We start from the raw sequence: 72,089 nt of genomic DNA, 5'->3' as shown, positions 1-72,089 counted from the left end.
TAAAATAACTATTAATTGTCAGCTGGCGTGTCTGTGTTGATGTTACAAAACTGAACATTCGTGTAACAATAATAAAGTCAAAAATTAGTACTTTACAAAAAGTTTTGATTTTTTCCTTTTTGGTAATATAATGCTGACCTTTCTTGACTTTTCTATGCAGAACAATATCAGCAGTTGGATGACATAAACGGATGTAAAAAATATATCAAACGTGTTCTGTGCTACATTCCTTAAAAATTATAATAATTGAAACATACTTTTTTCACGCTAGTCCTATTTCAATATTAAATAAAATTTATACTGCTTTTCTACAACTGTATGTTTCAAGTAAATAAACTGTAAATTGACTAAAATAGCATGAACAACTTACCGAATGTGACTTGCTCCCTTACATGTAGTCATTCTGCTGCTACCAAGCTCTAGTAAACTACATGGGTGAAGAACTAATAGTCCTAACAGCCACAGCAACATTATAACAGCCACATCTCTCTAGCTGTTATATACTGTGGTTATACTTTTGCCACTTTACTTCAATAAATTTAAAAAATCAATTCTTCGACTAAAAAACCATCTCTCAGGTATTGCGTTTGGATGCAAAGTTTCAAAAAAAGATTTATTTTGTGGCTGGATGCAACGGCATCAAAAATATGAATTGTACTGATTATAGACTTATTTAAACTTTTACTACAGCCATGCTTAAACATCAGTTGAAACCATAATGTGCAATTATTGTGAATTTTCACAAAAAAAGAGCAGATCAATGAGAAACCTTGCAAAAAAAGGGAGTGCTTAAATAGCAGTCTTGAAAACTATAAAGAGGGTCAGCAAATAAATTTTAATGTATTGTAGTTTGTTAATATACAACTTTATTTCTCAAATCTAATAAAGCTATCATGAATATTAGCAAAACTGACTGTATCCGACATAGCTGCTAATTCTTTGTATTTGCTGATGCTTAGTCATAAACTTATTGCAATATGCTTTTAAATAGATTGTGCTATTAACTGAAACGATACCAAAACAGTTAAAAGTAAGAATGTTTTAAAATTGATATATGCCTCCTAGTTCCATATATAAGAGCCTCCTAGGGTTTATAATTTATTGATAGAAAATTACACATTTTTGTTGGAGTTGTCTCCTCTTTTCCATATATATGAATATAGATATATAAGGCGATTATGGGAATCATGTTTAAAATACTTCTATAGGGTTGTTAAGCACTATAAACACTGCTAGAATTAGGAGGCTCCCTGGACGCCTCCTAATTTTTCAGAGCCTCCTAACATGGATTATATATTGATAGAAGCCTCCTAGTTGGGAAATATAGTTCTATATATATTTATATATATATATATATATATATATATATATATATATACATGTATATATATATATAAATCTCAGTGATTGATTGTATTTTTGTCAGTTTCTTTTTATCCCTGTCTCCAGTCGTAGCAATTAAAACCTAGCAATTAAAAATCCATTTTGCCAAAGATTTCAAATCGCAAATCAACGAGCAAATGTGCCGACCACTAGGCTAAGCTTTTCTTATTATTACCATTGCTCTTGCATATGGTTGTGCCTGTATATCCTTATCGTGGTTTCACACGTTAAATATACACTTATTATTATTAATTAAAATTACCTTTTACTAATGTTATTTGTTTAAAATTCTTCTAAAAACTTATTTTTGCATCATTAATCATTACATATTTTTTTAATTTGTAATTTTAAAATGTACTGTTTCAAGTTCAAATGTGCTGTTACACTTTTATTCTCGGCTTCGATGAATCTGTAAAAGCTAAATACTTTTCACATGGACAAATGTTTTTTTTGGAGAAAGAATTGGCTCTACATTTCATTCGTTTAGCCAGATAAAGTATCAGACAAAGGCAGTCTGATTTCTCATTTTTACATTTGTACCAGTATCAAGAGGTACCATTATTGTTCATTAAAACTATGAACACAACGAGCTTCTGCTACAACAATTAAATTTGTCATACCTACACTTCCATAAACTCATTGTTTATGATTTCTCTTAATTTATTTGAATTGCACAAAAACCCTTTTCTTGTGATATGGAGTTTACACGTTAGAATAGTAATTGCTGTATATGTTAAAAAAAGTAAGTTTTCTGAGCAAAGAATTTTTTACTATCTAAAACTCGCTGAACATTCATTTAGTCTTTACTATTATGGTAGTCCCGTTTGTCTGTTCAGTTGTCTGTAGTCACGCTAATAGCGTTGGAAAAAAGATTGTACCCCATAGGGATTGAACTAAGATATTCAGTTTCTCAAACAAGCTTGCTACCACTATGTCCCTCAACCACCTTAATGTTAAGATTAATTGTGCATATTTTTATTACACATGATAAAGCTCTCACGGCTTATGGGACTGCAAAGACACTACGTAGTTTTGTATACTTTGTATGACATACTTTGTTCGCGCCGCAAACATTAATAGAAAGTTAACGCAATACCATATGATTTCAACTCAAAACTAGCTTTGTTATTGTGCTGGCGGCTAGACATAAACACACAAGCTGACTATAATTATGATATCGCATTAGATGCTGCATGCTTGAGACTTTTTGATATTCAAATAATGCCAGTTTTTGTTTTGAGCATATTACAAGGAGTTTGAAATAGACAAGGAGATTGTCTATTTGATGAAGCAAGTACATATGCATATATGCTGCCAGCATTGTCAACTCGAATTGGCATATTAATATGTGATTCTAAAACTTTTTAGTATCAAGTTTTACTACAACTGCCAACCCAAAGCAGCTTTTGCAAGCAGTAGCTTTTTAACTACTGCTAAAAAACTAGCTGTCACATTTTGTTCACATTCCCTTCACATTTCTTTCACAATTCTTTCAGGTTTCTTTCATGTTTCTTTCATGTTTCTTTCATTTCTTTAAAGTGTTTGTAAAGATGTTTTTGTCTAATGCAATATGTCAAATACAAAGGTGGCTTGTCAAAGCCATTGTGTAGGTATCGCGTATACCACCTCTTGCGAGTAGGAATAATTTAGCTAGAAATTGTTAGATCTGTCATTTTAAGTTCATTTTAGCTTTTCTTTAGCTAAGACATGAACTCTATTCGAAGTTAAATTTTGTCCTCCATCATCTTGCTGACTCGGATGTTACTATAGACAGCACTAGCAAATTTATTTCACTTTCAGCAAAATCTATGAGCTATAGGTTGGAAATTAAGCTTAGTTAACACGCGCTCTGTACCTCTCCCAATACAGTCTCAAAGTTCATTTTGATTGACAGCGAATCAGAGTAAAAGGGTTTAATCACGTCAAAAATTTACGTTCGTATCATCAAGTTTGTATTTTGATTATTGCATAGGCCGCCACCAGTATTCTTCCAGTTTTGTGCACACACTCTGACCAGTGCAAATGAAGTTTTCAGCATAAATATTCTTGTTACAAAAAACTGTTTCTAGCATGATGCTTTCAAACTTTTATTATCAATCCGGAACTGCTAAAGATGAACTGAAACAAAGATTTTTGTAAACTTGTTCCGAAGGCATCGGTAATTTTTTAACATCTGCGATTTTTTCGATGTTTGGGGTGATCTGACTGCTAAGATGTTTCAAGATTAAAATTAACAAAACCAATAGCGATTAAAAAGTTCAAAATAGCGGTTCACTAGTTGTGCAGCTGCCTGTCACTTTTATTATTGATATAAACTATTGTGTTCAATTTGCAGCGTTAAACGACTCTATTCTGTCAGTCTCTTTGCAACTATAAACATCCTAACCGCACTTTTGCTTGAATCTGAGCATTTTAACCATGATCCAGTTTTCTCAATTTCAATCTTGAAACATTGTGGCAGTCATATCACCTCAAACATAAAAACAATTGTAAATGATAAAAAAATACTGAGACTTTTGGATTAAATTTAGAAAAAAAATTGGTGAATTTAGCTCAAAGTTCAGTTGAAGCTAAAAATTAAATTAAAGTTAAAAATTCTGTTTTTACTACTTATTAGGGTAGTAATAACAGTAACAGTAATAGTAGTAAGAACAGTAACAGTAATAGTAGTAATAACAGACAACATAGTAATAACAGACACCTTGCTGTATGTTGTAGAAAAACTCACGTCATCTGCTCAGCCCTGGTGGTTCTTCTCGGTTTTCACAAATCTGGTACAACAGATGTGTATCACTGGTTTAAAAGGGTGACCAATGGAAAGTCTGGTGACTATTTCAAATATGGTGTGTCACTAACCAAACAATGTCCCATCAGGTGGCTTGAGCGGTATTATCTTGGAAGGTAGGTATGCGATCAGAGCAGGTCCGAGGCTGACATAAAAAGTTCAGATTTAAATTAATTTGTAGTTGTACTTCTGCCACGATATTTAGCACTATTCATTCCAGCTTTTGAGCTCTCATTGACATAGAATAAAAATAAAAATCTGACCTATATTTTTTGCCTATTAGGACTCCTGCAAGTCATGCCGAGTGTAAGGTGAGTAGCGCTTATGGATGGAAAAGATTAGCCTTAGTACCGCGAGGAGAACAAAGCATCGTGTTTCATAGAGCTAATAGAGTCTATAGAGTTTCAATTAACATGTCATTTAGCGCGTGAAATCGGGACAAAGGTGTATACGGTATATAGTGAAAGCCTTCAAATGTAAGAGCCTTCTCAAACTTGTGATTAGACACTTGAGTTACCAACCTGCGGCTATAATCTTCGTGACTTCAAATCCTGCATGATGTGAGATTTTAATTCCATGATATTAATAGCCACAGCTGGACATACGAAGGACACACAGGCAGGCAGACAGACATACTTTGAGGTTTATATAGATAGATTTGTCTGGTCACACTCTCGCCACCAGCCCACATTCTGGAACTGCTAAGGAAAGGCAAATTAAATCATGCTGTATCTTAAAGAACATTTCAGAAAGCAAATGCATAACAAAATTTGCTTAACTCAGCACATAGGGCAACATTCAACTTTACCTAACCTTACCCTTTTGTTTTGTATAGGTGGATTAAACTTTGTGCTTTTTATTTCAGACAACACATTGGTAACAAAAAACCATTATTTGACGACTGCCCGGGTTGTATCCTTGTGGCTAGAGTTATCATGGAAAATGCAACACATTTGGTGCGGCAGAGCGCTATACAGTATTTAACCTATACAATGGTAGACAACTCCCGATTTATTATCACTATGAGAGAACCGGCTGACCGCATGATTTCACATTTCTTCTACGTCCACAAGATGCAGAGGGTAAGGAAAAATATTTGTTTGGAGTTTGAGTGTTGCATTAAGTTGGAGTGATGTTAACTATTAACTCTTAACAGTGATGCTCTATTACATGCTAACAGGCTTGAAATGTTCAAAAACTTAATAAAAAAAAAGTTTTATGGTATACTTTCGGTTAAAAATAATTTGGAGCTGGTTTTTGTTGATGTCAGATAGCTTGAGTCAAGCCTATTTATGGAGATTTAAAACTTGACCAGCTGCATAAAAGACATAAACAAACACTGTCCATTTAGTTCAAATGGTGTTCACACTTTTTTAATTTATTTGTTCAATAGGTTTATTTATATTAAATTAAAATTCTTAAAATTATCAAATTTATATTGATGCTCAGCAAAAGCATGTGTAAGCTATTTAATCATGCAAAAATTGGTTCATTTGAAAAGACCAATACTTGACTGTTAGTCAATATTGGTTAATTTCTTTAATATATAGTAGCCGTATAAGAATGTGATAAATTTATTAAATTTAGGAAATTTATTTATAATGATCAACATTAAGTAAATGACTTGCTTGATCATAAAGTTTTGTGCAAATGTATGGCTTCTGCTGTGATAAAACCTTTGTACAGTCAAAGACGGGCTACTACACACACCCCCAAACTCTAAGTCATTTTTTAATGTTGGTCAAACAAGTCAGCCAAGGCTTGAATACACCTGTAACATGAAAAATCACAGACAATACAAGTACGTTGACAGCAGTTTTGAATAATCTATCGGTTGTCACAGCCTTTCATTAAAGCACGCTAAGTTTTTGTTATAAAAGGAGCTTTGGATCAAACAGTGTTTCATTTCATCCGTCATCCTTTTTTTGCTAAAGTGCTAAAGTAAATCAATTTGTAGTGATTTTGCGAAAGCAAAAGGTTAGAAATGAATACGCAAAATAATAAATATAAGAAAACCAGTTTATTGCTAGTAAATATATATACATATGTATATATATGGGTCTTTGAGTCATATATATATATATGTACATATATATACATATATATTTATATACTTATGTATATATATAAGGGTCTTTGGGTCATATATATACATATGTACATATATATATATATATGACCCAAAGACCCAATATTTGTACATATATATATATATATATATATACATGTATATGCGTATATATATATGTACATATATATACATATATAATAGATAAGTGGTCAGGCCTACTGCTAACAGCACTCTACGCTCTAAAAAGTGCAGAGTGTTATAACTAACTAGAGTGTGGAATAGGTTAATTTTACTTATCTTTATTCCAGATTGATGTTTTATTCTGGGGTCACGACAGGTCTGTTTTGTGCTGGTGCACTCTTCAGGTGACTTGTGTTGAACACAAGTCAACACAAGTCTTCAACACAAGTCACCTGAAGAGTGCACCAGCACGAAACAGACCTGTCGTGACCCCAGAATCAAACATCAATCTGGAATAAAGATAAGTAAAATTAACCTATTCCACACTCTAGTTAGTTATATATATATATATATATATATATATATATATATATATATGAATATATATATATGTACATAAATATATACGTATACATACATATATATATGTATATATATACATATACAGTGGTGTGCATAAACTTGGAATCACATTGTTTTGTTCACTCTATATCAAATGGATCTTCCATTTGCTTTCTATTTTCCCGCCAATTATGATGCCATGCCAGATATTATATATCAATCTGATCAGCAGAAGATGTGCTTTCAAATAATGCATTGCTTGATTTAACACAATCATTTCTGAGTGATTTATATTAATCCTATTAAACAGATTAGCAATTTTATTTGGTCTTGTACGTAATCTGGTTATAACAGGTTAGCACAAACCTTCCCAGCTGAGAAAGTTTACTGCTTGTCAAATTTCAAAGAAAGTGAAATATCCTAAATCCCATCATGATGGCATTTCAGCTATGCAATTTGCTGACTGTTGCATATTTAAAGCAGGACACTTGAAGTCTTATTCATTCTCAGTTTAACTTTGAACTCAGTTTGACTTTGAACTTTACCATGCCTAAAGTGTTATCTACAGAGAAAAGAGCCATCATTCTGCACCTTCACAAACAGCAAAAGACCAAAAGACAGATAGCTGCGAAAGTTGGTTGTTCTCAGAAGGCAGTCTACACAGCAATCAAGACTTGGACCTCCAATGGCAGTCTTAAACCCACCTACTCTGCTGGACGACCCAAAAAGACGACTATCCGTGAAGATCGGTACCTGGTACGAAGATCCCTCGCTGACAGACATCTGAACAGTACTCAACTTTGTAAGAAGATCAAGGACAACAGAGATATTGAGATTCACCTCAGTACAGTGCGAAGAAGACTGCTTGCAAATGGTTTGAAAGGCTGCAAGGCAAGGCGCAAGCCCTTAATTTCTGAGAAACAGCGAAAGCGTCGTCTAGAGTGGGCTAAAGATAAACGGTTCTGGACAACAGCCCAATGGCAAAGGGTCTTGTTCAGTGATGAGTCAACATTTACCATCCAAAACCACTCTGGAAATTGTTATGTGAGGAGACGACCTGGAGAGGAGTACAGCTCGGCTTGTACGCTACCAACCATCAAGCACCCTACTGGAGTCATGGTATGGGGTTGCATGCCAGCTTTTGGTGTGGGAAGACTCTCCATTTGTGAAGGCATGATGAATGGAGACAAATACATCAAGACCATGGAAGATGTCATGCTTCCAAGTGCTCGGAGCCTGTTCACCAGCAACGACCAACCCTGGTACTACCAGGATGACAATGCACCCTGCCACCATGCCAAGAGAGTCAAGGAGTGGATGACCAGAAGTAATGTGAGGGTAATACACTGGCCAGCACAAAGCCCTGACCTGAATCCCATTGAAAATCTTTAGCAGCGTATTGGTGTGATAGTCAGCAAAGATAAACCAAAAACAAAACGGGAGCTCATAGAGAAGATTATTCATGCTTGGCATCACATCATCACTCCTGAAGAGCTCAGAAAGTTGGTAAACAGCATGCCTCGAAAGTGTCAGATGGTGATCAAGAACAAGGACTGGTCAATAAAATACTAATGCTCAGCTCAAGACACCTTACCAGTCCTTCTGAAGACCAACAATAACCCAACGGCCCTTTTTCAGGGCCACCAATTTGTATAAAAGAGTTTGTTTGTATCCTATTTTATCAATTTTCACTAACAACATTCTTAGCCTGCAATAAGTCTGCCTTTCGGTAGATCCACCCCCAGCGATAAAAATCTGAGAATATTTTTGAATATTTGGCATCATCTTGTTCTTCAGAATTTTCCCTTTCAAATGATATATATATTGATGGGGTTGAGGCACTTAACTCCAAAGAATTTCTTAGACAACAGCATATAAGCATACATATTTGAAGATTTAACTGGTGATTCCAAGTTTATGCACACCACTGTATATATGTACTTATATATATATACGTATATATATACACATATGTATATATATGAATCTTTGGGTCATATATATATATGTACATATATATACGTATATATATACATGTATACATATATATGTATATATATATAAATATATATATATATTGTAAAGGTCTGGCCCCGGTAGCTGAGCCAGCTTTACTTTCCTAACAAGGCGGTGCAGTCTGAACACTGGGCCTTCCCCTCGTCGGCCTGCCTGACACACCTAGTGGTCTGGTCAGGCCGCGGCTGGTTGCCCTCAGTTCAGGCTCACTTGGAATGCTAACACAGCCTGCTCTCTGAGACCCTATCTTGGGTAGTCTAGGTCCCGGCTAGCTTACTGGAGGGCCTGATCTCCAATGCTATCGCATTTCTGATCAGGTCCGGTCGTAACGCAGCCAACCCCTAGTCTTCCTTAGGTTACTTGAAGCCAGATCAGTTCTGGCAGAAGGATCCTTACTAAGCCAACCAGGCAGGCATCAAACGTAGTCAGTTCGTAAGAATAAATGTAGTCTATTTAACATATATAAGCACATGTGCAATACAGTGTTAACAGCATCGAATTCACAAGAATAATCCCAATGAGTTGGCCTGTGCCTTCTCCTTATATACCGTTTTACTCCGCCCACTTATATAATAATTATGTAACACCAATTGTATAGTAGCAGGCCTGTGAGGCAGGCCTAGATAATAATATATAAGAGTATGCTGGCAGGCCTGTGAAGCAGGCCCAAAAACGCAGTATTACATAACTAGATAAAGGAAGCACACCTAAAGCCATCACAAGGAATATCGTTGTCTAAAGAATATGGCTAGTGTTTGTCCAGTCCTCCACAATATTTATATATATATATATAGATATATATAATATCTAGTAAAAATCATTAGCTTTAGATAAATTGCCATTTGTAAAAATCGTGTCATTTGTTGGTACATTTTTGGCTATTGCAGCAATTTTCACTTTTTATGAGTTATGGCACATTTTTGACATTTATAAACTCCCTGGGCCACGCCACCAAAAAATTACCCAGAATAACACTTTAATGCAGTAATACTGGTAGTGAGTTTTTTAATGTAATTATACACTTACTCAGTGTAAAACCCAAGCCTATTAGATAAGCACAGCATGGATACCTTTGCAGTTTAGGTAAAAGACACACCAAGTTTTTTCTACTTTCCATTTCAAAAAGCTACTATTTCCACCACCATTTAGAAAAACTTTGCCAATCTATAAACAAAACATTTCAACTGAGGCGGGAATCCTTAACTGTAACAGAGTGAATTTTACCAAGTGCGCTAATCAGCCACCTTCCTCGGGGTATGAATAATTGTGCATGATTTTATTCTCTGTGTTCTATAGACAAAAATTAAACAAGTGTACAAACAGACAATGGCTAATAATAATATGAATGAACTTCAAAAAAGAGCTTCTATTTATAATTTTCCATGGCAAGCCTGATGATCTCTGATGGTACATTTCGCGGACCCTGGTTAAAAACCACTGGACTAGTACTTTCAGTTGCAATGCTGACATGGAGCCATTTGCCAATAACTGACAACAATGGTTTTTATTTAAACAGTGCTAATTATTAACAGCAAACAATGAACTGTTTCTCCGGTGTCAATGATGTCTGTTAAAAATGGTAGCAAAGTAAAAGTAGTCTTTATTGGCTTACTTTCGGCAATTGTATTTTATTGTCCCTTTTTTACAGGCATCAAATGTTTCCTGCTGCTGCCTATAGGAAATGCAACACTGTGTTTTGTATTTCAGACCTTATGTTGATAATGGCAAAATATGTAAAAGACACTGCTCGGTCTTTCACTGCACGCTAGCTACTGTAGTTCCCCTTTTGCAGGCAAAAATAATAACCCATGAAGGTAGAGTGCTTTAGTATATATTTTTATATAGCTAGCACAATCGCAGCCAATAGCTACTCTGCCATCTCAGAAAAAGTGCCAGTGGTCGGCCTATGACAACAACAAGTATTACATAAGATAGCATGGTCAAAATTATGATGGTGATTGCATAAGTTGAGATAAGGCATCATTTAATATAGGCCTACAAGGAAAATGAGAGGATTGCATAATTGTGGCAAGACGTTATTTAATACACAAGGAAAATGATAATAAACGATTAAATACAGATATACATACAACTACTACTATGAAAGGTAACTAAAATAAAGTATAAGTTGGTTTCCTAAAATGTAGCCGGCAATGTCTATCTCACTACGGCCACCACAAATAGCCTTTGAGGGCTGCCCGGGTTTTTGTTCTCATGAGTAGAATTATGTAAAAAAATGCATCTCATTTTGTACGACAGTGGGCTGTACAGTATTTAACCTTTACAATCGAAATGCCTATACAAATGCTCTTTTTTCAATAGGTAGCTTTTAGACAGGTGTCTGAAAGCCGACACGCTCAACTAACTAATGCTAACTAACAAACAACTAACTAATGCACAGGCTTTTGAACGTCACAGAGGTGTCAAAAGAAATAATTGGAGCATCAAAAGTTATTTATAGGTGCATTTGATAGTTCTTTACAATTAACTTTATCACAGCAAAGATTTTGAATAGCATTGCGTCTATACAAACGGTTGTTTGGATAGTAACAATATCAAAGTCTCTTCTTGTAAGGGAATATGCATAAGAGATGAGCTACATGTATTATGTTGAGATTCCACTGGCTTATTCAGTGAGAGTTGTATTAGTCTTCAACACAACAGACGTAGCATGAGCACCAAGTCATTATGGTTGCAATGATAGTGAGTACGAGAACGTCTGTTTGCCTCATCACCAAAAATTCATGTTTAGAATCTGGGTAAATTATTAAAGGATTTTAGGCAATAATAATAACTGCCTATCTTATTCTGAATAAGTTCAGTAAATGCTAGTCAATATAACAAGCAGTACTTATAATTAGAAGCTGCAAAAAGAGAATAACTCCAAGTATAAATTATGCGACAATAAGCTCCAACAATTGATTACTGTTTACATGCCATTAAATCTGGGCCAGAGGTAATTTGGGGAATTGTTTTCCTACTTGATCCTACAATCGAGCAAACTTGGCTAGAAAGTTTCTTTTTTTGCACTTCCAACTTTTGTACAATTACAAAATTTTGACTGCTGGGTGTGTAATATGTTTACAGTAGAATTCGAAAGTTTCAAATTTATCGAAGTATTAGTTCTCAAAATATCACCAAAATGCTGAGGCCAACTTTTAACAGATAGAGAAATCAAAAATAGCTGCTTACAATTAGTTTCTATTGACATACTGATCGAAGTTCTTGGTAACGGACCATCTAAAATAAACAAAGCTAAAAGCTTGTATTCTTCAGTACCAAGAGCTTCGCACTAAAACTATTTGTGTTTCTATTCATAACAAATATACACGCTCTATCAGACTCTGTGTACTGCATTCGTTTTGTTTTTTCGGCTACCTTTAAAAAAATATTTCTATGAAAGAGTGTGAAAAAACTATAGGCCTAATTGACATTCGTTTTTTATTGAGTTCCACGAGCTTAGAGCTTTAATATGGTATTCAAGTCAACAGAAATCGTATTAGTTAAAGCGGTTCCATAGGTGATAGACAGTATTTAATATGATCTAGGGTCGAAAGACTTGCTCATTTATGCAAGGCTCTGCTTCAAAGTGGTAAATAATCTCAAGTTTAGAGAATCTGTGGGAGCCCTTACTTAGGGCTCTAATAAAGTTAAAAGTAAGTTAAAACACATCGATTCAAAAAAATCTCAGTCCGTTTATGAAAATAAACACACAGTGACTCGATATCTTGATTATTATGTTTTTATGTCGCGGATGATACGAATTTGGAGCTGTGCGCGGGCTGAGTTGTTATGTGCCTTAATAGAAATTTGCATGTTGCAAATAAATAGGGGGGCTTTTAAAAAAAATATAATAATTTCTACGTCAGCAGTCAAAAGGGCGCATTTCAAACTATTCAAATCGAAATAAGAACTACTGAAGTGTAGGAAATGTTTAAAATGGAATAGCTTGCATTGCATTTTCTTGTGCATCATTTGCAAGGCATGTTTATATTTTGCGCAAGCATGAAACATTCGGTAAAAATTTGGAGGTGGTCAAATTGTCACCAAATGTTTTGTCATTTTCATTCTTTGGATGAAACAAACTTGTGGATGAACCCCGACATGAACACACAATGATTACCTGCAGATCTTTTAATGGCTTGCTCACATCACCGTGTAACTTTATACATCCATCTGAGAGCATCAAACTTGCTGACAGCATTTTTAGCTTACTTGTTGCACTTTTCACTTGGTCATTAGCGAACCACACCTACTTCTGCTCACTTAAGAATGGTTCATATTTTGCTGCAAATCGCAGTTAAACCCAGAATTATTTGGTGAACATCTGTGATAGCAATGTTCACACATTCACAGCCTCATCTGTGTTTGCATCAGCAAATGTTTTGTGGCATAGCGTTCTCATTATACAATGCGCTTGTAGAAGCAGCAGAATAATAACCTCTCAGCAACTGTTATGGAAAAAATATTGATCAATCACCCAAGTAGTGCACGCTATATGCAGGCTGTCATGGGTGTTCGGTGAACTGTCAGGAAAGGTTGACAGCTGCAATCTTTTCCGACGTATCAGCGTTGCCTCGAAAATTTAGTCAGTCTACAGTGGACATAGTTGAGAAATAATCACAGAGAGGACAACCCCAACATATGGCAATCAGTGTGGACCGGCTTTAAAAGTTCAGTCAGGGTTTCTATTGTAAGATTTCACTGTTGTAAGATACAACTGTTGTGCTATTCTACAGTTGCATATATCTGAAAATACCAGTGTTAACTAAGTTTTTCACACTTGGTAATATCAGAAAAACTTAGTTGTAACACAAGTCTTAGGTATCTCAATTAAGACAAAATAAACAAGTAGATTTGTAACTAAAAATTATTGAAATATTTAAAAGACCATCTCATCTTTCTGCACAAATAAACAATGCAGTTTCACTGTTTTATTCATATTTTATGAAACCAATAAAATTACTAATTTATTACTCAGTGTTTGGTCACAACATTTGCCTTCTTAATATACGCTGGTATCCTGGCAATCCTATGCACCATGAAAGATCATCATGTGTAATAAGTATACACAAAATTGTGCTACAACGCAGTAAGGTAGCCAAATGGTGTGGATAGTAGAGGATCAGTTTTCTGAGCGAGTTCAAATCACACTGAAAGCAGTCTTTTTCCTAACATCTGAGCCCGTTTCCGGACAGACGGAAAGATGAACAGGGCTTTTATTATAGTAAACACTGTAACTAATAGTGTTAAAATGCTGGAATTCCTGACATACAAATACAGTTTTCCATAAAACTATTTGAACTAGAAGTTAAACTGCTTTGAATATTTTTACACTGTAAAAAGTGATTCAATTTATATATATTTTATTTTTTGGGAATAAATTCTACGAGCAATAATTTTTTAATAACCTGGCCTAATACCATATAATTGTGAAATTAAAAAACACATTTTTGTATAAAAGTAATTTGAAAACTTACAGATACATATCGCCATTCATTGAGAATGCATTTAATGTTTGTAGACAATATCGACTCATATTTTTATGTTTCCAAACTTTATTATCTATCTCTTAGACTTTTTTTTCCAGTCATGGGAATGTGTTTGAGAATTCTCCTAAAAATTTTGTAAACTTTAGATTCCGTAGAGTGATAATTGCTAGTCACAATTTTCTCTAGAACAGTATAAGTAGCTATTGTTTTTTATATCTGCTTATTAGTTCTTTTTACTAGTTTTTAATACCATAAAAAAATCTCAGTGAATTTTTATTTTTCAGAAACTTTTTTGTTGATTTTAGATAATTCCTATTTACCATACAAAGTATCAACAAATTTTTAGTTTCCATAAAGGGATTTTAGTTAATTATTTTCTCAAAAACAATCTCACCTAAGCCTTAGAGCTGATACAACAACTTTGACTAGTCCTTATAGTTTTTTTGTTACTCATAGAGTTATTCCAGCCTGTTCTTAGTCTCCATAAAGTGATTTTGTAATGTCTATTTTATAGCAAGATAACCCGTACAGAGAATATCCACTGACAGAGGTTGGAAACACTTTTTTCCACCAGATAGTCAGCGAGACTCTTGACTCATTTACTCGATGTTTAGTAAATCATGGAACTACAGTGTGCATTCTAGAGACAGCATTATCTCCCGTGTCCTATCCAAATCCATACCTCGTCAGCATGTTCACTATTGGCTGCTACTCGACTCACCTCAAGGAGGTGTTTAAGTTTATACCAAAGGTATGTGCGAGTCGACAATTCCTAAAGTATGTGCAAATGGGCTATTCCTAGAGTACATGCAAGTCTGTTATTGTGAGAGTACATGTAAATGTGCTATTTCGAGAGTGCGTGTAACTGGGCTATCTTACTTTTATTTAGCTCAACTCAAAAGCAAAATTATATCAATGAAACCATATTTTAGTTATTTTCTAATTGAGGAAAAAGACTGTGGAAGGAAAAGGAAAATACATTCAGTTCAACAAGCTACAAGTTTAGATCGTTGCTTTCAAATGCTCCCTTTTATAGTAAAAGTCTTAGGGTCGTTTGCTGGTTATTGTCTATTACTACCTCGAGAGCCTGATGAGGCATTTTCCTGTTTGTAAAAAGTACTTCACAGTTTCGTTTCAAGTTCATCTCTATAAATAAATCCAATATTGGCTTTGCACGTGCGCGCAGGCATTTGTGTGGGCATGTACGAGTGTGCATGGGAGTGCGTACGTGGTGCATGCATGTGTGTGTTTCTGTTGATCTGCGTTTCGGTTGGTCTTCACATTTTCAGCCAATTTCATCTAAACTTTACACGCTTATACTCCATGCCTTCCGCCAGGTTGCAAAAAATATTTTAAAGGCCATCCGAGTAAATGCCTTTGCATGAAACTTTGCATGTAAAGTTTGCACGCATTAAAGGCCATTGCACTCAATGAACCCATCGGTAGATTGTTGGCATGAAAGCAGTGTAGCCTTTTGTTCTAAAAATCTACACATGTGTTACGGGTTATCTGATTATAAAAAATTATTGTTAGTTTAAAAGGATTAAACTTATGACTTTGCAGGCTTTTTCTTACATTTCAAACTTTCTAAAAACTTGTAAAATTCAGGATAGATCGATGTCCATGCAATCACTAGCTACCTTACTTTTATTTTATTATTTATTTATGTTTTGCATTATAATGAAAGTTGTTAAATTTTTGTTTTATTCGTTAATTAAATGATTAGGAATGCTGCAATATTTTTGATGCGGTAAACTCTACTAAATAATCTATCTATTATATATTTCTTTATTGACAATAACTTCATTTCAAATAAAAATGTTTTTCAAATTAGGCCATACAACAATAATACGGGATGAGCTACATGTATTATGTTGAGACTCCACTGACTTATTCAGTGAGAGTTGTATTAGTCTTCAAAACAACAGACGTAGCATGAGCACCAAGTCATTATGGTTGCAATGATAGTGAGTACGGGAACGTCTGTTTGCCTCATCATCAAAATTTAAAACAAAAACGAATAAAGGGCAACAGTTAGCTACTAAAATCAAATAAACAGTTTAACAAATAGAGCTTAAAGTACCCTTCTCTGCTAAGAGGACGACTATTAGGTAGAAGATTGATAAAGTAGCTAGCTAGATATTTTCAAAATAATCGGTAGTGGTTGTATGCAATTTGTTTAGATCACATAAGTTGAATTGAGTTAAAAACCTGTAACTGTCCTGTAAAAACTGAAGACGCATCATGAAAGATCTTGAAACCTTCAACTGAAGTGATATAAACATTGAGCATAGGTAAAGTAAGAAAGCGCAAAGATTTGGAAAGATCATTCGTTGGAATAATATATGCTGGAATAAGATGTAGATTTGCAATTAGTCGAAAAAGCTCTTTTTGCAACAAAAATAAAGTATTTGTGACAAATCTTAGAACTAGATTATAATAATTGCGTATACCATAAATAGTATGACAAAATCTAAACTGATGATAAAATGCCATAGCAGATTTTGAGTTTATGTATGGCCTGAAAAACTAAAGCAGAGTCAATGACTTTGTGACCTTACTACAAATAGTGTCGACATGATTACTCCAAGAGAGTCGATCTGTCAAAACGAATTCTAGTAAATTTGTCTCGCGTCCACAAATAATAGGTTGGCTGTTAAACTTAGAAGTAAAGCTATTTTGAAGGTTTCGTTATTTCAATTTTTGTATAATGGTTACCATGTTATTTAAAGCACACCAGTCGCTGATAATTTGCATGATGAGATTACAGTTCGCCTCAAAAAGTTGCACATCTTTGTGATGACTCCCAAAGACAATATCATCAGCGAATTCAAATCTTTTTGGAATAAGTCTAAGAAGATCATTTATATATATTAACAATAATACTGAAGCAATAAGAGACCCCTGTGGAGCACCCACATCTATTTTTTGTGTCAAGGATTCTTTGTAACTCAAGACAACCTTCTGACCCCTTTTGTGAAAACAGGATTGAAGTATTAGTAGGGATTTACTTCTAAAGTCAGCAAATTTGAGTTTATGAAATAAATTTAATGTTTTGTGATTGACACAGTCAAAAGCTTTGCTGAAATCTAAAAAGTATTAAGCAAAAACTTCCCTTTTTTAAGAAGTAACAAGTCCGAGATCAGTTCATGAACAGCATCAGCACATGAGTGAATTTTTATGAAACCCCACTAAAATTGTAAAATGTCATTTTTTAGACAAATGAGAGTAGGTGTGGGTACTTAAGATTTTTTCAAAAACTTTAAATAAAATAGGGGTATGGAGATGAGGTCGAAAATTCAATGAGCTGCTATCATCTCATCCTTTGAACATAGGTGTAACCTGTACATGCTTCCACGCCAAAGGAAAACAGCTATCAATCAATATTCTGTTAAACATATCAGTGATAATATGTACAATGAATGGAAGAGTTGTTTTTGAAATTTTCACGGAAATATTGTCTAAGCCTGTTGCCTTTAAATTAGATATTTTGCTCATGTATTTTACAGTATTAATAGATTTTAAAAATTTATTCAATGTGGTCTTCAAATCAATAATTTGACAAGACAAATAAGGATTGTATGACAGCAAAACTGAACTTGAAAGTTTATTTGCAAAGGACACAAAATATGAGTTCAGTTGTGAAGCTGTAAAACAAGTGTCACAACTTATTTTCTCTTTCACATTGAAACTTTGCCCTAATTTGAGTGTATCACTGAGCTTTGACATATTTAAAAAATTTGTCTATATATTTTTTTTTAAACGAGATTCGGGACAAAATTGCGCTACTTTTTGGAAGCAGTCCAATCTCTGTGGTTTTTAAGTTTTTCTCTCAACTTTATATTTTGCTGTGCCTCTTTGTCAAGTCAAATAGGTAAAGATTCTGACATGATTTTGTTTTTGTTTTATGGCATTGCCAATTTATTGACAGCTAAAGAAAACTTTATTAAACGGATTATTCATATCACCAGTGTTCTTTTCAATCTGACTATCATTCTATCTAATAGAGGAAAACTCATTTGAAATATTGTCAGGCACGAATCTGGAGTAATCTTTATAAGTGAGTTTCTGGGAAAATGAGCCATGTGTGATACTAATTTTTTTACAATTAATATTAAATTATGATCACTCATAGATAATTTAGGTACTCCAGAAAACTTAGCGTAAGGAAAAAAAGATTTTTATACATGATCAATCAATGTCAAAGAATTTGCAATTACTCTTGTTGGTTTACCAATCAACTGTTTTACAGCCAATTAATTACATATTTTGCTTTTCCAATTAGACTTTTTTTGTTCAACGAGTTGACATTTAAATCACCTGGTGCACCAGGGCTTTATTTAGTGTTGCTGTAAAACTATTTCATGAAATCTGAAAACTTTGCTATCTAATCTATTGTTAAATTTGGAGGTCTATAAACAAAAGACACTATGTAAGATCTCAAAATGACTGGAACAATTCAATGGAAATACTATCAGCATCAATTTCACTAATTTCAAATTCCAAATGCTTGAAATTAATAGACTGTTGAATATAGTATAAAAAGCTACCACCCTGGTTATATTTCGTATCATCTCTTATCATATTGTAATCAGGGATTTAAAAGTAGTCGTGACCATGTCTAGCTCCAAGAACCGTCTCAGAAAAAAAAACAAATAACTTTGACTTTATACTTGAAAATCAAATACTTGATTTCATTTATTTTTGGAAGATAAACCTTTAATAATCAAATGGGCAATGAAAAACCCGTTAGAGAGATCCATCATTTAAAAGGTTCAGCATGACATAAACAATGAACCGATGTTAGACTTATTCCATGTGAGATATACATATCCCTCACATGGAATAATATGTCTACCAATAATTGTTTCTACCAAAATATATAGATTGGTAAATACAAAGCCTTGTAAAATATTAGTTTTACAAGTTGTTTGGCTTTGTCATTTTGAAACTATTAACGTAGGATAAAAATTAGAATAACAAAATATAAAATATTTTTATGCAGTGAAGGTGTTTGAATATAGTTTAAAACTAATAAATGCAACTTTGAAGAAAGTGATATGCTTTTTTGCTAGTCTGTCACATGCATTGCTGCCAAAGTATGTTGTTCATACTATAGAAACTGGCACTATTTTTTACAGGACAGAATCTACTTTTCTAAAATGGAGGAATATTCTAAAAAAGAAGCAGAGACGATGCGAAGTATTTTTAGTTTTGTCGGAATTACGATAACAGCAGAAAATGATCCAACAAAAATGTTTTATCCAGAAAAAACCCATAATGCAGGATATCAGTTTAAACCTGTACTAGGAAAAACAAGAAAACTGATTGAGGATTTTTATGTGCCTTTCAACAAAGAGCTAGCGACAATGATGGGTGATTATAAATGGCTCTGGAAATGAACACTAAATGACAGTAGTTATGAACATTACATCTATGTCTCGACTATGGTATTAATTTTATAGTACAAAATATTATTTAATGTAAATATTTTAATACAATAATATATTATATAGAGTTAGAGATCAACTCAAAGGTAAAATACAGAGTGACTGAAATACATTACTGTCTGCTATTTGACCGTGATGATGAGACACTTGAGAGACATCCCGAACATCAAATGGCAGAACAAGACCGCAAATTTAAAAATCATATAACGGATAAGCATATCATCAATGGCTGACATCTTGCTTAAAAAAGCATTATTTGGTTAGATTATGTAGACAGAAGGCAACAAGATTGGCTCTCACATCAACTATTATACTCGCAACTAGTGTTAAGTTCACAAGTATGTTAACGTACTTGAAATTTGATGGCAAGTGAAATCAAGGAATGCCTAAACCCGCTATTAAGATGTTGCTAAGATAAATTTAAAGTGAAGGCGGATCAATACAAACTCATGGCAGATAACTGCTTATAATAGAGCTGATTAGAGATCAACTATCATACATAAGCCACAACCAAAGACCGCCTTATTTGCTTCAATTGACCGCAAAAGAAATCTTTGACATACATTAAAAATAATACAGTAATACTTCAACTTACGAGTGCTCTAACGTACAAGAAACTTGAGATACGAGCCAGCTTTTAAGCAAGTTTTAGCACTAACATATGAGCAATGTTTGAGATACGAGCACGTGAGTCAGTTGCAAAGTATGCCGGAGGTGTTTCATGAGAATAGCATCACTCTGTATTTTTCAACTACTCAGGTTATACTTTTGTACCGTGTTTTCTGTGCGCAATTTTCAGTGCAGAATTATGTGAATTAAAAGTACGGTGCGTAGACCGAAAGTTTGCCAGTAAAATGAAAGATAATGGAAAGAAAAAGCAAATGATAACAATTGATATTAAACGGAAAAGTATTGTAAAATATGCGAAATGTGTATGCGTGATTGATCTAGCTCAGCAATATGACAGAAATACATCTATAATTATCAAACTGAAGGGTTATATTCAGGGCATTTAGTTTGCAAAAGGACTAACCATAATGCGTTTCTAAACGACGCAGCGATCTTCACGACTGCTGATGGAGAGACTGCTCAGGCATTGGATAAAAGATAAACAATTGGCCGGTGACAGCGCAACTGAAACGATGTTTCAATAAAGGCGAAAAGGCCTATGTGAAAAGGCCGGTGCTATCTATAAAAATTCTAAAAATTGACTTTCGGACAAGTTGGTTAGTGGTTGTGCATTAACCCTTTGTGACGACACCAGTGTTCGTCTTAATCGCAACACGTTGAAAGAGCGACAAAGGCAAACGTCCTTAGATAGGTTTATCTTAAAACGGCCGGCTAGTCGTGAAAGTGAAAACAAAGGAAAAATTAGCTAACCAGCAAGAAACTTCCAACTATGAACACCAAAGAAATTTTAATTACGAAAAATGAAAGTTTGCTTTTAGGTTTGCTTTTAAGTTTGTTTTTTAAGACTTTGATAAAATCCAAATTTATCAAATTCAACTGTTGTAATGAAAAATATCACTTATATCTCCCTCCCTGGCAAATGCTAGCGTTAGCTGCTACTGTATGTATTTAATTTTACATTTTAATTAATCACATTTCCTTGCATTGTTTTTTATTTGTTGCTTTTTGAAAACATGTGGTAAGTTAGGACAATAACCAACATGCTTTTTCTGTTACAATATCTTGTTTTGAGTGTTTTATTTGCATTGTTTAGAGTATAGAAACCAATTAATATATATTTAATTGTTCTATATATAAATAAATTGCACCAACATGCGAGTAAATTGACATACGAGCTCAGTCTCGTAACGCATTAAGCTCGTAAGTCAAAGTATGACTGTACTCATTGTATTATGTTTGGCAGCAAAAATCAGAACAAAACGATGTTTTCGCTGTTTAGTCTCATATCAACCTATTGATGAACACCACTTTATTGCATTTAGCACCCTGGCTGTTCGATGTACCATGAGAGATCGTCATGTGTAATAACCAACTGCACATATGAGCCGACATACAATGAGCTGGAGTGGTGCAAATGGTTGGTCTCAGGCCACTTAGCTGAGAGTCTGAGTTTAAATCTTATTTGGTGTAATATCTTTCTCAATATCCAATCTTGGCCTCAGATAGACAGATGGGCAGCAGACAGACAGATGAACACGGCTTTTCATATAGAAAAGATTGCTCCAAAAGCTGACCAACCTACAAAAATGTAGAGCAGTGTCAACAAAATCAGGACACTGTGTGAAGCCACAAAGTGATAGTTTTTTTCTGGAATTTGAATAAAAATGAATCAAGTAGTGTGAAGCCGAAATATACTAAAGTCTGCATATCTATGGTATATTTAGTTCACTAAATTTAAATGCATAGAACTAATTTATCACTATCTTAGTACAGTCATACCTCACAATACAAGAAAATTGAAATAAGAGCAAAAATCTTTGCATGCTTCTGCGTTGAGATGCAAGACAGTTTTGAGATACAAGCATATGAACTGGTTTGCAATACGGTCACTAAGTAGGCAAGTGCTGTATGTGAGTGTCAAATTTTGAAAATAGCATTCGCTTAAGCTAAATTGAAAGTTTAGGTTATGTTACGGAGCGGAGCGTCACAAAAAGTCTGACATGTGGAACGCGTTGCTCAAGTCAAGTCAAGGGCTGCCATGTCTGCTAGGGCAAGGGCTAACAAGGGCTGCTAACTCACTGAGCCGCTACGTTTGTCATCAAGGTAAGAAATGCATGCAATACTGTAAATATTATTGTTACATTTTATTGCATATCGTAACCACTACCAAGGTATTTGTCACTTTGTGAGTGACCGTAGTGAATTACAACAACTAAAAACCTGTTAGTTCATCGTAATATCCTGTGTTTAAGTAGTTTTTTCAAAGTATGAGAGCGGATTAATCTGCATTGAGTAATTTTTTATAAGAAGTATTGCTTTGCGATACGAGAACATTGACAAACAAGCGCAGTTTCTGAAAGCACTAGGATCGTATGTCGAGGTGTGACTGTGCATGCAACAAGCAAAGCCTGGCGTTCCAATACTCTGTTATTCAGTAGCTGCATACTGCGGCATTATAGACACACTACCTTCATTCATCTAAGCATCTGCCAAAATCACTTATTGGTATACATGTATATTGCAACAGCGCTTTTGTCTTAGAGATACCTTATTTGCTGATCATTTTGCTAGAATGACGCTGAAGTAATTATGACAGATTCAGGTATCGACGCGTATCTTACAAAATGCTCGCATATGATTGGCTGACTAAAAATAACTTGTTTGATCAATATTTTCATAATATCATGCGTCATTGTTCTTTTCATACGTGCAAATTCGCGTAACTCGGTCGTAAAGAATGGCTTTTGTTACTGCAAGGTCAAAAATGAAGGCATTATGTCCTTTGCAGTCTTTTCAGCTGCGTCTAACTATGGGCTTGCATGAGTTTGATTTCCAGTAGTCTCAGCTTCAATAATATTGGCTAGTATTTGTTACAGTTATTGTTAGTTGTTGACTGCCTACTTACATTACATTTCAAAAAGAGTTAAAACTTAGAAATAATTTAAGTGGTACTTTTATAAAAAAAAAACATGTATTTTTCAATTCTAAATACTGATTTCAATTAGAACTAAATACCAAAAAAACTTTAATCCAAGTAAGCTTTAAAACTCTATAGCAAAATTTAGGTATCTAAATATTTGAAACGTAACTTAGCCTTGTAGTTTAAAATAGAATAAATAGAGGGCATGCCATTTTGTGTACAAGTACAAATTAAACTTCTCATACATAATGAGCAGACAACTCTAATTTATCACATTTGCTGACAGGCAGTAGTTTGCAAAGCTTGTATTGTTTTAGCAAGCAAGTTTAATCCATTTCAATGTCAGACAAAATTTTTAAAATATTCTTACATGCTTAATATTAAAGAAACTGACTTTATAAAAAGGCCTGGCATATAAAAGCTGAGTTTGAATTGAAAATTGAATGAAAATGCGAAGCATTTTTTTGATCAAATAGTTCCTATTTTTAATTTTTCTAGAAAGTATAATTTATTCAAAATAGCTATTTTATTTTAATTTTTTGTTAATTCTAGTAAGCTTTATTATTATTGAAATGTACTGTTAGCTGAGCTACATTATTTTTAATTAACAGGTCATTTCGGAAATCAAACAACTCGGTTTTAAACCACAGTTTGTTGTCAAAATCTAAGGTTGGACCAAATAACACTAAATCTACTATTATGTGTGATAAAATAGAATAAAAATACTGCAACTAAATATTTTAGAAATGATAAACTCTACTTTAATTGTGTATAAAGATGCTGGCACTGTCAAACTATGCGTTAGTCCTGGCAACAGCGAGCTTGAAAAGCTGTAAAACCATAATTATCGGTAATACCGACATATCTTTGGTTCTAATGCAATCCAACTGCAATATCTTATTGCCATTGCTGTCAAAATGCCAAAAGTTACTGCACAACTGACACAAAACTTGGAGGTTAAGGTGAAGCATTTTGGGAAAATTAGAAAAACATTTAAAAGCATTGGAAAAGCATACCAATGTGTTTCGGTGTTAGCATTGTAAGGCGAAAATGTCCTATAGAGGGTATAAAAACTCTCTATAGGGTTATAAAAAGGGGTGTAAAGGGGTATAAAAAACCATAGTAATTATCTAATGCAAACAACCCCTAGTAAAAACATCAAAATTTGATATATGAACTGTACATACTAAAAATTAATAATAAAATAGTATGTTAATCTTAGTAACTATAGTCAGCAACAGTAACTTGAGTGTATTTAGTAGTACTGATCTGCAATAACATGTAACATTAAAATGTACTATGTGCAGTATATACCGTAGTAAGTTCTTATCTTTGAAACAGATGTGTAACATTAATTTCGATTTTAGCTTAAATAAATTTAGCTTACTAAACACACATTTCAAGCCAAGATTTAGCATTTATTCTCAACTATTTTTCAACTATTTCAACTACTGAACTCGACTTTTTCATCAGCTAAAACTTTATCACCTATCTGTTTCCACTTTCGTTTTTACTATAATCTATATCGAATAACGCTGAACTGACAAGAAGCAAGCATGGTATCTATTTTAGGCATGGTGGGAGAGATTTCAGTAAATAGCATATTGAAATTTTCATTATCAGGATGTATCCGGAACACTAAATGCCAAACTTGAATTTCGAAAGAATGCTTGTTGATGTCAAAAGATGAAAAAAGCCGTATGAAAGGAACGAAAAAAACATTTTGTTCTGCATCGTAAGGCAAAAAACCGCATAGCAAGAACATCGAAACCGGGTGTTCATTGTATTGAAATTGTTGTTCTTAGCAAGCACACTGTACAGCAGTAGTCGTAACTATGGGAGAACTTAAATTAAACACAATATTTAGTATTAATTCATAGACTATTAAGTATTTATTAAATAAATTATGAGAATATGCATAAACAGAAAGCTATGGATTTTCTTCGTGTGACAGATATCAGATATCAACTGATATTTGCTTTTTAGTTTGGTTTTGGTGTAACATAGCGTTATCTGCATATTATTACCAAAATTCAATGAAAAGTAAGTTTATGATTTTTAAATAAATTGGCTAAATATAACATGAGTTTTGAACATATGCACACGTGTCACTTCAAAAAACAAATTGACAGCCTTTGCAGTGTTATAGTATCATCCTAATATTTTGTTGGCTAGCGCTTATTGTCAATCACAGGATTGAGTAAAATGGGTGGTCAATAAATATATCATATTTTTTTAGAATACTTTTGGTGGCAGGCAGTGTGTTTACAGAATAGCTTTTTTAAATACACCTAGCATATATGGTTTAAATTAATGACCAAGTTAGTTTATGTCATAACTGAAAAAAAACATGAAAAATATCTCCTATGAGCACTGCTGTACATGCGTTTTACATGTTTAAGTTAAAATGGAAATATATCTAGCCATTTACATTCTAAAGCAGTTTATATTTTGCTTGTAATGCTAATAAAGCTTTGATTTGGTTTCAACCTCATTTAATTTTTTGAAGAGAGATTTATGTTATTTTATTACCTATTTGCTGCCTATCATTATAACAGTCTGGGCAGTATTTTAGTTCAAACCCTCACGCTAATCGCTGCTCAAGTTGCTGTCTTTTTTGTAATGAAATCACTAAAGTATTTAATATTAAAATATTTATTAAAATATTTAATAAATGCTATAGCGTGTTTCCATGTTTAAGACCCTAATAGTCTCCAACTATCATAGTGGCAAAAAAAACTTATTAGACATTCAGTTTTTGTGCTAGCATAAATATTTTTGACATTTTGGAGTTGCTTTTCCTACCTAATTTGACAAATGTGTTCGTGCTATTCATTATTTTAAACAAGTGCCTAATAAAATATGCTGAGATTATAATTCATTCTACTTAGTAATTTGTGATGGATTAAAATTACAAAAACAAGATGGTAGCAAAACTCAAAACAATTGTTTTTAATTTCGCTGGTTTAAAATAATTTACGAAATAATAGTCACTCTGTTTATTTACGCTGTTTATGGCATGTTAAATTTTCGATGCTCTCAAGAAAACATGCACAAACAATTTTTTAACTATAGAAAACAGAAAAATTTTAAATATAACATAATATACTATCCTATCACATAACTATACTGTACTAGCAGAGTGCCCGGCTAGGCACAGGAATTAAAATCAGCTTATAAACAGTAAGAGGCAATGTAGTTGCCTGCTACTTGCTATTAGCTCAGCACACCGCTAATGGCTAGTTTGAGTAAGCTTACTAATAAAAGCTGTGAGAACTAGCATAAAATTACGTTGTGCTGTAACAGAGAGCATTAGCCTATTTTCATCCACATATCGACATATATTGCCCAATGAATCATCAATCTCACGTAGCGTAAATGTTGAAGTATCTTCCTGGTGAACAGAAGGTTGCGAGATCAAATTTTCTGCGATACGACTTTTCCATTCTTAAATTTTAATAGCTATAGCTGGACAAACTGATCTACACACAGACAAACACGAACTTTGAGATTTATATACAGTAAGTTGTCGAATTACGACCGTGTTTAGTTCTGGTCGGCCAATCAAAGACGATTAAGACTTAGGTCGATTTTGTATATTCTGTCGAGTCTGACCTTACTTAAATTAATTTAGCTTACTAAACACATACTTGAAGGAAGTTTTCGTACCCTATGTATTTTAGCAAACTTCAAACTTTTGCCTGAGATTTATCATTTGTTTGTGAATCCGTTTTCACCATAATGGATAAAGCTGAACTAGCCATGGCAAGCAATGCATATCTCTTAATAATGTATATAATAGTACACAAATCACCAAATTTAAATTTCGAGAAAAATTATTGTTCTCGTGTGGCAGAAAAAATTCTCCTTAACAAAAAAACATCAAAAAAATTAACGAGAATAACGAAGATTGGCTTTTGCTATGCCTTTGGCTGACCTGTCTGACCTTTTCACAAACATGGTCGTTAAGTAGGGTTAACGTATGTTGCATAGGTCGTAAGTCGACGACTTACTGTATATAGATTTAGTGCTAGTGTGCCCAGGTTGTGCTACAATTGAACCAGTTGAATCCTATCGGACTTATAATGAAATGAGGTAGTTATAATTTCGAGTTATAACTAAAACTCTGGTAGTCTAGTGTACTGTGAGAGCTTGTCAAGAGTGGCGGTAAAGCACAAAAAAATACACAGTTATTCTGGTTTTCCGGAGGGTGTTAAAGTGTCAGACTATCAGGTTGAATGTTACGGGTTCGAACCTCACTGAATGCAATCTTTTACTAAGTATACAGAGTATGCTTAGTAAAAGATTATCAAGTGCACTAACATACTATCTGCATTAAGACTGTTATTTGTGAAAGAAATGCGTTAGGTCAGTCACAGACATCAATAACAACTGATGCGAAACTTATGGATCCAGTGTAGTCAGTGATTGGTAGACTATCAAGAGAGTTATATTATTATTCTAAGGGCAGTATGTGTCATCTCTCATAAATAAAAGAAATGGTAATAATTCATGATACCAGGTAGTAAACTCATTATTGAGCAGCAAAAAATAATGTTAATACTGATATCATTTGCTATTATGATTAACAACTTTCTACAACCATTCTCATCTGCATCAGTCCAGGAGTATTCTTTTAAGTGACAACAACATAAACATTGATAATGCTGGTAAGTCTATGAATATCGGTAAATAATGTGTGATGAGTATTATAGGGAAAGTTACTTTGGCTGTTGGTCGTGTTTTTAATTTGTATACTTTGGATGCGCTGCATCCGTAATAATGACCAGAACCAGTTTCGTCAAATGGCAGCTACAACCTTGATGGCACCAAAATGCACCTCTTGGTGAGTAGATTCTATATATTACTTTCGTTGAATATCTAGACAGGTTATGTAGCAAATTTCTTTATGCCGTGGTATGTTAAGTTATAATTTTCCAAAGAGACTTGAAGTTATAAGTTCACTGCTGTTTATTTGCATGATGCTAAACACCGTGAAATCTGAAATGCATACATATACCGTGATAATAATGCGCAATGATACAATATGGTATAGTGTGCCATAATATAATGCATGAGTAAAAACACAAGAAATAACTCAGCAAGTACAAAAAATAGCACAATAAACAGCAAATATGTGATAGCAGAATTAAACAACTGTTGTATATAATATTATGTAATTTACCTTTGCTTCTTCTTTGGATAAAATGTAACATATGTAGTAGGTAATATTATTGACCAAAATTGGTAATAAACAGATAAATTGTAGCCTTCCATTATGGGCTCTAAAAAACCTACTAACTAGGGCTGACAGAACACGCAGGACCGGCCAAAAGGTCAAAGCTGGACACGAACTCTATTGGTCAACAGGTGATGACACTACTCCCGTGTCCAATCACACCTAGACAGCACAACAACTGCCAGCAAGAAAGCCCGCGAACGCAGCAAAAAACAGCTATTCCTAATACCTAAAGACAATTAGCCGCTGCTTCTGTCAAATCAATTATTTTACTGTAGATAATGGCTATTATAAGGCGTACGATAACAAGTGTGCTAACCATAGTTTATTATCAACAAGTACAATTCTTACAGGTTATCCTCCTTTATCCGCTGATCCTGTAATTTGCAGTTCTTTGAGGGTATCGAGGCTTAAATGCCTTCTCAGCCGACAGAGTTGAGTAGTTTCTTGACTCATGATTATGGTGTCTAGTCCTTCTTGTTTTTGAATGGCATGTATTATCGATCTCAAATTAGGGTACTCGGGTTGCCGCTGGCTGAGGTTTGGCCTCCTGGGTGTTCATACTTAGGAAATGGGTTTCTCTTTGTGTCGAGGTATTCGAGAGCAAATGACTTCACTCCAAGTTCTACACTTTGATGCTACATTCGGAATTTGCACTTTTTTCTTTTTTACATCACCCTCGAGATGCTGCCAAACAGGGTATTTCTTGGTAGTAGATGGTAGTTTAGTAGAGAAAGCTGGATCTCTCTGCAAACATTGGCTGTGTTGCTGAAGTTTGACAAGTACGGGTGGCTTAGAGGAATAGTGTCGAGCTTGGGAGCAAAGGATCTTGGCCTCTCACACTATGCTTTTCCGAGGTCGGGGGTTCAAAATAGGCTTTCCCCGATGCTTAGGATACAAGTTTGTGTAGCATATCTCCAGCGGTGTGTGGTCTGTTTTTTTAAAGGAGACTTATAGTTGATCAACATCTTTCATACAACAATCTGTTTTAGCCATGCGGGCAAATTGGCGGCAGTCCTTGCTTACTTTACTTGTCGGCTGAGCCTGTCAACATTGTTATGAACTCTCCCTTTTCAGTACATGATTGAGAAATTCTAAGGAGCTAAAATCTTCATCTATTTAGCAAGTTTACCTTGAGGGTGGTTTGTTTGAAGTAACCAGCCAAGAGATGCGTGGTCCGTTCGAACCATGAAATGTTGTTTATACAACTGAGATTTAAAGTGTAGTAACGCTTTGACTATCGCCCATAATTCTTGTCGGGTGACGCAATAGTTATGTTCTTCTGCAGACATAATGTTGGTGAAGTACACCAAGGCATTTTTTTCTCCCTCTTGTCGTTGAGACAATATAGCTCCAAGGCCGACTGCACTAGCGTCGGTGTCTAGTATCAATAGGTAATTGTACAATCTGAATAGGCCAGAGTCGGTGAAGTGACAAGTTTTATTTGTGTGGTAAATGCCAATTGGCATACCTCCTTACTGTCAAATGGCTTGTTGTTAAAACTCATTTGTGTCATCTAATGCTCCTACCAAAACGGCAAGAAAAACAATGAGTTTCAGAGATTGATGCAATAATGAAGTGGACCAACAGAACAGAACTGAAGGCAATTGCTGCGGAGATCGCAGCAATGAACACTCAACTAAATTGTTGTTACATGTATATGCAGCGCAGTAAAAATTTACAAATTTAGAACACTCAAACAAAAGACCAAGTCACTTCCACTATACACACCGCGTGTTATTTATCAAGATTTATAGACTTGACATAGTTATCGATGTTTATGTTAGTTTACCTAGATAAATATTCGTAAACTTGTGCAGACCAGAGTTACTGTAGAAAACTTTAATCTCATTAGCAAATGATTTCAATATTAACATTATTTGTTGCTGTTCACTATTGAATTTATCACCTATTATCACGAATAATCACCATTTTTTGCTATTTGTGAGTAACGATTCATACTGCAATTGAAATAATAATATAATTCTCTTGTTAATCTGCCAATCACTGATTACGATTGATCACTAATTTCCGTACCAGTCGCTATTAATTTCTGTGAACTAACATATTTCTTTCAATAACACTTTCCGACCCTGCTAGAAAGACCAATCGCCTTTTTAAAATTTTGAATTTCTTGTTTCTCCTTGTTGTTTTCCATGTTGTATTTTCTGTTTTATATATTTTTGTATTCTATAAAAAGCATCAAAATTTTCCTAATCATATTCAGCTTTGAGTACTTTTATTACAGACAAACTTGCACAGAAACTTTAGTGAATTTTCTCAGAAAGTGTCAACACTTTTAATCAATCGCAATTGTTTTTGATGTTTGAAGTAATCTGACTGCCAGGATGTTTCCAAATACAAATCTACCAAACTTAATCCCGATTAGAACACTCAGATCAAACAAAAGTATAAATATCATGTCTATCGTTTTTAAAATATCGGCAGAATAGAGACGCGTCATGCTGCAACTTAAACGCAATAGCCGATGTCAACTGTACTAACGATAGCAAATAGTAACGCCATTTCACACGTATTTTTCTCCTGAGCATTTTAATTTCGATCAAGTTTTGGCGAAATTAATTTGGAAACATCCTGACAGTCAAATCACTTCCGACATCACAAACGATCACAAATGATAGAAAAATATTGATGCCTTCTGATAAACTATATTAAAAATTTTTGTAAGTTGTTGGTTAAATCGTCACAATCATGTGCTTACAACTTAGTCCAAACTGTAGCTCAAGCTTGCGTTAAGTGAGGTGACACTTAAACTAAAACTACTGAAAGAAAATTTATGTTCTCAATGTCTTAACTAATAACAAAAGTGTAAATTTGATCAATGTGCAGCATGTTGACTGTAAAAAATCTTTTTATTTGCTTAAGCTGGTTTTATGTTAATCAATTAAAAAAATTGTATAGCTAGCCGCAAGAGCTAAGAGGTATAGATTTATTAGATAATCATCTCGGTTACCCAGTATAGGTAGTGCAGCTAGTATAGATATACTAACTAGCTTTATACTTATATAGCTAGCAAGGCTATAACACTAGTTACTATTGCAATAACACTTGGTATAGCTAATTACTAGGTTTATTTCAAAAGTGAACGTTGAACATTCTGCTGCTAGGTACTTTGAAGATGTGAGTGAATATTTGAAAGGACCCATTGAACCGTGTTTAGGTGAATCTATCTTTCAACTCTACATTAAACAATGAAGTCTCGCTAATGTAACAACATGATTTCAATTGAATCATTATTCTATTTATAATTGGTAAAGACGTATGTGCTGGCCACACCTTTCTATGCGATGTCGATCTAGCACTCATCGCCTGTGGGGCTCAAGTGTATTTAGGAATGCCCAATTAAGTTTGTATTTCTGTACAATATAATTAACTAGCTGAAAGCTTCAATGCAAACAAAAGATTTTCAATAGCTGTATGTTACTATGAAACGCTGTTAAGGCAAATAAACAGCAACAAACATTCACGCAGAACGATTGGACTCAGGCATGGTGAAATTATATACACACTCAGTAATGTACACGTTCAGTGCTAACTTGCTCAAGGTCCTTGAGGTTTCTCTAAGCAAACTAACTAGATTGCTCTTAACAAATATTAAAAATATATATCATGAAAGTGGGGAAACGCTACGCATTTATTAGGTGCCATGAGTATTCATTAGTTTGGAGTTGTCTTTTCTATCATTCAGTGATACATGAAAATTGATCGATCATAGCAGCCTAAAATGCTAAATACTAAAAATTATTTAGAGTCATGGCTCTTGTAGCTTTACTGCTGTACACTATCAACAGGCCTTCTCCAACTCTTGTGTACCCTTGTATACACTTGTGTACATTCGTGCACTCTTGTATGTTCTTTGTATACCCTAGTGTACACTTATATACTCTCATATACCCTTGTTTACCTCCATGTTTCCTTGTATACTGTTGTGTACCCTTGTTTACCCTTGTATACTCTTGCATATAAGAGCATGCCTTCGTGTATACTAATGTACCCTTGTATATCTTAGTATATCTATGTGTACCTTTGTACACCTTTGTGCGCTTGTGTACCCTTTGAATTACAATGTTGCAAAACCTCTGTACAACATTTTGTATAAACTTAATTTAAAAGGAATTAAAAAGTGTTACGATATTAATGTATAACCTTGATGTGATCAACCTCTACAAATTAGATTTTTCTACGTTTTTCTTACCATCTTGGTGATAGACTTTGCTCTCAACATTTTCTCCCCATCACATTTACCTCAAAAGCTTTTTTTATCTTTACATGTGTAAGTAAAACACCAATACATTATCATAGGCCTTGTACTCATTGTAAATAGTTATTAAAATACAAAGATAGAATTTTTTTCTAAGACAAATTAAATAAGAGTGCAGTGTGATGATTTTCGGATCTTTGATATTTTTTATACCGTTTAAAAAATATCGACATTCTCATAGCTTATTAGTATTTTTAGTGCAGAAAACTAACTTTTTTGAAAGTTATAAAGTGTATATCATTATCATTTTCATGATGTGCTTTAAACGTTGAGTAATTTTTATAAAAAATATATTTGTAACCTGAAGGCTCTGACTAAAAAGTAAACTTGTTACCTTTAACTTTTAGCTCTCTAACTTGTAAATGTGTTCAACCTTGAATGGGCAAATGGTTAATGACTGACTGATTGTTCACTATAAGAATAGTTCAATAAAGTTATTTCAGCCTTGCAGTCTTGTAGCAGTGTCTTCTGAAAATTTTCTGTCTGTAACAAACGTTTTTAACAGAAAATGTCTTCTTCAAATCTGCTTTTAATTTTAGCAAGCGAAATATCTAAAGTGGCTATGAAATGGCTGTCAGCATAACCAAAGGTCAGCAAAACCCTCTAAAAAATGTAGAAAAAAACTGACTTTATTTACAACGACGCTGACTTGTAAAAACGAAACTTTTGAAAAGAAAAACTTACTGTTGTGATGTGTTTTTTTAAACAATAAAATTGATGAAAGTAAAATGAGTTTAGCTTTCATTAATTTTGTTGCATTTTACAATTTGCGTGATCACTGTAAATACGATTACTAAGTCAGTTAGTAAATTACTAGGTCAGTTAGTGCATATTCACTAGCTATCTACGCACGAAAGAGCCAATGAAAAGACAGCAACTTAACTCCAGCTCATCAATTTTAAATACTCTAGTGCGTCTTTTCATTCGAAACTCATTGAGACAATCTTTGGTTTCTTATCTTTGTGAATATCCTCTCAGTCACAATTAACCGGTTTATCAATCAAGTCATTCAGCCGTTAACATAATCGTCAACTAAACTCGAATATTAACTCGCAACGAGCATACAACAATCAACAGGTGTGCGCTCTGGCGGCTCAGGGAAAAACAAACTACTTTCGGCAACAAATGGCTTTAAGGGCGTCTCCTCAAAAGTTTGGATATCTCACCGGTTTATTCTTATTTTTAACCGCTCTGTCATTTTCTCTACGTCGTCTTCAATTGCATGACATTGCAATCATGAATCCAAATGACGGCGAAACTGTCTTAGAGATTAGGAAAAAGAACGCAACAGGTAAGTTTGATTATACAACAGGCTTTTTGTAAGTTTTTCAGAAATACTCAGGTTAGATAAGCAGAGTGAGGATGCCAGTTATAGTTTACCATCAGGGCTTTGAATCGTCAGAAATTATTTGTTCTTTGCCACTGAGATGCTTACCAATGACAAGCAAGAAGAAAAAACTAGTGCGCAAACTTTTCTGCTAGACCAGAGGTAGCATTTTTTACTTCTACTACTGAAAATACTATATTGTGAAAGAAGAATGTGACTTGGGTTCAATTACTTCCAAGTTGTCAAACCGAATTCGTAGTAGCTAAAGTTACACAACGTCACGTAGAAGCATCTTACTATTTTAGCGAAATATTTTTAACGAAATAGTGTCACCTCAATCTAAAGATCACTTTTCTATATTATGATTTTTAATATTATAGTTGACTAGTACCGTGGAATTGAAGTACCTAGATATGAGAGACAGTCAGGTGTAATAGCTATATACACAATTATTGCACGCAGGTGTTAGAGTGTCGGTCTACCCAGCTGAACGTGTGAGTTGGAATCCCGCGGGACGTAATTGTTATTCCTAACCTCTAATTGCGGCTTTAGGTGAATGAACATATGTAGCTTGAATTATAGTAAAGACTATCCTAGCCTAGGCTGTGGTTTGCTGTTTATTCGCATTACCACATTACAGAATCCAAGAGTTTTTGGGATTAAAGCTCTGGTGCTGTTGATAAACTAATCGCTGACTGTTTGGATCTTAAATCAAGGGATGAAAAGATTTGCTTAATGTTTTGGGATTTCAGCAAAGCTTTTGACTGTGTCAATCACAAAATATTATTTCATAAACTAAAATTTGCTGGTTTTAGAAGGAAACCCCTGCAAACATTTCAATCTTATTTTCACAAAAGACGTCAAAATGTCAAGGATTCTTTGTCATGAATGAAAAAGAATCCTTGAAGCAAGAAATAGATGTTGGTGTGCCACATGGGTCTCTTATTGCTCCAGTATTATTTTCAATATATATAAATGATTTTCTCAGACTTATTCCAAGAGGTTTTGCCTACGCCGATGATACTGTTTTTGTAAGTCATCACAATATGTGCAACTTCTTGAGGCAAACTGTAAACTCATCATGCAAATTATCAGCAACTGGTGTACTTCAAATCATATGACAACCATTATACAAATATCACATTTTCTATTTTAGAATACTAATGAAAAACTTCGAAATATTTTACTCTTAAGCTTAATAGCCAATCACTTGTAGGCGTGAGACAAAATTCCTAGAATTTGTTTTGATAGATCGATTCTCTTGGATTAACCATGTCGACACTATTTGTAATAAGGTCACAAAGTCATTGATTCTGCTCCGGTTTTGCAGGCTTTACATAAACTCAAAATCTGCCCATGTATTTTATTATCAGTTTATATTTTGCCCCATTATTTATGGTATCTCCATTTATTATAATCCAGCTCCAAGCTATTTCACAAAGGATTTATTTTTGTTGCAAAAAAGGATTTCGACTAATTGCAAATCTATATCATATTCCTGCATATATTATTCCAACGAATGATCTTTCTAAATCTTTGCATCTTCTTACTCTGCCTACGCTAAATGTTTATATTACTTCAATTAAAGGTTTCAAGAGTTTTCATGGTTTGAGTCCTCACTTTTTACACAACAGTTATAGAAAGGTTCTCAACTCATCTAACGTGATGTGAACAAATTGCATACAACCACTACCAATTATTTTTTTAAATATCATTGCTCTTAGCAGAGAAAGGCATTTTAGACACTATTTGCCAAACAAACTATTTATTCGATTTTAGTCGCCAACTGTGGTCCTTTTTTTTGTTTTTATTTGTTTTACTATTTTTGTGTGGCATAGTTTAACATTTTTTTTTATTGTAAATGAATTTTTTGTCAATAAAGTAATATATATATATATATATATATATATATATATATATATATATATATATATAAAGCAGTCTGCCTTTATTGAAAGCTGAATGTAAATGTTAGTCTATCTAGTGCTTTTCAGCAGTAGTTGATTCAGTGAAACCCCTGAATAGGTCTCTTTAAAAGCACGCTCATGAAGCCTTGTTATTGACCGCTGGTAGGCGATGTTCCAATAATGGATTGTACAAATTCATTGTTAGCCTTTGTACGTCACTATCAATTATGAAGACCGCATCTCTAAGAAACCATGCTCACAGATGACATGTGAGCAACATTTTTTGTGGTCAATACACACGCCTATGATATGGCTGCTGTTTAGTTAGCATACTGTTTAAACCTGTACTTGAATGCCACCTTTATTTGCCTGCCACCTCTATTTGAAAACCACTATTATAGGAGAAGGGTTGGAAAATAAAGTGCCAGCCTTTATTTGAAGGCCACCTTTATTTGAAAGCCACCTGTAGTATTTGAGCGACACTTTGACATGCATTACACTAGTTAGTAATCAAAGGTACCTAACTAGGCATATTGTACCAAAGGACCAGTACGATTTCGATGGACTTTTGTGAGCCAGTTTTAAATGCATTAACCATGCATCGAATACGTGAATAAACGCAGCTGGATCATGATGCCTAGAAGATTGGAGATTGAGTTGACTACATTCAGGCCTTGGCATTCAATTAAACCTCTTCAGAGCACTACGAAAACGTATCTATAAACTTTAGCAGACAAGTTGCGCATACACGAATCCGAAGATTCTAATCGTCAAGTCGTTCAAGGGATGTGGGCTGACCAACGCTCTAGACGGCTATGAGAATGACAAGATTCACCATTTCAAGTAAGATGACCCGATTAAGACTGGACCGGAATGTCTCCAGCAAGCACAGGCTAACGCTAGCGTTAGCAATAAAATGAAATTCAACTATTCGGCGCTGATGAACAAGTTTTAGAGAATGATGAGAAATGTTGCAACAGTAATGTACTAGATGAATGCACGGGAAATCCAAAAGTTTTTGTTACAGAAAATTTACTTTAAATTAACATATTCGGCATCAACATTTACCATTTTAACTATTATATGAAGGCGCTTGTTTATTTCGGCGTACTGTGCTATTTTGGTCTACGGGTTTATTTCTATGTAATTCATACTGTGCCGGCTGCAGCACCTGCTGCAGATCTATACTGATTGCGATAGTTTTGTGGGCTATATGAGTTTAAGAATTTTTCTTTTGGTATGGCTTTACACATGAAGCAGCAGCTGCAGATTACAGCTGCAGTTTATAACGTGAAGCCGTGAAAGATTGGTATGTATTTCAAGCATGTGCCAAATTTATTCCATGGTAGAGTAGTTGGACGCTTTAGTGTATTGGATAAAGGGCTGTCCGCAACACTGGAGGTTTTGCGTTTAAATCCAGTTCGCAGCAGGTGTCTCACTTTTAAAACTTTATCACTATAGTTGGGTGGACAGCCGTATAGACGAGCTTTGGTACCTGACGTTGCTCGGGGAATAAAAAAATCTTTGGTTAGAAAATTGATCAGTCTTTAACATAAAACAACATTTGCCATTCTAACTTTCGAACTACATATCATGAGAAAAGTGTTTTGTGTAATTGAAATAAATTAAGAGAGAAAATAAAAACAACTAGAAAGGTTTGCAAACTTTGTCAAACAACTTTTAAACTCATATTTTCTCATATCATGAGAAAAATGTTTCGCGCAGGTCAAATAAAAAAATAAAACGACTATAAAAGGGTTTAGATATAAATGTGAGATAATTACCAAGTAATAGCTAAACTGAGATGGTTTTGCTATGATTACAATAAAAGATGATTTGGTAATGATACAATAATACGAACTGAGAAAACAAAATAAAAATCATGAATATGTAAAATTAATAACAACAATTCTTTTATAGAAGTGTGTGTGTAGAAGATTTATAAAAAAAGGTTACTGTTCCACCAGAAGCTATCCATCAGAACTTTGAATACGACGATACAGAGACGATATAATTGTCCACGTGAGAAGAATTGGTTCTGACCCCAGATATATTAGTTGAACCTTACGAAGAATAATTCTTCACAGGGGCATCATAACCCGTGGGCATAGTGCTAAAATAATTAGCATGCGCATGGAGTATGCGTATATGAAAACGCCGCTGTCGCTGAAAACACATTATGCAGCTGTAGCTCAGTGGTAGAGCGTCCAGATAAAGATCTCGTCGATGCATTAGTCGTGAGTTCAAATCCATCAAATTTTAATATCAACAGCCATATAATAGTTACAGCCGGACAACGCACTTTCAAAAATATATATATAGATTATTTAATTTTCAACATAAAATATTTTATTACATATTAGTAATCACCATGTTATTTTCTATTATATGTCTTGTATCATATTTCTTGTCTTATAATTTTATCTTGGTTTTTATTTTATCATTCGCTGTTGATTAAATTATTTTATATTATAACATTTTCCTTTCTAAGAGTTTTAACTGTGATCAAGTTACATGTATGTTGATTTTAATCTTGAAACATCCTGGCAGTCAGATCAAATTAAACATTAAAATCAATCAAGAATATTTTAAAAAATACCAATGCATCCTGATGAAACCTATTAAAATTTTGTGCAAGCTCGCATTTAATAGATTGCACTACGCCCAAAGCAGCATTGGGGAGATAAATCTAAGTTCATGAATACTGGCATAACTAAGTAATAGTAATCAACAGTGAATAATTTTTCAATTTTTGTCAAGGGTGTGTGTAATAAATATGAAAGCTTCTTTCGTTTTTAACGTTTTTTATTAATCATAGCTATGGAGTGGCAAAATGGAGTGACGTCTGTAAGTTTCCAGTGTTAGTTTCTACTTTCCAGTGAAGTAGCTGCTGCAGGGTTTAATTGTTGCCATTGTATTTAATGTTCCGAGCTGCAAATGAAACTATTGACTTTCGTAGAAAAATGGTCACAAGCTATTCTTTGTTTTATCGTGACGTTATTCCATTGTTGTCCGCCATCTTTATGGACAACTTTTATCATTAAAAACACCAAGCTTCTGCAATTAGTTATTGCAAACAATGCTTTTGTTTGCAAATTCTTTATTTTAGTACCAAAACAACACCAAAAAATACTATTAATCAAGAGAATGATGATCGTTTTCTACAAAAATGATGGCTTTTTTCTGGACGAGCGCATGTGCAAACAGGGTGATGGCGTCAAAAAAACGATGGATTAGGAATTATGCAGTAATTGCTTGGTGACTGAAATCTTTAATGTTAGACAGCTAAGCGTTTGTGAACTCAAAAATAGCAAGCTTGGATTTCAGTACTGTTCTAATCTCAAAGACGAACACACACAACATCTCAGTTGATTTCAACAGAAGGAATCGGTATTTTTTACCATCTAAGACTTTTTTTTATGTTTGAGGTGGTCTGACTGCTAGAATGTTTCAAGATTAAAATCGACAAAACTTGATCATGGTTACAAGGCTTAGATCAAGCACATTTGCGATTATCACGACTATAGTTGCAAAGAGACTGACTGAATAAAGACGTGTAACGCTGCAACTTGCACACAATAGCTGATATCAACTATAGCAACAATAACAACTAGTGATGTCGTTTTGCACAGATTTTTCTTTTGAGCGTTTTAGCCGAGACCAAGTTTGGTCAACTTTGATCTTGCAACATCTTGGCAGTCAGAGCACCTCCAACATCAAAAACAATCACAAACAATAAAAAGTGTCAATGCTTTCTGATAAAATCTACTGAAATTTTGCATAAGTTCAAAATAACCATCAAGTTTTCATTACCAGCGCAAGGCAAAGACACAAAACTTGCAGAAAACTGTGCACATTTTTTTCTATGTGCTCTGTAGTCGGTTACACCTAGATGATTTCAATCGCTCACCAAGCTAAACAGGAGAGCTTAATTGAAGAATAAAAAATGTTTTAGAAGTTTAGCACATATTCTCTATATATACTTTCTTTATATATTTTATATTCATATGCTCTTTGCCTAAACTAAAGAGTGGTGAAAACCTAAGCATCTGAATTTATTTCTGTTCAACTGGCTAAAGTTTTATAGCTACTAGCACCCTGGCAGTCCAGTGCACCGTGAGAGATTATCGGGTCTATTACCTATGTGTACAATTATTCTTTAACATGACAAGGTTGGTAGTGTTCCTATTTACTTAATAAAATGTCTGAGTCCAATTCCCATGGGAAGCAATTTTTTGCTAATGCTCTTTACGTGACTTTGAACAGACAGACAGACACGGCTCTTATTATAGTAAAGAAGTAAAAACTAGTGCTTAGATCATCTATATAGGGTGATGTGCCAGGTCGTCAAGGGAACCAATAAACCACAGAGAATAGCTATATGCGTAGTAATCCTGATAACATCTAAAGTGGATGATTGCCGCAGGTGGTAGTGAGCTGGTTTTTGATGTCAAAAATTGAAGGTTTGACAACTGAGTGGTGCAACCTTTTTCCAACCTCTAGCCATTGCTTTGGACAAACGGACATGGCTTTTATTTTAGTAAAGACCAAAATCAACAACTGAGAGCTCTGCTGATTTTTTTACCAAATATTAAGTTTCTAGTTATAAAAGTCTAATTTTTTATAATAAAAATTAAAATTCAGCGGTTTATATTACTCCTTTAATCTAGAGTGATATTTTCTGAAGATAAATTTTGATCTACCTATTAACAGCTTTACTCTCCAACTGTCAATCACTGTAAGGTCGTACACTTTGTCAATTTTTCTACACAGATATTTTACTTAAGATATCATTTTTTTAGAAACCAGCCAAGGTTTTAGGACACCCAAGCAGTGTCTCAGGTTTGTTGTATGTACATTTTTACCTGTATGCATAGACCCAATAACTATAGTAGTTATTAGGTTTATGCCTGTATGCGTAACAGGCTAATATGTTTACATAGTGAACAGAGGACTTCAGCCCTACAAAAAAGGAAAAAGTATAGCTTATGCTCCTTTGGAAGCTTGCTCTCATGCGCAGTTTCTCAACAATTATAGAAACCCATGCTGGAACACCGGGGATTCCAAGTAAGTGACCGTTTTTAATTGTTATTCACATAGCATTAGCTTTGTTTTTCTTTCTCCAATTTTATGGTAGGTTTGCATAGCCTGTGTTCTTTAATGATTGTTCTTTGAATCTAAAACGGCTAATAGCGGCTAACGCTTTTTGATGATAGTAAAGCCAAAATATGTTTTGAACTAGCCCCTCTTACCAAATAACACTTACTTGCAGTGTATATACAGCTGTGATGAAACAATCTTCAACTGCTATTACCAACATTCTACCACCATGTAGCCTCAGTACTTTATTATTGATATATAGCTGAGTACTGTGTGTCTATACCTTTAAATTATAGAGACCTTTCATACAGTTAATGCCTGTGAGCTGAGGTGGCTGTATGTAGAAATGGGCGAGCACTTGGGAAGAACACGGAAGGATATAATTTAATAGCTTATACTATTATATGTATCTACGATATTGCCAGTAGGAACAGAAAACATTGTTTTTTATTGCTGGTATATTCCAATAATAACACAATAATATTAACAGTAGAAAATAAGATAGTTGAAAGTCTTGAGTGTGTTGTCAATGACAATAACGCCCTGTAAAGGTGCCAGAGCTGTCTATCATGGTTCTTCAAAAGTATCATGTAGCCAGAAACTGGTCCAACTGAGTGCCGGGCCTTCAAGGACCCCGATTTACTGCTTCAGCTCAAGGTTGAGCTTAAGTTCAGCTTCCTCTTTGTCTGTGTACGTGTGTACGTACACACACTGAGATTGCATATGTAGTTATGTACATGTATGTGTATGCACATGCATATGCATGCATATGTGTGTGTCTGTCGGTTTGCAGACACACACATACATGCGAAATGCGTGTCCACATTTTTTAGCCGATTACGTTTAAAGTTCTCAATATATACTCCATGCTTTACACAAGGTCACAAAATTTTTGGTTGTAAAAGTCTATCTGGTTTCTAAAAACTAGCCTTTAAGACCTACCTGTGGGCTTTCTGACTGAAAATAAAATAAATCCTTGGAATCACTGGACCTATTATTTCTTAACAATCACACAAGCTTGTTAGCGCTTGTCCTTGACATGAAGGTATCCTTCTCCCTCCTTCAACTCTCTATTTAGTGTTTAGACTCTTATATCCTATCTGGGCCAGTCTTCAGAATTCTATCTTTTTCAATCTTAAAGATGAACTTGCAAAATATTTTTTGTAGAATTCACCAAAAAGGATCATAATTTTTTTATTGCTCGTGATTGGTTTCGATGCTTGAGGTGATCTGACAGCCAGGATGTTTCAAGATTAAAATCGACGAAACTTGGTCGTAGCCAAAACGTCTAGCAGAAAGATATGTGTGAAATGGTGTCATTAGTTACTATCATTGCTATAGCAGATATTAGCTACTGCATTCAAGGTGCACCATTACGCATCTCTAATCTGCTGGTTTCTTTACAACTATAGACCACATAATTGCCCTTTCGCTTGATTTGAGCTTTTAACCATGATCAAGTTTTGTTGATTTTAATCTTGAAACATCCTGGAAGTCAGATCAGCTGAAGCATCACAAACAATCACAAATTATAGAAAAATACCGACACTTTCTGATAAAATCTACTAAAACTTTGTAAAAGTTCATCCTAAAAGAGCTATAGCTTTTCATTGGTCATTGCATTTTAGGTCTCATGTTTATAGCTTTTCATTGGTCATTGCATTTTAGGTCTCATGTTTATAGCTTTTCATTGGTCATTGCATTTTCAAGATGCTTTTGAGATGAAGATTCTAGGAAATAGTTTATCAAGAGTAGACAACTTTAAGACAATGATACTGTGTAGGATATTATTCCATAAAGTTTATGTATGCTAATTATAGGGGGTTGTTTTATAGTAACATATCATTAATTTAAACCCTTGTGTAGCTGGTACATTAGTTCTGTGTTAGTCTTGCAAAGTTTATTATTAACTTGATGCTGACTTGAGTTTTGTAGTGAAACCTTCTAAAACAGCCAAGTTGTATTGAGGTAATGAAAAGACAATTCCAAAGATTGTACGATTTAATGTGCTAGGTTAAAAACTCTAAAAATTCTTGCTACTCAAACTATGCAATAGAATCACTAAGTATATGCAGCTCTTTTAGTTTTAGTTTAACGACACAAAAAAAAAGATTTTTTGAAAAAAGATTTTTTTGTGGTGAAATAGAATTAGTGTTTATAAAAGTCTTTCGAGTGCACTGTGTTTATTAACCCTTTCACTGCCGTATTTGTATAGTCACTCCCAGTAATTGCATATTAGCCTAATTTCATTATTCGTTGACAACATAACCAACGATCTTTAGGTCATTTATGGTATTGATAGAGTTGTCTGAAGATTTATCTATAAAACTAGCCTAAACTAATGAAACAATTTTAATATTTTGTTTGAGAATCTTCTACTTGAAAACAAACATTTCTTCTTTCTGGTGTTCGAGCTATTCGGTGTTATTACAGCTTTCGTAAGTACCTTCTGAGTTAGAGAATTACATATGTTGATGACACTGTAGCATATTCATATTCAGACTAGCGATTTCACAGATAATTAAAATGGTAGCTCTGACTCTGATGGTGGTGAAAGTAATAGTTTTGTAAGAGTAAGGAACATTGTAGAGGACCGTTTTAGCTTTGTAGCGACCGTAGTTTCACATAGCTTTATCGATGCACAAAGTATAGACACGTTGAATCTTTTGCATAACAGGGTTGGTTAACTCTTTGAACTCGGCCCGTTTTTGTCAAGGCATGTCAGTACCCCTAAGCAATCTGTCCAACGATCTAAAGTTTTTGAACTTTTATTAAATATATCTAAACACATTCATAATACAATGATGTTTGGTATAACGCTAGAAAAAATTCGACAAACCTTGATTGCAGTTTAAATTTTCCAAAGACAACTGCATGAATGATGATGTCACTAGTTGTTATCATTGCAATAGTTGATATCGGCTATTGCATTCAAGTAGCAGCGTTACACGTCTCCAATATGTCGATCCTTTTATAACTATAGACGCCATAATCGTGCTTTTTTCTATCTGAGCCTATTAACACCAATCAAATTTTGTCGATTTTAATCTTGAAACATCCTAGCGGTCAGACCACATCAAACACCAAAAACCATCCCAGCTGATGAAAAAATAGCAATACTTTCTGATAAAATTACCTAAAATTTTGTGCGAGTTCATCTTTACAAGCGACCCTGTTTTTTCTAAAGTTTGGCTCATTTCAAGATTAACATATTTAATGAAAAGCTGCATTATGTACATATGTTACCGTTAATCTATAGTAAACACTAGCTCTGTTTTTCTTGTTTGCAGAAAGAAAGTTGCATGCGCCGCGACAGTTTTGCTCCTTGGATTCCATAAGTCAGGTACAACAGACTTATCGAGGTGGTTTAGAAGTCATACCAAGTTGTCATTCACTGTAGCTGACTACTTCAATGACCTTGGCCTTACTGAGAAGTGCCCTCTACAGTGGCTGGAAGGCTTTAAATCGCAAGGAAGGTATGGTTACACTCGTGTGTCAACTTAGGTTTACATCATAAACGATAGCTTAAAAATGCATTTTAGTGTCAAGGTCAAGAAATAAACAGCACACCTGTCTTAGACTGAAACAGAAAGCAGACTTTTATAGTTGTTATTACTTCTTAAAATTTTGAAGCTTAAAATTAAGAATTTTTCAATATGCTGACAACTCCCGTTTGTTCAGACTAATAAGGTCTGGGCCACGTTCAAACATTGAAAAAGTCTGGATGCTAAGTTCAAGCATTAAAAATTGAGTATTTTACAGTATGATACATTAAATAACCTATTTTGTCTCACACATGCTCCTAGACTACAATATGATACATTATGCATATACAGTATACATGAGAAAGTAGAATATGGTTATACCTGCAATAGGGTACAGTATAATATTAATAGAAGTAATAATATCAAATAAAAATTACTGTTGATTACTATTATAATTACTAAATCAACTGTCACCAAAGCTACATATCTGTCAAAGTTGTCATTTTTTGGACAGAAGTGGCCACATCGAACAATCGTTCAGACCACAGACAATTTGGTAAAGTTTGTTGAACTTGATAGCTAGACTTGCCTGGTTAATTACTGAAACTGAACTGACTTGACTGTAGCTGGCAAGACAGCGATATAGCAGTATAACAGCTGTTTAAGCTTTTCGCTGCCGGATTAGTATTAACCCTTTTGCTGCCATCCATGTACAAATTTAGCTTTCGGTTTACTGCCAGCCATTTTATTAAAAATCGCCGATTTGGCTGCATGGTATGATATGTATACAATTATTTTCATTTCAAGACCTATCTAAAACATTTGCATTATATATTTTATGCTGCAAACATGTTAAGAAACAGCTTTGCAAAAATTTGAATGTATCTATACTATATGCATTGCTAAAGCTATGTGAAGTTATGATCGCTACGAAGCTATAATGATCCTCTACAATGTTCCTTACTCTTACAAAACTATTACTTTTATCACATCAGAGTCAGTGCTGTCACTTTTATTATCTGAATATTTAATTAAATCTGAATCTGAATTGGCTATAATGTAATCAACAAAAGCTTTTTTTTCTAACACGAGAAGCACTTACGGAAGCCACAATAACAATCAACAGTTCGAAAGTCAGTAAGAAAAAAATGTTCATTTTTGAGTTGGAAATTCCCAAACAAAGATTTAAAATTGCTTCGCCGATTTAGGCTAATTTTATAGAGAAATTTTAAGACAACACTGTCAATACAACAAAACTACTAAAGATCATTGGTTATGTTGTTAACGAATAATAAAATTAAGCTACTACGCAAATGCTGAGAAATTCACATAAATGCGCATACGGCAGTCGACCATAGATTTCGCATAAATGCGCATATGGCAGTGAAGGGGTTAAACTACAAACAGCAGGAAGAGAAAAGCACACAATTATGTAAAGTCCAACTAGACAAAGCACACAAAAACCATTATGTAACCAACATTGCTGAATTATATTTGGTAAGTGCTTATTAGTTGAAAACTTGCAACAAAAATATTAGGATGAAGATGTTGATGCACTAGTGAGTGACGTGAAGAGATATGATACAATATTATAGGAAATAGTGCAATAGGACTTGAGGTTTGAGACAGCGAAGTCTAAAAAGTGGAGGTTGACTGTATTTGTATAAATTTTGCTTTTAAAGCAGTTATTTTTAAAATTACTACATCTTTTAGTTAAAAGTTTTAAATTTATTTTCCAAGTTTTTGAAGGTTTTAGCTGGTTAAAGGTGAGCGCCAAGCAGCTGTTGAAAATCATCTTACTGCCTCTGCTAGACACTCGAAAAACTAAAAATATCCTTCAACTAGTTCATTTTTCAAACACTGTCATAGGTTTTTCTGTACGTGTGTATAACCAAAGTTTTAATTATGTAAGCATAGTTTAAATTAAAAATGAACTTACACAAAATTTTAATAGATTTTATCAGAAAGTGTCAGTATTTTTCTATCTTTTGTGATTGGTTTAATGTTTGAGGTGATCTGATTACCAAAATCTTTCTAGAGTAAAATTGACAAAACTTGATCACGATTAAAGCCCTCAAAAGAAAAATTAATTTGTGTGACATGATGTCACTAGTTGTTATCGTTGCCATAGTTGATATCGGCTACTACAATCAAGTTGCAGCATTACTTGTCTCTATTCTGTCGACCTTTTTACAACTATAATTGACATAATTGCACTTTCGCTTGAGCTGAGCGTTTTAACCGCGATCAAGTTTTGTCAATTTTAATCTCGAAACCTTCTGGCAGTCAGAACATCCCAAGCATCCAAAACAATTGCAAATGATAGAAAAATACTGATACTTTCTGAAATCACAAATGATAAAAAAACATACTGAAATTTTCTGATAAAATCTACTACGATTTTATGCAAGTCCATCATTAGCATATAAGTCGTAATTATGTCAAAGTCTGGTTCACCCTATACCGTCGTATCTCGGCATTGATGCCTCAATACTTCGGTGATCATCGATGATAACGATGTGCAATGTTGATCATCGATGATAACGATGTTCACACGATCACATACCCATTCGCGTTTGCATCATCAGGAAATACTCCGGGACGTAGTGTTCTCATTTCTCTTTCTAAACTTTCGGGAAGAAACTTCTTTGTTTTCACGTGCTGGAATCAAAAACTAGCCCCGCAGCGACTATCATAAACGGACATGAATAAATCACGCCATCTGCAACCGCGAATTACCATCGCCGAAATGGTTGACATTAAAAAGGCAGTCATTGATGCTCGGCGAAATACCGGGAAAGTTTGAAAGCTACAAACTTTTCCGAAGTTTTCGCAATGCTTCGTCGATGCCATCGGTTCTTACTTTACAAAATTGATGATGAATGCCAAAAGGAAAACGCTGACTAACGGCGATATAGTGTGAACCAGCCTTTAGAAATGGCTTTGATTGATTATTTCTCATACGGCTACATAGAATTCCTAAATATAGTTTTAGTGGTCACAGTATTCCCTGTTTGCAGCGCTTGTCACCACCCCTTTTATTTGACGAGCTGACAGTTTTCAAACTGAAGTTATAGATCGGTATAGGAAAACTTTAAGCTTGAAGTTTTTTCACTGGCTTTCGATTTTAATTATTTGTTGCAGTGTCTGTTACACAGAATGGTTGTATTGGAGGGTCACCCGATCAGACTTGACATTCTTTTGTGCCTCACCAAACCAAGTTGACCACGGCTGACTAAACCATGTTGACCTCAACTAACTGAACCAAGTCAATCACTATCGAACAAATAAACTCGGCCATGACTGACCAAACTGCATTGTTTTTATCGAATACAAAAAACTTTGCTTTTGTTGTTATGGGGCTATGCTTTTAGTGTTTCATGTTTAATATCTGTCCATAGTAATTGTTTGCTATGCAGGTACCATAGTCACCGGCACCGACTTGCCTATAATGATTGCCCTGGATGTGTCATCGTGAGCCGCATCCTCGAAAAAAATGATACACATTTGGTACGACAAAGTGCTATACAATACCTGCAGTATGTGATGGTAGACGACTCCCGGTACATTATCACCATGAGAGAGCCCGCAGATAGAATGATTTCACATTTCTTCTATGTACACAAGCTTCGCCGAGTATGTACTGTTATGTGTACAATACAACTTGGTCACTTAAAGAGGAACTTGGACCAAAACTTTGGTAGATTTCATCAAAAATTATTGTTATTTTTCTATCATTTTTGATTATTTTGATGTTGGAGGTGATTTGACTGCCAGGATGTTTCAAGATTAAAATCAGAAAAATTTGATCACAGTTAAACATTCAAAAAAAACGTATTCAGACTTCGTCAAAAATGATATCAGTAGTTATGCATATTGTTTATATTTATGTAAATGGTAATTATACAGTCTCTTAGACATTTGGTACTCATATGCTTATACAGCATTTTGAAGAAAAAGAAGGATGATCCCTAACCAACTAACCTATCTTTAAATTATTTGAAACATTTATAAAAACCTATCTAAAGCCAAATTTAAGTTTTATTTTAACAATTAAGAGCATATCCAAAACAATATACGTGTTACACTCGCAACACGTGAACGCAATAGCCAATGTCATAGCAAGGAACGAACAGCAAACACAACTACTGATGTCAGTTTTGGAGTTGTATTGCTCTTCGGAGCGTTTCAGCAACAATCAATTTTTGTTGATTCTAATGTTGAAACAACCTAGCGGTCAGATCACCTAGATTATCAAAAACAATTGCAAATGTTAGAAAAATACCAATATTTTCTGATAAAAGATATTAAAATTTTTTACAAGTTCATCTTGCATAGAAGTTCATGCTATAAGTTGTGATTAGAGATATAAACCATGTGACTTGGAATAAAAAGCTTAAACAGTCATTCATTACTAAGAGTACAAACTATGTACACTAGTCAGAAGATAGGAGTACAAAACTTTGAACACTAGTCAGTAGTTAGGAGTACAAGCTCGGTACACTAGTCAGTAGTTAGGAGTACAAGCTCGGTACACTAGTCAGTAGTAAGGAGTATTAGCTCTGTACGTTAGTCGGTAGTTATGGGTACAAGTTCTGTACACTAGTCAGTAGTTAGGAGTGCTAGCTCTATACACTAGTCAGTAGTTAGTAGTACAAACTCTGAACACTAGTCAATAGTTAGGAGTAAAAGTTCTGTACACTAGTCAGTGGTTAGGAGTACAAGCTCTAAACGCTAGTCGGTAGTTATGAGTACAAGTTTTGTACACTAGTCAGTAGTTAGGAGTACAAGCTTTGTCCACTAGCAAATAGTTACACAGTTTTTTGTTTTATAGACAGACAACCCATATCGGGAGATGAGTCTGATGCAAGTGGGAAATGAATACTTTCACAAACTTGTCTATGAGCAGCTCGCCGCCACACTTGCATGTTTGGACGCACATGGTACAACAGTCTGTATTTTAGAAACACAACTTTTGCCAAAACCATTACCTCATCCATATCTTACTGGAATGATTAGTTCAAGCTGCTACTCTGTATATCTCAAAGAGGTCTTCAAATTTATTCCAAAGGTGAGCAGTGAAATGTTTTTGTAGTCACAACAACTGAGCCAAGGGTTACTAACAACCCAGCATGAAGTCACTCACAACTCAGGATGAAATCACTCAGAACTCAGCATTTAGTCACTCACATCTTAACAAGTAGTCACTCACAACCCAGCATGTAGTCATTAATAGCTCAGAATGTGGTCACTCACAACCCATCCTGTAGTCACTCAAAACTCATCTCATAGTCACTCACAACCAGGAGTGTAGTCATCTAGAACTTAATTATCTAGAATTTGCTTTGTAATTGTTTTGCTATGCCGCAATGTTATTTTATTATGCCATACTTGTCCATAATTGTATCTATCCCAGGCGCATTTTCGTTTCAAGTTTGTTCTGGTACTTTAATTTACCTCCACCTGTAATATTACATCGTTTAACATTTTCAGTTTGTTCTCAATGGACAAGCACAAAAATCACAGCAATTTGATTCATTATGCTCTACAAAAAATAATCTTTTTATTATATATTAATAACTCAATCAAACTGGCCGGCTACTGTTGAATCAATCAACCTGGCTGACTACTGGCTGAGCAATTATTGTTATATTTCAGACTCGGATATATCTCTCAAAACTCGAGGACTACTCAGCTGACGAAGCTCAGGCTATGAAAAGGATTTACAATTTTGTTGGAGTGTCAGCCAACGGCCCCAATAACCCCTCAAAATCTTTTCAAAAGAAAAAATTAAACAATGCTGGATATTCGTCAAAACCAGTTCTTCAAAAAACAAAAAATCTGTTAAAGCAATTTTACATACCGTGCAATGTTGAACTCGCTGATCTGTTGAACGATAATAAATGGTTGTGGAAGTGAAACACACACTATTTTTAAAACTTAAAGTAAGGTCACAAAAACTGGAGCACAAAATCAAGATTGTAGTTTGCAACGCTGACTTTACACAATTATCAGTTATTAGCTACTAAAACCAATTACCGTACTTTTCGGACTATAAACCGTACCCCTATATAAGCCGCATCTGCTTTATTTTTCAAACAACGATAATAAAACAATACGTAAGCCACACCCTTGTATATAGGCCGCAGGACGATGCTTTTTAACACGGCAGCAACTTTGCTGTTTAAAACAGAACAGTGCCTAACGGCACTGTTTCGTATTAACCGATGCTTGTTAACCTAGTGCCTAATGGAACAGTACCGTTAGGCATTGTTTCGTATTTTCTTTCACCGCTAGAGGTGCACTGACCGGAGATTCTGGTTAATGTGCCGTAGTAGTGAAAGAAAAAGCCACAGATAGCCGCACCCTGGTATAAGCCGCATAGCTCAAATCATCAAAAAAAGTAGTGGCTAGTAGTCCGAAAAGTACGCTAGTTGAATTTTTGCTAAAATGCACCTTATTTAGCTTTTTTCTAAGTAGTCCAAGCATGCAGATTTTTAATTTCATTTTCAACTTCATGCAAGAAACTATATGTAAAACTATGTATTCTCTGTGGAATTATATGGGGTCTTTTATTTCACCAATATCCAAATAAAATAACAAAAAATGATAAGTTGTTGGAATTGTTGCCTTTTTGTTCATTTTTCAAAGTAGGAGACAGCTCCCGATAAGACTGTTAACCTTCCTGTGAATGTTGCTCTGACCAAGCTTAAAAGACTCTGGTGGGATTAATACACATGTTCATTCATTTTTGTTCAACTGTGTATGCACCACTGCTGACAGTCGAAAAACACAACTCTTCATTGATATCCTGTATCATAATTGTAATGTAACTATAATGTCATTGTTATTAACAGTACGAGTCAATAGATTTAAATTTTTCAGGTTATACTAGTCATGAAATTAGGTAGCAGCTTGCACAAGTTGATGGCTTCTTTTGCAAAAAAACAACAATGCGATCATTAGCAGGGATACATGTCTAAAAAAAGTCAAGTTTTTTGGGCAATCCCTTGAAGATCAAGCAGACAAGCAAACTTTGTGAGTGTTTGCGGGGCATCTACCCCCCAACCTGTTGTTTGCCGGGTAGATGTTTTAGACCACTAAGCTACAGCAGCTCTATGTATATAAGTATTGAGAAAACCAAACTCCAAAGACGACATGAGTAAATGTGATTATCCAGACAATTTTTAAGTTTGTTTTAATCATTTTGTTACTGGTTTATTGAATAAGATGAGTTCTTTGTTAAAGTTAAATTTTTTTTAATGAATTCTTATAGTTCCAACTTAATGTAGAGCAAGGTCATATGAAAGTCATAAGTAGGTCATAAGTAAAAATTTAGGTCAAATTAAAGGCCGACAGTTGAAAGCAGTAAGTTATTATTAGTTATTGAAAGTGTTATTAGCTGCCTAACAGAACTTTTGTACAAAACATGAGAAAATAAAATTATTTTAAACTGTAAAAGATGAATCCTTGTAATATAATATAATATGGTAATATGTAACACAATATGATATATCATTTTAATATAATATGAAATATAATACGGTATATGTTATGTTACAATATAATAGGATATAATATAATAAAATTAGCTAAATATACATGATAAATGTGCTTAGTATCTATGGTCTTTTGCTGGTTATGCAATCCTAATTAGAGTGAGTCTACAGTTGCCGTGACGATAGACCTCAAACTCTATTTAGTCACAACATGGAGTACTAGTGATACGAAGTTCCTACAGAATATTACAGGTATCAATAAACTGCTGCGAAACATTTGAAATATTAGATTTTTTAAATTCAGCTATTATATAATAAGGCTCATCTCCCATGCATCTCGAGAAAAATTAAAAATGGCCTCGTAGGAATCAGACAGTAAATGTAACACTTTAGATTATAGCCTTGTATGTGTTTTGTTTATGGTTGCCACATCTGTGTCTTATTGTCTATGGTCACGACATCTGTGTGTTGTGAAAGTCAGCGCTGACTAGCCACTAGCAAGTGGGTTCTGCGTACAAGTTGTCTTATACCGAATGAGTAATAGCTCTCATGCACAACTGTAATTGTTGCAAACAAAGTGTGTGGTGAATAATGGCTTTTATTCACACAAGCTCTATAAACATGAAAAGGTGTAACAATTAGAACAATTCACTACAATCAAGCGTAATGCTGAAATGAGTTACAGAATAAATACTCAAAACATTTACACTTGTAAATGTAAGAATGTTAAGCAATATATATGATACCAAAGATATACAAAGCTGCACAAAGGTAAGTTAATGTTACCGGACTGTTCTTAATGCAGATTAAGAACGTAACTCTCAGTCTTTAGTTCAGTCGTTTGTACTCTGTATCGCTAGCTCTGTGCTCTTTGTTTTTTCGTCTTAACACTGAAGCACTATTGCTTATATAGCAAGGGCTGAGTGTTAATCAACTGGCTTTCCATGCAAGCTGGCCTTTAAATTATAGGGCTAATCTGAGAATAGCTGAATGCTTATGGCAATTAAAACAACTCAGCTTAGTAAATCCATCACATGTGTTTTGTTTTCTTTGGTCCCCACATCTATGGGTTACTGACTATGGTCACCACATCTGTGTCTTATTGTCTATGGTCACCACAACTGTGTCTTATTGTCTAGAGTCACTACATCTGTGGGTTATTGTCTATGGTCACTACATCTGTGTCTTGTTGTCTATGGTCTCAACATCTGTGTCTAATTATCTATGGTCACCACACCTGTGTCTTATTGAATATGGTCACCACATCTGTGATTATTGACTATGGTCACCACATCTGTGGGTTATTGTATATGGTCACCACAACTGTGTCTTATTGAATATGGTCACCACATCTGTGGGTTATTGTATATGGTCACCACAACTGTGTCTTATTGAATATGGTCACCACATCTGTGGGTGATTGTATATGGTCACCTCACCTATGGGTTATTGTCTATGGTCACCTCATCTATGTCTTATTGTTTTGGGTCACCACATCTATGGGTTATTGTCTATGGTCTCCACATCTGTGTCTTATTATCTATGATCACCACATCTGTGTCTCATTGTCTATGGTCACGACACCTGTGTCTTATTGACTATGGTCACCACATCTGTGTCTTATTGTCTATGGTCACATCATCTGTGGGTTATCGTCTTTGGTCACCACATCTGTGTCTTATTGTCTATGGTCACAACATCTGTGGGTTATTGTCTACGGTCACCACATCTGTGTCTTATTGTCTATGGTCACCTCATCTGTGTCTTATTGTCTTCGGTCACCACATCTGTGTCTTATTTTCTATGGTCACCTCATCTGTGGGTTATTGTCTATAGTCACCACATCTGTGTTTTTTTGTCTATGGTCACCACATCTGTGAGTTATTGTATATGGTCACCACATCTGTGTCTTATTGTCTATGGTCACCATATCTGTGAGTTATTGTCTATGGTCAACACATCTGTGGATTATTGTCTATGGTCACCACATCTGTGTCTTATTGAATATGGTCACTACACCTGTGTCTTATTGTCTATGGTCACCTCATCTGTGTCTAATTGTCTATGGTCACCATATCTGTGAGTTATTGTCTTTGATCACCACATCTGTGTCTTATTGTCTATGGTCACCATATCTGTGAGTTATTGTCTGTGATCACCACATCTGTGTCTTATTGTCTATTGGCACCACATCTGTGTCTTATTGTCTAGGTTCACCACATCTGTGTCTTATTGTCTATGGCCACATCATCTGTGGGTTATCGTCTTTGGTCACCACATCTGTGTGTTATTGTCTATGGTCACAACATCTGTGGGTTATTGTCTATGGTCACCTCATCTGTGTCTTATTGTCTTCGGTCACCACATCTGTGTCTTATTTTCTATGGTCACTTCATCTGTGGGTTATTGTCTATAGTCACCACATCTGTGTCTTTTTGTCTATGGTCACCACATCTGTGTCTTTTTGAATATGGTCACTACATCTGTGTCGTCTTGTCTATGGTCACCTCATCTGTGTCTTATTGTCTATGGTCACCACATCTGTGGGTTACTGCCTATGGTCACCACATCTGTGTCTTATTGTCTATGGTCACCATATCTGTGAGTTATTGTCTATGGTCAACACATCTGTGGATTATTGTCTATGGTCACCACATCTGTGTCTTTTTGAATATGGTCACTACACCTGTGTCTTATTGTCTATGGTCACCTCATCTGTGTCTAATTGTCTATGGTCACCATATCTGTGAGTTATTGTCTTTGATCACCACATCTGTGTCTTATTGTCTATGGTCACCATATCTGTGAGTTATTGTCTTTGATCACCACATCTGTGTCTTATTGTCTATGGTCTCCACATCTGTGTCTTATTGTCTATGGTCACCACATCTGTGTTTTATTGTCTATGGTCACCACATCTGTGTCTTATTGTCTATGGTCACCACATCTGTGTCTTATTGTCTATGGTCACCACATCTGTGTCTTATTGTCTATGGTCACCACATATGTGCCTGTCTATGGTCACCTCATCTGTGGGTTAATGTCTATGGTCACCACATCTGTGTCTTGTTGTCTATGGTCACCACATTTGTGTCTTATTGTTTATGGTCACCACATCTGTGTCTTACTGTCTATGGTCACCCCATCTTTGGGTTAATGTCTATGATCACCACATCTGTGTCTTACTGTCTATGGTCACCACATCTGTGTCTTATTGTCTTTGGTCACCACATCTATGGGTTATTGTCTATGGTCACCACATCTGTGTCTTATTGTCTACGGTCACCATATCTGTGTGGTATGGTCCATATATCTCTGAAAACCTGGACACTGAAATGTGTTTATTTTGATTATCATATGCTAAGGATTTTATTTGGTAGACCTTATTTAGAGATTAACACCCACGGAACATACCTTATATTTAGTCTCTAGTAAATTGAGGTCCAAGCACACTAGGCAATTTTATTGCAAGCGTCATGAGGAGGGCGGAGATATTGCTGGCGTGTGCATAAACACACTTGAGCGATTCACTAGCAAACGATATAATGGGCACGCTCACAAACTGCCAATAAAATTCCGTATCATTAGTTTTTTCGGAGTTGCTAATAAGTTTAGGTAAGTCAATATGACGCCGTCTAGGCAACAACGTAAACGACTTCCGCATTTGTTATTAAACCTATCTCACTTTCACGGATTGTATACTGCCTACACTACAAGAAGACATACAAAAAACGATTACAGTTGTGTATTTTTAACTGTAATATTTTTAAGATTCTTATACATATTTCATGTTGTAGTGGTTTTTTATATTTAATGTATTAAATATTTACCGTTCTCAAGATGGTCAACCTGCACAACGATTGACTCCAAATGTTAGTTTTCAACTCGGATTTTTTGTAATTTTAGTTTGTTTTGCGTACATAACTGGAAGTGCTATTATTAGTTCTATGAACAATTCAGTGTTCGTTCTGAAAATGTTTCAATTGTAACAAAGTAGCAAATTGTGGCTGCTGTACCTTGTGGAACATCAATAAGAAATAATTACATAAAATTGCATTCTGGTAAAAGCCAACCAATCGAAATGCATCTCGTTAGCGATAAAGTTGTGAAAAGAAAGTTCAGCGTTATCGCTCTGCATGAACACGCTGAGTGACTTCTAGCGCAGATTAGAGCCACGCAGCGCGATATCGCTCTAAATATTGCCTAGTGTGTTTTCACCTTTAGAGTTACCACCTCTATGGATTGGCAATGCAAAACTGACGTAGTTTAGAACTAGTCAAAAATTTGGTCAAAGACGAGTGACTTGATAAAATTTGAACTCTCTTTTAACTGATTTGTCTTATATATCTATTTAGTAAAATTTATAGGATCATTGAAATTTACCGGTAATTGTCTACTCTTGGACGCATATGTCTTATTCAATAATTTCGTAAATTCGTCTTACTGTGTTTTCACTTTATCAAATGATTGTTCAGCCATATTATTATTTTAAATGCATTAAAATATATGTCTAATAGATGCTGTTCTGAATAGTATAATGCTCAGAGCTTATTGTCAGCATAGAGGGCTTAAAAGTGCGACAGCGCAGAGTCACCTCGCTAGAGTAATCACTTTTCAAGAATTACATTAGCATACAATTTACTTTGCTTTTGACAGTCTATGTGTGAAACAGTAGGCCAAGTATAACAACCATGTTTATCAAATGCTAAATTATTTTTATGCAAGTATGAGTATAATCTATGAATGCAATTGGCGATGGATTCATTGGTGTGTCTTTTAAGAGTTATGCTACACAAAAAATCGCTCTACAAACTTGGCTGGACATGTTTGAGTCTATTGGCAGGGGAACTTCAACAACCGAAGATGTACCCAGATGCAGAAAATGATGCAAAATTGGATATCATTCTTGTCACCTCATGTAGACTTTTTCAGATCGCCAAGCTATGGCTGCTCTCTGTTAGCATTTTAATCTTCAAGAGCTAGTGACACTTCATTTGTAAATAAAATCTAACTTTATTTTTCAATTAACCTGTGAGACTGTAAAGAAACAAAATCGATCTCGCCTAATTAACTAGTAGCCAGTCAGCGATTCCAATTCAGTCGGCGCAGTCCAAAAGCTATCGACGTCCTGCATCAACCATAACGATCAATTCTTTACAGAAATCGCTAATAATAGCTGAACCATTCAAGCTGTTTATGAACTCATTTGCTTTTGTATCTGAAAGAAAATTGATGAATGGCCAAGCGTAGATTTGTATTGGCATCAACGAATTGAAAGTTAATGCTAATGCTGTCTTGGAGACACGGCGCTGACACTGCACCGAGAGTGCTATCTAAAGTGGGATACGATCCCATCCGCATGCCTATAATAATTCGAAGCGCAATTGAGAAGCCAACACAAAAGGCATCTGTCTATTGACGTCGCGTCAGGGTTTACGCTAGTCAATACTTTACGACTTGCGGAGCGAGGAACTATTATAACTCTACTGAGCAGGAGAAATGAGAGCTTTGTTCAGTGGAACTAGAGGTTCTCTCATTATATCAATTTTTGTGATACTCTGTTTATATCCCTTCTACAAAGGTGAGTAGGTGCATCATAACAAACCTAAGCAAAATGTGTTTGGAAAACATTAAATACAACATATTTTTGTTTAAAGATGAGCTTACACAAAATTTTTAGCAGATTTTATCAGAAAGTATCGGTGTTTTTCTGTCATTTGAGATTGTATTTGATGTTTGAAGGAATCTGACTGTCAAGCTGTTTCAAGATTAAAATGACAAAATTAAATCAACTGTTGATCGCAGTTAAAACAGTCAAATTCAACGGGGTATGATTATGTTGTGAAGAGACTGACAGAATAAAGATGCATAACACTTTAATTTGAACGCAATATTCAATATCAATCCCTGTGACAAGCAGTCGAGCGAGTGGGGTCATTTTGCACGTATTTTTCATCTGAGTTTTTGAACTGTGAGCAAGTTTTATCAAATTTAATCTTAAAGCATCCTGGCAGTCAGATCAGCTTAAACATCAAAACAATTGCAAATGATAGAAAAATACTGATACTTTCTGATAAAATCCCTTAACATTTTGTGCAAGTTCATTTTCAAGTGATTCATTTTTCCTTTTCAAACTTTTCTATATATATTTATTTTTAAGCAAATAAAAATTATTTAGCATCATAAAAATTATATATTTACTAGTATGAGTTTTGAGTGAACATACCACCTTTTCCAGTATACATAGACAGCAAAACTGATTTGAAATGCAAACCTTGATGATCAAATTAAGCAAGTTGGTACAAATACATGTAAATTGATTTAAACTTGGCAAGAAATAGGATCACAAAAGCCAAATAACACTGAAAAGCTTATCATATTTGACAATTATTGGTAAAAAAATGCTTTTAGCCTTTCATAAATGATCGAAATTGTCTAACCTTCAATTGTACGACTATGTATCTTGTACTTGTATAACTATGTACTTTTACTTACGCGTATATCTTGGAGTCATATGTATTAGGTGACCAAAGGTCTGCTTTTTTACCTTAATTTTCAACTCCAATCCTCTTTATTCCTAAAAAAAGATGTCGTTTTCTGAAAAAAGTGGTAATTTTGTGAAAGCCAAAGGTTACCAAAAGGCACGGCTCAGTCATAGATTGGTAGGCAGCTAGAGAGTTAGTTACTTTATCGATGTTAATTATTCTGTTACTTTTAAGGTTTATTGCTTACACGAACAGCAGGAATAGTAAAGCGAACAATTCAAGTCCGGTAAGCCTTCCATTGCGAGCTTGTACGCAGAACCTGCTTAGTCAATGATTATAGATTTTGATTCTGCATCGCTTGCACTTGAATGTCATTATATCAGACAGCTACTTAATGTGTGCAGTTGCTACATAACGCTTTTTCTCATTCACAAAGTCTATTTAATTTGTAGTCAACACGCTATTCTTTTCTACAATAAGCTCTGTCTCTTTAGGTTGGTTCACACTATATCGCCGTATGACGGCGTTTCCTTTTTAGCGTTCATCGTCGATTATGTGAACCATGAACCGATGGCATCGATGAAGTAACGCGGATACGTCGGGTAAGTTTGCGGTTTTCAAACTTTCTCGATATTTCGCCGAGCATCGATGACCGCCTTTTTAATGTCAACCATTTTGGCATCAATTATTTGCTGTCGCGGATAGCGTGATTTATTTATTTCTGTTTATGATAGTTGCTGCAGGGCTAGTATTTGATTCGAGCACGAGAAAACAAAGAGGTTTCTTCAGAAAATATTAAAAAGAAAAAGAACACTACGTCACGGAGTATTTGCTGATGCAAACACGGATTGGTTTGTGAAAGTGTAAACATTATTATCCTCGACGATCACTAAAGTATTGCGGAATCAATGCCGAGATACGGCGATATCGTGTGAACCAGTCGTTCCTCCTTCGAATGTCACCAACAAAGACCAGTTAGTTTTCTTATCTGCGCATAATAATCAGCTAAAATTATATCTAGGAAAACAGTTTATACCATCTGTGCTGGCAACTTATGCAGGAAATTGACCAACAGGTGTCCGCTATGGGGGACCAGCAGGTGTCCGCTATAGCGATAACAACTTGTCTCACAGTGACAATGTCCCATATTTTGACATATTTTCCTTTGTAAGCTGGTATTAGAATCATGTCCATGTTGTCGAGTCTGAGAATATAATGTTTTCATTGTGCTTTTTAAAATTTGAGATTATAATTATTCACGTCTGTCTGGTGAATTGTCGATTTCAAGGTTGCATTTTCATTATGACATCATTCACATTGTACACTGTTCAATTATAAAGGAAACCTTCATATTATATTGAGTCGTTGCGCGAATGCATTGCTAAAACTGCATTCAAGTTAGGGAGGAACATTACTGGACAGATATTGCATGAATCTGTTAGTGAGTTCACTAGCAGTAACTCTATGGAATTTAGTTTATTAAATCACAGAGACCGTCAGGATCACTCAATGTCTCAAACTGATAGATTTTTATGATTGACTTAACAAGTTTTTGCAAAACATCCTGAATAGATTTCTAGCGGCATCAAAAGAGAATAACCAGCATAAATTACTGTTTGGTGGCTATAGACGCATTTAAGGCAGCTTGGACCAGACCTACCTGAAAAACAAAGTTTTTAAAATCAAGTCAAGATTGTCTAACAAAGCAATTTTAAGTAAAAAAGATTTCACACACATTTTTTGCTATCAGAATTCTTCATATTGTGCGATGTCTGTGTGAACAACCAGTGCATTTGCAGGTGTGTGATGGTCACACAACAAGGTAGGGACATGGCGTGCTCAGTTCGAGAGTGTTCTCCTTTAAGAATACACTATCTTGACTGTGGTAGTCACAAGTGTAGATTAGTGTAGGGACACGTGGGTGACATGTGGGTGACATGTGGGTGCGCCAGTGCTGAAGCGCAGTATTGAGCTGACAAGGAGATCATGTTTTGTGGCTGTAGAGAAGTGATGATTGCGCAATGATTATGTCATTAACAACAAAAATTTCATGAGAAGCAACAGAAAAGCAAGACTATGCACACGCAGCAGTGTGATGCCATCGGTCGCTAAAGCCATTTCCATGGCACAAAGATAACCCATCACACGGGAGTGTCAAAATTGTCGAAATGTCAGATTGTCGAATCGTGACAGAATTAGATCAACACGACTGTCTCCAAGATGGCATTGCAGTGTCGTAGAGCTGTGCATAGCTACACTATCGCAAACTGTATGAAATCTTAGTAAGTAGGTCTTTCCAACTTCTGATGATTGTTATTTTCTCTTGCATATATGGTTCTATCAGAACTGTTTGGTGCAGTTCAAAGGTGGTATAGGGAAGGCTTTGAGCCAACGATTTGTTTCAGTTTGCTTAATTCATTGAGTCTAAATTAATTATTTCTTTTACTTTTCCTGCCTTTTGACAACATCCCAAGCTCGCAAAGCAGAGGACAGCTCTAATAGGTAGAATAACATTAGTTTGTTTTAACCTTCACCCTAACCTAAGCTATCCAAACAATAACTATTGGTGATATTTGCTTACATACCTCGTAGCCTCAGATACTTGCTGTAGTAGCTGTTCTTATCTCTAACAATTCTATAATATTCTATATAATATTTCAACTAATTGCAAGCCTCAATCTGGACTCGAATCTGGCAAATGTTTGTTAAATTATTTGTTTAGCACTTGGACTCTAACTCTTCCACGTGAGCCTAAGCTGTGTAGTTTTGCTTGATTTTTCGGTATTTATGGCTTACCCTAGGACACTTATGTATTCGCGTCATCTAACTTTCGCATTTTCGCGGAGTCATTCATCTCGCGAAAATTTCATGAGCGAAACTAAACTATCATAACGAACGAGCGAAAACGTGAAATTAAATAACTTTGTTCATTGATATCCACGATAAAATCGTCATATTAGAAATACAGGTAACCTTTTGTGTGTGGTTGGGCTCATTGGGAAATTTCTGCTAAACTCATTATAGCTAATACGCCGACTGAGCAACGTGAAAAAGCAAATTGAGATAACAAGTTCTTTTGGAAAAGCAGGCCTGTATTCCCTGGTTGCAAATTGGGGCAGCTAATGTTAGGCGACTAGTTATGAGCATCTGGGGATTTGGAGGGGCGGTATCAGCCCCCTCAACAGGTTTCTTTCATGTAGGGCCTCAACCTTGCATCTCACGAAAAGTTTTAAAAGACTTTATCGGAAAGTATAAACATTTTTTCTATTATTTGATATTTGTTTGTTTTAGGTGATGTGACTGCTAGGACGTTTTCAGATTAAAATAGGCTAAACTTGACCACAGTTGAAACGCTCAGAAAAAGACATCTTTTTTCTTTTGAGCGCTTCAACAAAGATCAATTTTGCCGATTTTATTTTTAGTTCATCTGAAGGTTTTTACGCTTTCGTCAGGCTAATGCCAAATGGATGTTTGGTAAAACTTGACCTTTTGCAAACCTTTATAAAAATCGTTAACAACAATATTTTGCCAATCATGATAATAATGACGCGCAAGAACTATTAGAAGTTAACGTTTATTTTTATGGCTTGGAATAAAGTGATATTCTACAGCGATAAAAACCGTTCCTGTAGCCGTTGGGCAAATAACTGTTCGAATTAATGATGTTGAGGTCGAGTTATCTAAAGCAGTTTATCATTACGTGGGAACGGACCAAACAAATCCGTTCGAGTTAACCAAGTGTTCGTGATAAAATTCTACATTTTATCCGAGGGCGAGCTCTCCGAGTTTGACTATACTTCGCCGCCAAAAATTCCTAAAAAGTTGGGGCGGCTCAACCGGCCAGCCGCCCCAGAGAATACGGGCCTGTGAAAAAGCCAAGACAAACGAGGAAGATGATGATATTAGTTTAGTCACTGAATTTGTAACCGATGAGGATGAAAGTCTGCTAGGGAAAGTCATAAAATTGAATAATAATTATTGTAGCAACGAATTTTATTACAACCAAAAACAATAACAACCTTGAGCCATGGCCACCGCATGCTATAAATACTTGAGATATAATATTGATGCCACATCAGTCACGGCGGCAAGGGCAAGGACCTAGACATCATTGGTAGTCCAAGAAACAAATAGCAGCAAGCGATCAAGTTGCATTGTCGATCTCGCCCACACATTTCTACCCGTGGTTCACAAACACTAACGAGTCCCAAATTGAAAAAAAATTTTACCAGTGAACTGGACCTGAGGAATCCAATTATGTTTCTCTATTGCATTTATTTTCACATCACTATATTTTCGCACTGATCAGATCCGCGAAATTAAGTTGCAGCAAAGTTTTACTCTGTGTGCTACTCACGAAACTAAATACTAGCGAAATATAAGTGTCCTAGGGTATATGAAATTATGAAATGCTGGCTATTTTGTGCGTAATAATTTTTCAGTAGAATTAGAGAGCTTCAAGTTATTGTCAAAAGACCGAGAGCACTTCTAACTGATCGAGAAATGAAGAATGAGCTTGAATATGATATTCAGTTCAAAAGGAATTATGCAACTCTAAGAACTTTCACAGCCGATGAAAAGTTGTTAATACTGTCTAGATCAGGTGACCGCGTGGATAAAAAACCGTGTATACATCAAAGTTTTAACATACTATGACTGCATGACTGTGTTTGCTAGTACTCGGGTGTTTTATGTACTCTTAAGGGCAAAGAATACCATACTAGATCTGTATATAAGGCCGGTTTATCCAGCAAATTCATGCCTCGCTGTTTTGGCAAACATCGTTGGTTGCTGTTTTTGTGATGTATAATTGCAATCTTTTACGTGTTCAAGCTTGCCTCAACTCCCAAAGAGCTAACTATTTTTGTTCACTATGTTAATCCTTTTCATATATGTTTAATTTGCAGATTTAAGGTTTCTTTAACAAGATTAGTATCCTGAATTAATATAAGTTATATATTTGGTATACAAAGTGACTAGAAAATTTTGGGGTTAAATTTTTGCTCTTGATCTTTTGCTATCTCTCTACCTATTTCTCTCGCTTTCTCTCTCTCTCTCATTCTCTCTCTCTCACTCTCTCTCCTCTCTCCCTTTCTCCCTCTCTCCCTCTCTCTCTCTCTCTCTCTCTCTCTCACTCACTCACTCACTCTCTCTCTCCCTCTCTCTCTCCCTCTCTGCCTCTCTGCCTCTCTCCCTCTCTCCCTCTCTTTCTCTCTCTCTCTCTCTCTCTCTCTCTCTCTCACTCACTCACTCACTCACTCTCTCCCTCTCTCTCTCCCTCTCTCTCTCCCTCTCTCTCCCTCTCTCACTCTCCCTCTCTCCCTCTCTCCCTCTCTCCCTCTCTCCCTCTCTCCCTCTTCACTCTTCACTCTTTAGATTGATGATATATGTTTGGAATTTGATTTGGAATAGGTTTTCACATGAGCTTGCAATAATGTAGAAAACATATAATATATAATTATATTGCAAAAACTGTATATGCTATAAAAAGAAGAAAGTAGCAGTCTGATTTCTTGCTCTATATGCTTTAAAATACATACTTTTATCTATTTTCCTTTTACAATATTTAAGCAGTTTGTATTAAAAAACAACTCAAATGCTGACCAGTTTATTTGAAATGATACATAGTATACTCAACACTCTACTAGCACTTACACAAGATGAACTTACGCAAGATTTTTGTAGATTTTATCAGAAAATGTCGGTATTTTTTATCCTTTGCCATTGCTTTCGATGTTAGAGGTGATCTCATTGCCAGGATGTTTTAAGATTAAAATTGATAAAACTTGATCACGGTTAAATTGTTCAGATCAAGTGAAAGTAGGGTTGTGAGTCTATAGTTGCACAGAGACTGACCGAATAAAAACCATAACGCTTCAACTTGAACACAATAGCCGATATCAAATATCGCAACAAAAACAACTAGTGAACTCATTTCGCTCGTATTTTTCTTCCCAATGTTTTAATTGCGATCAAATTTTATTGAATCGAATCTAGAAAAATTCTAGGAATCAGATCACTTCAAACGTAAAAAAGTAGTAAATGATAAAAAATACTGATACTTTATGATAAAATCTACAAAAATTGTGTATGAGTTCATCTTTAAATAGATGTGTAGAAGATAAAAAGTTCAAAATAATTTTTGGATCTTGGTAGCAAATTAAACTGATTACTTTATTAGCATCTCTATTTTTATCCTCACCGGTGATATCATCAACATTTTCAAATTTCCGTTTACATAACATTGCGTCATCTTCGTAGATGAAACTACGTTTCACATTTCACCAACTTACAATAGCATTGAATTATCAAAGCTGCCCAGTCATAGGCTTCTTTCATAGAAAGTTTCTTTTAGATTCAAAGCTTTTGATTTGATTTCTAAAGAAGATATTAATGGCCTTGGAGGCACTGAGTAATGGTATGATTTTATTGTTCTAAAGGCTGGACTAAAGCGACCATTGTAAACATGGACTTTTGTAGTTTGAAAGTGGCGTTTGGCTTTGAGTGAGAAATGGAGTTTAAATACTGACAAAATAGATATATGACTATAACATAATGTAAATGGGAATGTTCCCCTTAGTCAAATTTTTTTATCTCAGTTGGTCAACATGTACATTGACAGCATAAGCCTGTGTCTTTGTAGGTAGAGTCACTTTGTATTGGATGGTTCAACATGAGTGTTCAATACTCCAAATATTTAAGTCATTTTACAATCATTTAAAAACAAAAATAAGTTAAACAAATTTTAGCAATTTGATTGTTTTTTTATGGTATAGCTTACAATCTATTTATATATATATATATATATATATATATATATATATATATATATATATATATATATATATATATATATATATTTCTCAGTGTCTGTTCGTCGGTTTGTGATTTGGTCTGTCCAGCCATAGCTATTAAATCCTTGAACTGAAGAATCCGTATCGCAGAAGATTTTATCTCAGAACCTCCCATTCTCTAAACAACTAGCTAACTATTTAAGCTACAGAAGATGCATAGACTCATGGGGCGATATAAGTTGCTATCTAGGTTAAAATACGCATAGCAACTGCATTACGGCGCAACGTCACTAAATCTTGCTCTCACTGCTCTTAATCGTAAGTAAAGCAATAAAGATACAGCTTGCTCAAATTAGCCATTGGCAATATGCCAGGCTAATGGCAAGTGGCAGGCAACTAAATTACCTTCTAATGCTTATAAGCTGCTTTTAATACTCGTGCAACGCCGTACATTCCGCTAACCATTCATAAAATAGAGAAAACAGTTTAAATGCGGAACAGTATCAGTAAAGGGTGCAGCTGACAAACTGAAATTTTATACATAACACAAAAAGTGTCTTTAGGTTCCTTGCTCGTGCTCTTCTGTAATACACATGACAAAATATCGAATGCCCTCTTACACTTGCGCATATATATATATAATCATCATTTTTACACTGCTGGTTTTATTGATATGTGACTTGCGCGAGAGTTGCTCTCTCAATAACCTATGATTGAATCCAATAAAACAGTTTTACCATAGACTAAGCTTGTTGCTAAAAGGTAAATGTTCAGCTATGGTAGCCTAGCTACCAAGAACATTTGTAAAAATTTTAGGCCACAGATGAGCTGCACAGCATCATCTCAGTGCAGAATGCATTAATTGCAGTGCATTACAATTTTTTCCTTCGTAGTAGACATTTACTGATACTGATACTGCAACTGCGCATCTGCTGCAAAATACCCACTGTGATCTACTGTGCATTTTCTTCTATGACATGTTACATCAAACCCTGCAGCTCATTCATGCATGCTGTGAACACGAGCTTTTCAAAACTTCAATTATACTGCATAATTCATGGCTGTGAGATGCTTACTACCATTCCTGCACTGCTAATTCAACTACCGTACCTTTCGGGCTATTAGCCGATACCTTTTTCCGTTTTTTTGAGCCATGCGGCTTATTTAGAGGCTGCAGCTATTCTGTGGTTTTTTTTTCCCAGCTACGGCAAATGAACCGGAATCTCCGGTTAGTGCGCCTCTAACGGTGAAAGAAAAAATGGTACTGTTCCGTTAGGCACTGGGTTAAAAAGCGTCGGTTAATACGGAACAGTGCCTAATGACACTGTTCCATTTTAACCAGCAAAGTTTTTGCCGTGTTAAAAAGCACTGTCATGAGTTCTGTGGCCTATACAAAAGGTGCGGCTTAGGCTATGTATTGCTTTATTATCTTTTTTTAATAAAGCACATGCGGCCTACACTGATGTGCAGTCAGAAAAACTTTTGCTACTGTAACATATTTTACATCTGGGCATCAGTGAGTACTTATCAATGCGCAGTTATGGCTCGCGTAATTATCACAACCCTGCTTAAAGGTTGGCTTGCAACGAAATTCACATTACAGTTATTTGGTATCAAAAGATTCACCATGTCTTACTCTGCTATATGGTATGTGCAAAATATGTGGAAATGTGATTACAAGCTCTTAAAAGCTAAAAAACGAACAGTTAATCGCCGCCATCACAAAACTGCCGTAGATTAGAATCTCTTTCCAAAACAGCTCAAATGGGATGTACTTGGACAAGATGGCTTCTGTTTACACTTTCATGCAACCTCATTCGTCGAAATATTTTCACAAATATACTTTACGCATTCAATAAAACCATGTCGATTGTCCTTACGCGTCTATTTCATCATCATTGTAATGCTGTCACTTTCAGCACTGATATCTTATAACGTACCGTGAAAATTCGTTTAATCTTTTAGCCTTAGCTCGAAAGAGTATATATCATTCTCTAATAAACATGACGAGCCTGTTGGTCACCTGTGATAATTGAAAAATGCTGCAGAAATTATTTGCGCGGTATGGCAGGAATTATGGGTCACATGATCAGATTACGACTAGACGATTAGACCAAGCTGAAACAAAACTGTAAAGTAGCGAGTATCTATATTTGATACGGGCTCTTCGGTAAAACCTGAAGTGTTTGTAATAAACTAGTGCTACGAGAAGTTTTATATTGAGCCTTTTATTGGCCTTTCAATTCATGTGAGAACATCACGTGTCAAAACAATAACCAAGTGGATTGACAACATCAGAGAAATAAACTGATTCCAATTCATGGCGGTTGCCTGATGGCGGCGATTAACTGTTTGTTTTTGAGCTTTTAAAAGCTTGTAATCACACTTCCACATATTTTGCATCTATAACACAACAGAGTTATAGGTGCACACATGCTGAATCTTTTGATACCAAATAACTGTAATGTGAATTTTGTTGTAAGTCAACCTTTAAGGCTGGTTCACACTTTATCGCTTTTACAATGGTATTGATCATGCAGTACTTCGATGATCGTCTGTAATAACATTGTTCACACTATCACAAACCTATCCGTGTTTACGTCAGCAAAATTTCCATAGCATAGCGTTCTCGTTACACGATGCAGTCACGGAAACAAATAACACGAAAACGATCATGGAAACGATGAAATGCTAGTCCCGCAGCAACTGTCTTGAAAAATGGGTCCACAAACCGGCCAATCACCAGCGCAAACGCGGTACAAATTGCGCAGGCTGTCATTGATGTTCGACAAACTATCGAGCGAGCTTGACAACTGAAAACGTTCACAAATATCTGAATTGCGTCGAGGACGCCTTTAGTTTACGGTGAGCATAACTGACAAAAAATTGCCAAGATGATAACACCGGCATATGACGATTTAGTGTGAGCCATTCTTTAGGTCACAGCCTGTAGTAATGTACCACCATGCCTGCACCTATCCACTGCTAACAACCACTACCTCCTAATTAAGTAACCTTTTGTTCTCCAAGCAAACCAAAGGCTATCATAATTCTCCTACAGTTCTGAGGGATGGGTGACCCGAACATCTACATATTTATTCTATTGCATACCCCGACGTGTAGGGAATTCAACAGCAATCATTTATAGCCTAAAAACTCTCTTTTGTTGAGGGGTGTATCAATCTTTTCCGCAACAGGCTGGCTTACTGACCATCCACGTGTATGTAAGTTATGACTGCAAACAAAAAGCTTTTATTTCTAACGAGTCTTTGTTCTGGTCATCCATTTTGTGAATTTTGAACTGAACCAGCGGATACAATAAAAAATCTAAATGGTGTCAAGGTTAGGCAGCTGTTAGCAAAACCTGGTTAGCAAGTAGGCTATGTGGAAGTACAGTACAACTACAGCAGTTATGCTGGAAATCACTGTTTGCTGGGACTTAGGTTTTGTTTGAAGTGTTGTCTCATCACTGCTGTCTCATTGGGTAGTTGTACCAGTCATATTCATTCATTTTGTGTTTTGAAAATTTACCAGACACAAAAGGCAACTTAATTTCTCAAATATTTCTCAAAAATTTCAGTTAATTTCTGTCATTGACTCTTATTGCAATAATTATGTTTCGCATTGAATAAACTATAAAACAATATGTTAAGTGAATTCATAAGTTACTCCACGGCCAACAGTTTTAGCTACTGCGCGGCTGTTTAAATAAAGCCCTTCCTTTATATAAACAGCAATATTCATTTTCATCGCTAAAATTTAATTCCATGATGCACTACCTAAAACCCAGCAATTCATGCATACTGCGAATGACTATTCTTCAAAACTTGAAACTCATGTGTACTCCAACTGCTTATCAGTATGGAGTTAATACTGTGAATCAACTGACACCACCGACTTGTTAAATATCTGTGCTTCTTTGTACAAAATTTTCAAAGGCTATGTTCAGCGAGCGCATGTATTTGTGCTCGAACCCCCATATCATTTTTAAATAGGAGTCAGGCATCAATCACCATTTCATTGAAGTTAAGATCTTTGTATCTTATTGCGATGGAAGCCAGCCAGGCACTAGCACTAGCTTGGAGGTCACTAAGGTCACTGGGAGGTCACTGGGAGGTCGCTGGGAGGTCGCTGGGAGGTCACTGCGTGTCACTTATTAGTGACACGCGCTATCAACCTATCAGCGACATCGCTATCAGCCTAGCGATTGCATAATAGCCAGCTCGGCTAGAACCAAGTCAGCGGGCTAGAACCCCCCCCCCCAGTCATTAAATACAAAGTCGGTTCGGCTAACTCAGCTTACCGAGCTGAGCAGACAAAGGACCGAGAGGAGTCAACAAGGAAATAGATGGCCAGATAAGCTCAAAGGGTAGAGCCTAATGAAAGAGCGTACCTATAAAAAGAGACAAAACTAGTGCAAGAGACCGGGATAGCTGACAGTCTCTTGCGTGTTGTTTTGATGTACACGCACACACTGATAACATATATTTATATATATAAATATATATAAATTCATGAAATATATATTTGTCTTATTGTTGGCACTCGGCGTCTTTAATCTTACACTAAACATAACTTTAATTTTGTCATAACATAACATAATAACATAATTTAAATTTTGTCTTTTTTGGTCTTTGTTCCGAATTAGCCTTTTACTTTGCCTCGCATTTAGACTCGATTTCACCTTCACTTTTAGCCAGCCTTTCTAAATCTTTTTTGATGTGATGAAAAAGGCTGAACAATGCAGTTCTCCTAAGTTGCCTTTGGCGCACTCGTCTACCTATCAGCTGTATCAGCAACTATGTCAAATGCTCATATCTTTAATTTGTCTCAAAGCCAAAATTTGCTCAAAAGTTTCCTTGTATCTCAAATTGCTTGTGGGTTTTGACACGTGTATCTCAAGGTATAGTACATACTGGCTGTGACATGCATACTACTGCTACTGCACTGCCAATGCAACTACAGTGGAACCTCAGTTCTAAAACTTAATCCGTTCCAGAGGGTTGTTCGAAAACCGAGTTTTTCGAGATCCGAATCAATTATTTCCATTAGAATTGTTGTATGTAAATTTTAATCCGTTCCAAGCCAAGAAAGCAACTTAGAAAGTAAAGTTTTTTTAAACATTTCACGCCATAAACTGTACTGTATACTACATACTATAAATAAAAATGAGTAGATATAGATCGTGTTTATTTTTAATAAAAGATCTTCCATCTATGATGATGAAACAGAATACAAAAAGTAAACATATTGTATGCTTTGCTCTTAAAACATCGAAAACATTCTAGGTTAAGATGTAATAGGCCAACCAAAAATTGCAGAAGTTGCTAATGAAACAGCAAAGAATGCAACAGATCAGTTACATCAAAAATTGTAGAAAAAAGAAAATATAAACAGCAATGGCAGTTTACTTCACATATTTGAAAGAGAATCTTCTTCCAAAACATTCTAGGGTAACTCGACTGGAGGAGTTGTCTCCCTGAAAAATTTCTTCGGTAAACCGAAGGGTCGTCCCACATAGTTCCTTCCTTTTTGTAAAGAATTTATAAAATTTAATCCTGTTGCGTATGCTAGAAGAACCGAATTTATGTTCGAGACCCGAGAAAAACAAATCTCAATTTTTCTGGTCGAAAACCGAATTTGGTCGAGAACTGAAGCGTTCGAGAACCAAGGTTCCACTATACATAGGTATCCAGGCAAAATATTACTGCAACTTCAATACATTTTACACTCGAGTACTTGTTGATGCACAGTTATGGTTTTTCATAAACATGTTTAAAAACCCAGATTAAACACATTTCCTGTTAATCAGCTAGTCCAGCAAAAAGCAGCAGGCTAAAAGGTGAACCATTTCTTTTTCGTGTGATTTTGCTAAAGTCAACCGCTAGCATCAGCTATAATGTTTCGTCAGTGCGCTCCAGCCTTCAAAATGAAACATGTGCTCAGCCAAACTTTAAAGTTCAAGGTTGAAATGGATATGGGAGATTCTTAATGCAATCACACCGCTTACAGCAGACACTCGCAAGGCAACTAACCCTTTCTTATTGTTCTGAAATTGTTTAAGGATGTATCAGAGTTCTCAAATGTTTTCTTTGGATCAAACCCGTGCAGTCTATGACCTAGAAACTCCTTTTATGCAGCTCAGACATGTGCTTATAACTGCGCTTGTAATTTTGATATAAACCTGGTAGCATTTTAGAAAATGCATCAAAATTCTTTTAGTCACTCCCAAACTAATTCCATAGTTGTGATAACTAAATTGAACGTGTATAGTGCTACTAATAAGAAATAGGTTAATAATAAGCTTACTAAACAAAAGTAGCCTATTATTTGATTCGTTAAGGCATGTCTACATTCACAATGACCTATAGCTTAACTATGTAATTCGGTGGACCCTTGTCTTATGATTTTGTTTGAGCTGTTCTATAGGAATTCATTCCAGTGTTTTCAGTGTCCAGTGTCGTTCCAGTGTTCCAAGGCACAACTTTTGTATAGAGGGGTATAAAAACCCATAGTACATATTTAATGCAAACACTCCAGGTAAAAATCTCCAAAATTTTTGTACGTACTGTAGGCCTACATATTAAAAATTAGCAACAAAACATTCAGTTAACCTTAGCAACTATAGATACCTACAGTAACTTTAGTGTATTTAGTGGTTATGATCTGCGATAAAATGCAATGCTACAATGTGCTACGTGC

General features: G+C 35.1%; 1 protein-coding gene across 1 annotated transcript; it reads left to right on the top strand.

Moving 5' to 3' along the window:
• Positions 1–33,954: 33,954 nt before the first annotated feature.
• LOC137408727 (uncharacterized) lies at positions 33,955–51,192 on the top strand. Its single transcript, XM_068095305.1, has 6 exons — positions 33,955–34,081; positions 40,968–41,091; positions 44,415–44,600; positions 48,029–48,245; positions 49,444–49,680; positions 50,268–51,192. The coding sequence occupies exons 1-6, from the start codon at positions 34,027–34,029 to the stop codon at positions 50,526–50,528; spliced, it is 1,080 nt and encodes a 359-aa protein (XP_067951406.1). The 5' UTR covers positions 33,955–34,026; the 3' UTR covers positions 50,529–51,192.
• Positions 51,193–72,089: the final 20,897 nt, after the last annotated feature.

The sequence above is a fragment of the Watersipora subatra genome, chromosome 11 (genome assembly GCF_963576615.1).
Source record: "Watersipora subatra chromosome 11, tzWatSuba1.1, whole genome shotgun sequence".
In the NCBI taxonomy this organism is placed as follows: domain Eukaryota; kingdom Metazoa; phylum Bryozoa; class Gymnolaemata; order Cheilostomatida; family Watersiporidae; genus Watersipora; species Watersipora subatra.
Note: the sequence above shows the minus strand (reverse complement) of the source record. Positions and strands in the feature narration are given on the sequence as shown.

Excerpts from the sequence above, each read along its gene's own strand:
- LOC137408727 (XM_068095305.1), top strand. The coding sequence starts at position 34,027 with ATGAATCCAAATGACGGCGAAACTGTCTTAGAGATTAGGAAAAAGAAC. Across the intron at positions 34,082-40,967 it reads TAGGAAAAAGAACGCAACAG|TGAACAGAGGACTTCAGCCC; the intron begins GTAAGTTTGATT and ends ATGTTTACATAG. Across the intron at positions 44,601-48,028 it reads GGCTTTAAATCGCAAGGAAG|GTACCATAGTCACCGGCACC; the intron begins GTATGGTTACAC and ends TTTGCTATGCAG.